The following is a 72,089-nucleotide window of genomic DNA, read 5'->3' on the forward strand; positions in this document are numbered from 1 at the left end:
AGCACATCCTTGGATTTCAAAATTGGAAGAGCTTCTGGTGGGAATGCAGACAGCAATAGGAGACAGAGACTTTTAGCAAATCTCCTGGGGGTTCCAGCCATGGAAGAAATTCTACAGAAAGCGGGCCTAGATCGATATGTAAAAACTGCTGTTAATGATCCAGAGCTGTTTTCTGCAATCAGAGGTCGAATGTGGAGAGCATTGAAAGATACATTTCCAAACAATGTTCATCCTGACAATATTCTGATTGAGCCTTTGGGAGAGGAAGAAAACCCAAGAGTCCATGTGTCAAGAGTCCATCAGGTATGGAGAAACATCACAGGAAATGACCCAGACTTAAATCAGATGGAGCAGTCAATTTTGCGAGCCAAATTACAGATAGGACTACCCTTACCACTGAGAAATAAGCTGGCAGAAGTAGTGGGTCTTTGAAGCATGGCAAAGAGTGTCTATACGGATCATATAGCCCATCAAGATGAACTATATAGAAAGAAGGAACATGATCAGAAAATACAGGATGAAGAGACCCCTGTAAGGGGCGAGGCGTGCGGACTGACGGAGGGCGGACGCAAACGCTTAGAACACAGACTTTATTAACAAGAACAAACGAGCTAGAGGGTATACACGAATTAACACAAGAAAACAGGGCAAGCTGAACAACACTACACAAATGGGGCATGAAAGGAGCAAGGGAAACAAGCAGGAGAAACGAGCGAGAGAAACAAAGAACACTACCATACAAAGAACAAAGAACAACTCGAACGAAACAAGTAACAACACAGCCAACGGAACAAGGTACAATGAACAACACCAGGACGTGAGGGAAGGGGACTTAAATACAATAACAAACGAGAAACACCTGAAGACAATAACGAGACAGAGGCAGGACTAAGGTGGGGCTAGGGTGGAACCAGGGCAGAGCTAGGAACAACAACAAAACAAAGCCATGTGCTGAGAACAGGAAAACACGAGACGAGGGCGTGACAACCCCCAGAAAGCTGAATCAAATACAACTGGTGGACAACAAGAAAAAAAGTAAAGAAACAGGCTGTAGTGATACAAAGTCAGCCTCCTAATCAGCCAGGACCACATCTGGATCAGACTCAACCTCAAGTGAGCCAGTCAACATCAGATGTGACAGTGACTTCCTGGCCACAGCCAGTGTTTGGTCAGGTGCAGACTTGGAGAGGAAGAGGTCAAGGAAATGTAGAAAGAGGAAGACCAGGAAGATTCAATCTGAACTTTCAGCAGGCTCCTGAAGTGTGCTACAATTGTGGACAGTTTGGTCCTTTTGCTTGTGAGTGCAACAAACCAGGAGGAGACTTCAGGGGATAACTTCAGAAGAAACTTCAGAGGAGGATTCAGGGGTCAACCAAGGTCAATCAAGGCACCTGTGAACCCTTATAGGGGCCCGGAACCAGGATTCTAGAGATGCCTGGAGAACCTGTGTGGGAGGTGTCAGCTGGTAGAAATAGGGCCAGAGAGAGATCCAACAATAGAGGTGAAAATAAATAATTGACTATTGACAATGATGGCAGATAGTGGAGCTGCTTTCACCTGAATTCAGCCAGAAGATGCTATAAACCTCCCCAGGTCTGGTCAGATGGTTCAGACACTCTGATTTGAGGGAGTAAAACAGCTGATTCCTCTCACAGAACCAATTGAGCTCTGCTATAAACATCTGAAGACTACAATACCCATACTGGTATCAGAACATACACCTATTGCACCTTTGGGAATAGGTGCTTTGTGCATACTGAACTGTACAATAAAATGCACACCAGACGGCTGCCTGGTGGAGGTGCCGAGTGAAATGATTGATCAATTGATGATGAAAACGGAGACTGAAGCTTCTTCAGTATTTTGAATTGGAAATCTTAGCGAAGAATTCTTGGAACCAGCCAAGCTGTGGGAGAAGTTTATTGTAGCAAACATCCCTGATGCAAAGGTTCCAGAGTATCCATTTCATTGTACACTGAAATACTTTAAGGATGTTGAACAATCAGATACAGAACAATGGTTAAGTTATCAACCAAAGCAAGTTGAATTACGCTCATGTTGTATAATTTTGGGACCACAAGGAGCTGCTATGAAGATAGACAAAAATGACTATTTGCAAAAAGAGTTTGATATGGGAAAAAGTGTACCTCATGTGACTTTGCTGGTGTCTGAGCATTGTGAGCAGAAACAAATAGGTGAAATGATGGCAGAAGCAGAAGAAGATGTCTTTAAACATTGTCTGCGGAGATTCTTTTCATTATTTCCACCTGTTTTAACAATACAGCCAAGTTAACAACATATGTACCTCCCAAAATAGTAACTTTACAAGAGAAGGAAAATACCTTCTTAAAGTAGGTTTGGTGCATTTCCATTCACACAATTTGAAAACCAGCTGCTGTGATGTAGTACACTAAAATTTCACAAACATGTAGATACACCTTTTTCATTGAAGATCAGCAAAATTATAAATGCATCAGCAATTATTGTTTGAAATATCAGCAAATATAAAGCTTCAGCTGATGCAGAATATCTTTTCAAAATCAGTTATGTGCTGATTCAGATATTATCCTTCATCACAGACAAAACTAACAATTTCCTCTTTTCACTAAACCAGTCGGACTTACTGCCAGCCATATGAACCAGACTCCTGCTCTGTTTATACAGGGACTGGATGGCTCGTAGCAAAGAGCCCAGTACCCCATACTCCCAATGAACCTCCTTTGAATTTTTGTGGTGGCCTGAAGGCAGTCTAGAAGAGGAAGCAGTTGCCAAGCTGCTCATGCTTTGCCCTTTGAAGAATAGTGCAGGGTCAACAGGATGAGACAACAGATAAGGCAGCTCAGACACTCCTGACTAGTTTTTATTCAGATGATTGCTTGACTTCAGTAGAAACAGAACAAGAAACAGTCATTCTGGCGAAGAACCTGAAATTTCTCTGTAAAAAGGGTGGATTTCACTTGAAGTAGATGAGTAATTCAAGAGCCTTTCTATCATCTGTTCCTGAGCAAGCATGTGCCACAGAAGTCAAGACTCTGGACAGCAAGTTGTTGTCTGTAGGAAGAGCCTTAGTACTTGGTGTACTAAAACTGACACATTCTCTTTCAACATCAATGGGCAGAACAAAACCCCTACAAGAAGAGGAATCTTATCAGTTGTTGGCTCTGTATGAGGTTAACATGCTACATCACCAACCACCACAATAGCACCTCTACAGTGCATTTCCCCAACTGATCTGTGTTCTCCTTATCCACAACCACTGAGTAGACCTTTCAGATTTTTCAGAAAATTCCTTCACAGCTGCCCTTAGATTCCGGCCCCTGATGCTGAACTGCACAATCAGGGATGTGGCTGACTTGGCTGCAGATCCCCTAACACCTACCTCCACTGGTCTTACAGGTGCCTGCCACCCACAGTCCCTCAACTTAGCCTTAGTGAACACGCGTGCAGCGGCCGCTCTGGAACCAAACGGGCTTTTGTTTTTAAAAACTTTTTTCTTTTTTTTCTTTTTTATTTATAAAATATGGACGTGGGAACACCTGCAGTACGTATATATATCACCGCCAGTGGACTATTCTCAGTTCAGCCGTGACACTGATAGGTGTAAAAGCTTAAGAAGCCCTGCTTTATATGATACAATCATATAACCATAATAATGCCTCTGTTTCTATAAGATCTTAATTGTGGTTTTACATCTTCTGCTGTTATTAACTCTAAGTGCCAATGATATGACAAGGAACTCCTTCATCTGCCTTCATATGTACTGTAATGTTATAGCAGTTAATTTTACTGTAACAGAAGCACATGTACTTCATGAACAAAAACCTAAATAATTAAAAACATGAAAAGATCCTTTTTAATGTAATTTCATTCAGATTATTTAAATACAACAAGATACATCTGGGGAAATGGTGTACATATCAGTAAATTACAGAAAAAAAATGAAACACATATCATTAAATCAGTTTAGTAGAGAAAATAATGTTTGTGAAGTTTAAAGCAAATAAAAGAAAAGATAAAACAAAGGTCATACTAAAATTATATGCCATCATTTTTAAAAAAAGTTTTAATTAAGGCAACAAATGACAAAAATCTCTAGCTCTTTGGGGTGTCCACACTAAAGGTGAGCAAATCAGGACTACAAGAAGCAAGAAACAAAAGGATGAGAAGCACCTGTCTCAGTGAAAGGGTGGAAGTTACACTGCAGGTGAATAAATACAGTGACTTAGGGCCAGAGCAGGGCAGTACACGAGACTTGGAATAACAAAGCTGTGGGCCTGGGAATGTTTGAATGTTTGGGTACACTGCATAAATCTTTTTTATCTATATTGTACAATTGTTCAGTACCAAAAAAATAATTCAGAATATGTGGAAAAATATGGTGGCCTGGACATGTCAGAAATTCTGAACTAAACCTATTTTAAACACTGCTGCCTCTATGTATGGGACCCACTATATGAAGCATAAACAGGTTCGTTCAGCGGCTACAAAGAAATTTGACTATTTCATGTGGGTTACACTTAACAGAAAATTATAAAAAGTGGCACATTTAATATAATGAAACAATCACAGGGAAATTTGTCCAGACCAAGGGAGGTAATTCTTCAGTTGAACTTTACTTCAAAGAAACAAAGTATAGAAATTATAAATACTCACATTAATAAACTTAGCTTTTCAGTATTCATATTTGACTGGGTTTATTGCTTATATACACTCATTACAAGCCTTAGTGTGACTCTATCCTAGATGAGTATAGAGTACCCTGGTTTTAACGCAGACTGTGAGTGGTGGCAATGACCCCAATAATCCCAGCTATTCCTGCAAACATTGAAAAGAGGATTTGCCCTGGAACTGTCCACTTTCCCATGGCCACACCAGCAGCAAAGCCTAATGAGATGCCCAGAATGTTCACAGTGGTTTGATGCTGCAGCCCATGTTTTAAAGCTTTCCCTGTGACAGCTCCTACTACTGATGATGAAAATCCTACCAGGAATCCATAGCTAAAGGTGCAAAAGTCTATAGACCTGTTGTTCTTTACCTGAATTCCACCCATGATTATACCAACTGCACTGATTACACAAAGAAACGACTTTTGTGAATAAAGGCCCATTATTGCTATTTTGAAACGTGATATGTTTGATTGAGCATAGTGAAACATCTGTAGTGTGTACCAGCTGTTTCCGTTAGCATCCACCATGTTGTCTATTTTCTCTAGTAGCTGAGTAACCTGAAGTCTGTTTGCTGGATCTTTATTGTTAAGAACGTGATACCTACCACCACATTCCTCAACTAATTTTGACAGTCTTCTGTTTTTTTTAATCTGGTCTTTAATTTTGGAGCCACTCAGCTCGTCTCCATGTGTAAAGAGAACAACTGTGTGTCTCAGAGCTTCCTCGCCAAATGTATGTGTAAACAGTGTCACAATGTCTTCTTCTTGCTCAGTGAAAGTATCCATTGTGAAAACCAGAAGGAAGGCGTGAAGCCCTGGAAAAGATGACTTCACACCTTTCTCCAGTTCCACAATCAGATCTTTCTTTGACAGCTTAGAGTGAAAGAAATTAGGGCTGTCAATCACATGTACGCTCCAGTTTGCAACAGTGGTACTTTGTTCTGAGCATGTGTCAGTTATTGAGGATATTCTGGAACCTGAGGGAAACTCATCTCTGCCCAAAATGATGTTTCCTGCAGAACTCGTACCAACTCCTGTTCTTCCCACCAGCAGAACCTTGAGCTCCTGATCAGCCATAACTTCACAGTTAGTGCGCATCATTGGAAAGCTAAGCACAAACATGGAAAAAAATCACTGCAGTTATAAAGAGAAGAACACATTTCATTATAATAACCATCTCAGCTCTATGACATGGCAGACAGATTAAGGTATAGGTTTGATCGTAGAGAATAACCAAACATGAAGATCTGAATGATCAGTAAAACATGCCTGTGCTCATGTTACAATCAGATATGACCATGCACAACTTTGATCACATTTTTGTATTTTTAAACTGGGATGGATTCGTTATACATTGGATATATAATAGCTTGGATTTAACATCTGCTTTTAACATAGTAAGCACATCAACCCTCCTTAGTCATCTTGGAAATGTACAGATCTGGCCAACAGTGATTTTATGGATTAAGAACACTTTGCACAATAGACAGCAACATGTGGTTGTTAAAGGTTTTAAATACAGGGTTTCCACAAGGATGTGTTCTATCCCCTGTTCTATTTTTCTGTTTATATAAATGAAATTTTTTTGTAGTTAGGAAAATATGTCTTTCCTAAAATATGCAGATGATATTTATGGAGTCAAATAATGATCCAAAAATGTTGAGCTTGTAAAACAATACACACAGATGTAACGGAATTTGTAACTACGTTTGAGAAACTACATACACGTAAAAGTCAAATCCACAAATGTACTGGAATGTTCAAATTTAAAATAACAACTACAATAATAATATTTAAATTAATTTCACAAATGTGGAAAAGGTTTTTAATTTTTAAAAGTGTAGAAAAGCTACAGGGGCGGCACGTTGGTGCAGCAGGTAGTATCTCTGTCACACAGCTCCAGGAACCTGGAGGTTGCGGGTTCGAGTCTCGCTCCGGGTGACTGTATGTGAAGAGTGTGGTGTGTTCTCCCTGTGTCTGCGTGGGTTTCCTCCGGGTGACTGTCTGTGAGGAGTGTGGTGTGTTCTCCCTGTGTCTGTGTGGGTTTCCTCCAGGTGACTTTCTGTGAGGAGTGTGGTGTGTTTTCCCTGTGTCTGCGTGGGTTTCCTCCAGGTGACTGTCTGTGAGGAGTGTGGTGTGTTCTCCCTGTGTCTGCGTGGGTTTCCTCCAGGTGACTGTCTGTGAGGAGTGTGGTGTATTTTCCCTGTGTCTGCCTGGTCTTCCTCCGGGTGCTCCAGTTTCCTCCCACAGTCCAAAAACACATATTGGTAGGTGGATTGGCGAATCAAAAGTGTCCATAGGTGTGAGTGTGTGTTTGTGTGTGTCACCCTGTGAAGGACTGGCGGCCCCCTCCAGGGTGTATTTCAGCGCCCAGTGATTCTGGGTAGGATTTGGACCCTGAACTGGATAAGGACTGTATTACAGATAATGAATGAATGAAAAGATATGTATTTGTAAATCAAATGTTGTGAATGTGTAAATCAGTACTTCTCAAATGGCTTAATTTAAAAATCCGTTCCCTCAATTTAACAATCCTTTTTAGACAGACATGGCCCAGGCTGTTAGGACACCTTTTTGATCTCTCTTGTCCATTCCTTATTTACACATTACGACCACTTTTTATAACTAAAACATTAACAGTTCAGGAGGAGGGAGTGAATCTGATGGGACTCATTTTGTTTTTAACTGAGCTAGTTTGGCGCGGCACATTCAGCTGGAGGTGGGACAGTGGGCTCCTGTTGTGCGGCACATAGCCGCGGCCAAAATCACAGCTCATTCTCAAGCAAATAATTCAGGAAAATCCAATGGATCTGCTATTGTCTTTATTTATCAATTTCCACATAAAAAAAATTAAAAATTAACAAAACGTAACGGGGCTTTTGTTGACAGTATTACAGCTCAATTAGATCAGGCAATACCTCGTATCGTCCACAAGAGGCACCCTAAGATTTAATTTAACGCCTCATTCAATGTAATGGGGCATTGTGTGATAATATGACATTTCGGGGTTTGTGGCTCCAATTATTGTAAAAGGGACACAGTTACACACCTAGTGAGTCCATTATTGCTGGTCAGAACCTAATATTGCCCTATTTGTCATATCCATAACACAGTCCCTGCAATGTATGTTTTTAATTATTAATTCACATACATTACACTACTCCAATGGAAAAAAGGACAGTTCCAGCTTTCATGTGTCACCTTCATCTTGTATCTGTTTATTAAAAGTATTGTACCTTTATTTCGTAGACTGCACTTTGCCATTGGGTGCTTTCCTTGTTTAGGGTGAAAACCTGCATTCACACTGTCCCACTGCGGTTAAGCTTGGACACCTCAGCATTAAAGCAAATCTATACAAATACATTACAAGTTTAAGGCTGTGGTGATGACGTAGTCATGACGTATTGTCTGTAAGCCTGTTTAACAGTAAAACAATTATTTTTACAAGCAGCACCAAAAGAGATTTGATTTAGGGTCAGGAAGCACCTCAGTCAGAGAGAGATTAAAATAGAATGAAAAGCAATGAACTCTACATCTTCCACAAAGAGCAACACTTCTGTAGACTGTTTAATGTGAGACGAAAAGAAAGGCATTAGAGTGAAGAATGAATGTTACTTACAGCAGTGCGACTGAACATCAGCTCAGTGTTCCTCAGGGCAGGTCAGTTCTCTCACAGTAAATAGAACCCTACAGTAAAGGCATTGTTATAATTCCAGTTCACACTCAGCCTGAAGAATTCACAAATGGCAGGAGTAGAAAATGTTCTTACACCTACAGCAGTGTTTTTGGGAGGTAGCTCTAGTCAAGTTTCCAGTGCAGTGCCTGCTTCTGAAGATGTTTCTACTTTCACTTTCAGTGACAGGGGTGACCGCCTGTTGCAGGCGTAATTAAGCCTCATGTTACAGGAGACCCTGTAAGTCACAGGTGTCAAACTAGATCCACGGAGGGCCGTGTGAGTGCAGGTTTCTTTCCAACCACGCAAAAACCCCACACTACTGAAAGTCAAGATCTACTGATTAGATCCAATGATTAAAAACAGGTGGAATGAGGTGTGGTTTCTGCGTGGTTGGAAAGAAAACCTGCACCCACACGGCCCTCCGTGGATCTAGTTTGACACCCCTGCTGTAAGTTATTGATCTAATGCAGGACTTCGGCTCTGGGTTTTTGGATTATCACTTTGCAGGTACATTACAGTTAAAAACAAACAAACCCTAAGACTATTGTGAATAATTTAATTATAAAAAAATAATTAAAATTAAACATATATAATAATTATATTTTATAACATGGTGTTTTTCATAATTTTTTCCATTTTTATTAATGTTGTTAGAAAGTTTGTTTTGTTTGATTGATTGATTGTAAAGTATATGGTTTGTAAATAGAATTTTATCAAAAACAAAATAATAATAATAAAAATATATAATATTTAAATGAAAGAGTTTTTGCTCCGGTTTCCTCCCACAGTCCAAAAACACACGTTGCAGGTGGATTGGCGTCTGTAGGTGTGAGTGAATGTGTGTGTGTCTGTGTTGCCCTGTGAAGGACTGGCGTCCCCTCCAGGGTGTATTCCCGCCTTGCGCCCAATGATTCCAGGTAGGCTCTGGACCCCCCGCGACCCATGACCCTAGATAAAACCATGGCAATATTTTGAAATCACTGAGCCTTTACACACAGGCTGCATGCCATTCCAGAGGGTCCCTAATGGTGCTTTTCCACCGCATGAGTCCGGCTCTATGCGACTCGACTCTGCTCGCTTAAAGCTTGTGGCTTTTCCACTGGCAGGGCTCTCCCTCAGAATGGGAGCCAGTGATGTTGCAAAGCCCCATCTCGCTAGCTTTGATAATCACAACAATGGTGGTGGTAAAGTTAGATGCTGTTTACTCATCGTTTATTTGTGTGTTGTTTTTGTTTATGGACTGAACACGGCTCCGAGCTGGGACTGAAAACATACCCAGTTCCAGGGACCTGGTACCAGATTTGGCCAGTGGAAAAGAAAACGAGCCGTGCCGATTCGAGTAGAGTCGTGTAGGTTCCATGCAGTGGGAAAGTGCCATAAGCAGTGCCTTTGTGTTCCACACACATGAACAGCATATTATATTTTGAGGAAACTTCAATTGGTTAAATCCCATCATTCAGAACACCCTGCATCCTACATCATCAGGTAAAAGACAGTGAATCCTGTGTAGTGATAATGAAAGAGGACATTGCTGATAACAAGACATTTATCTAGATAAAAGACCATAGCTTGTGGGTTACAGCCTCCAAATTTTCATTAAAAATTATTTCAATAACATTTTTGTTTAAGTGACTGAAAGATCAATTGTGTGCGTGTGTTCACTGCCACAGATGGGTTAAGTAAATAACTGCACATTATCATTACATTACCATAAGTGCCTAAGCTCAATTTGGCTGGAAGCCGCTGTGGTTCACTTTTAAGCCATATGTGATGCTAAACACTTAAGGGCATGAATGTCCCATTCTGCTTTAACACTCAGACCCCTTGTAGTGGAGATAAGTATGTTTTATTAATTTCTAATAAGAAATTTGTCTTTTTGGGATTTGACTTTAATATTTAAGACTTTTGACTGGTCTCTCAGAGACATTTCTTCTCAACCCCAACCCAGATTGGAATCTGAGATAGTACCCAGAGAGGACCGTAAACCACACTACAGGCCTTTCCGGGATGGTTTACAACTCAAAGTCTTAAAGGTTCCTCAATGGAATACAGAGAGGCCCACAGACTCACATAATATTCCACTTTGGTTCAATGTCCTCTCACACATCTTAAAGACTGTTACAGCTAAAAGAATCAGACATTCCTTAATTCCTATGTTTCTTACATGGTAAAAATGGTTGCACAAGTTAATTCCAGTTGGACTATCAAAATTATTATAATGTGTTTAAAACTACCTTTGTATGAACTTCATTGAGGAAACAAGGTCGTCACATACTCTGTGTTATTTTGTTAAGAATGATGCAAAATATGGGTTTGTCTGAATGATATTACTTTGTGCATATAATGTTTCATATTGCTAAAGCATGATTCAGAATTCTCGGATATTCATTCAACAGTAATCTTCTTTAAGTCTTTGTCTTGTCAAGAGTCATAAATTTCATTTAATGTCACTACCAAGGAAGGTTCTAGTCTACAGGAAACATCCAATCAGAAGCAAGAGATGCTCCAGTCCTCGAATCCTGAGGACCAATCAAGTCTTCAAGGTGGGTTTCTTAAAACCAAGTTTAAAAACCAGTGGCGCGAATTTCTATGTTGGTTCCGCGCTTCAGAGTTCAGCTCTTTAGAGCGCTCTTCAGCTCACTTCAGGCTTCTTCAGAAGCTCTTCAGATCTCTCTTATGGCTCTTTCCTAAACAGGCCAGCTTTTTCAAGCAGGGTCCAGGTAGAACAAACCCAGAAAATGTAGAAAGAGAAGAAAGAGGAGGGGTGGAATGAAGGAGAAATTTAGATTCACCAAAGGGTGAATCTGCTTCCAGCAAGGAAACTCATTTAAGAGAGCCCAGAAATTCCAACAGAAGTTTAATCTGTATGTCTAGTAGTAATATTAGAAAGCTATAGTTTAAATCCACCAAAGCTCACTGCCACGCCCAGAGTACGAAAGTGACCTCAGGCCTCTGACCCTCAAAGTGGTGCCAAGAGCTTCAGGATCAGCAACGAAAGAGAAGGCCACATGCTCCCTTAGAATTATCTTCTGAGTAAAGGCCCAGGAGAGACCTTCATGGACGTGTCTCTGATCAGGATGCAGATCAGCGATGACGGAGAATCCCCACAGAGACCTTCAGAACACCACGAGCTCTGACAGTGTGGTCACCATGCCTAAGACCGTGCCTCTGACCAAAGCCAAAAGGGAGAGGAGGAATGGCCACTGCTGGATTGCTACAAGGCCCATGTCTGCAATGCTCCGGAAAGCCCAGCGCCGGAAAGCCCTGCGCGTCAGTGACATCCTGCAAGCCATCTCCACTCCTCTCTAGGGACATGTAAGGTCACATGGTTTCATTTCTTTCATTACTTAGGAGACTGGTGCTGAATGCTTTGCTGGGATAAACTATAGCCTTTTTACAATTTATCGTAATGCTGGGTTTGGAGAAGGAAAGAGGGGTTGGTGTATTACATTCAGGAATATTTACCATGGTTCATTCTCAAAACTAATATATTTCAAAGACAAGTATAACCTGAAAAGACAAAAATACCAGGTGGTTGCTGCTTGTTCAGTAGAGGACCTGAAGTGAGGAGTTCCAATATATTCTCAGAATTCCTTACATTTTCTGTACACATTTTTATAGATGCAGGTTGTGTGTTTGAAATCAATTTATCATTTGAGTTTTTATAAACATTTCAGTTCCATTTTATGGATTTAAAGTGCATATGTTTTCCATTGTGACATGAATCACATCATTTATATCTAATCTTGTTACAGAATAATTTACACGTATTTAATGTGTTTACAAAACAACATTACTTTGAATTCAAACTTAAAACTTTTGTTTTTCTGTGCATCATAATGAATTTTGTTTCCATGTATTATTATTTCATACTCACAATCCATAAGAGGGCTTCATCTTCTCTTATGGTTCTGTGTGTCTCTTTTGGAGAGCAATGCATAAACAGGTTGTGTGGTTTTTATCACTGTCTCTGTGTAGGCTGGATATTCTCATTTCTGTTTGTGTGATGTGCACCACATTTAAGAAAAGAACAACTCAAAAAAACAGGACGAAGAACAGCGTACACAGAGACACATCTGTGAAAAACACATCTGTTTGTGCATTCTTCTCAAAAATGATCTCCATGGAGAGTACATAAACACTTTAATGATAACAAAACATAAATACAGGTGAGACAACGTAACTTTTGCTTTTGATTTAAGGTCAAACCTGGACTTCTGCACCAGCAATGACAAAAATTTCAGAAAACTGAATACATGATGTACTGAGGATGCTATTAACATAGACACCCAATCATCCATCCATCCATTATCTGTAACCGCTTATCCAATTTAGGGTCACGGTGGGTCCAGAGCCTACCTGGAATCATTGGGCGCAAGGCGGGAATACACCCTGGAGGGGGCGCCAGTCCTTCACAGGGCAACACAGACACACACACATTCACTCACACACTCACACCTACGGACACTTTCGAGTCGCCAATCCACCTGCAACGTGTGTTTTTGGACTGTGGGAGGAAACCGGAGCACCCGGAGGAAACCCACGCGGACACGGGGAGAACACACCAACTCCTCACAGACAGTCACCCAGAGTGGGAATCGAACCCACAACCTCCAGGCCCCTGGAGCTGTGTGACTGCGACACTACCTGCTGCGCCACCGTGCCGCCCCTACACCCAATCATAGTAGAGCATTTTCCATTTAATTTGTTGTGCTTCTTAATGACAGTTTCTGCAGATCCACTTGCTCAACTCACTCAAACTGGAGTTTGGAAAATGACTTCACTTGGTTTTAAACATTGCTAATTTATCAATGAAAACTGTGAGGAAAGATATTCGCTGACGGCCTGTTTTTCTTTTTGAAAACTAGATGAGAACTAAATAAAAATATTAGTTTCAAGACAAGAACTATGATGAAATGCTTTGCAATTCTTTCAAATAAATAAAAACTTGATGAAGATGTGAAAGACTCATAAATGACCCGCTATTTCAGATTTTAAAACAGAAAATCACTAGGAAATAAAAACAGGAATATGCTCCGTTTGTTTGCTGTTATCAGGGCAACGAAGGCAACCGAGCGGAACAGTGAAGAATTAGACTTAGAGCATCTGGGAGTCACTTGTGTTAACTGTGGGCCAATGACTCATCGAGTTGACTCACTCTCGTTTTGCAAGCGCCCTGTGGCGAGACTTTGAAATAAAAAAGTGAACTAATTTCTTTAATCATTTTGAATTATGTTTTTCTATGTAACAATAATGAAGCTAGTGTTTACATGAATAAAATAGGCTTGTTATTTAATGCCCTAAATATAAAAATGTTTTTCAACTAATAATAATAATAATCAGAAAATGAGACTAAAACTAGGCTAATACAGATTTTAGTGAAAAAGACTGAAACTAAATAAAACTCTTGTTTTAATCAAATGATTTGAATTATATTTACGGTGCGTACCAAGGTCACACACTAGATAAATTAAGACTTGTTCCTGAGGGAAATGCAGTAAGTTGTGTAACTAAGTAAACATTTGCCTAGTTCTATTTTTGATTAATTTTTCAGTTTGATTAAAAAGGTCTGATAGCTGAGGAATATTTATTCTCTGCAGTAATGTGACAAAAACCAGGATTCAGTGTAAATCATAGTTTCACATGAATAGTTATTATAACTCAAAATCTGAATGACCAGACTGTAGCCTTGTACCTGACCTTACCCTCCACCTTATCCTTCAACACCTAGAACACCCAAGAACATATGTGAGGGTTCTGTTCTTGGACTTCATCTGCACCTTCAATACAGTCAATCCAGGACAACTACACAACAAACTCACCCAGCTCAGCGTGCCAGCCCCCACCTGCCAGTGGATCACCAACTTCCTCACTGGCAGAGAGCGGCAGGTGATGTGGGAAACTTCACTTCAGGAACCTGTATCACCAGTATGGGCACTCCGCAAAGTTATGTTCTCACCCCACTGCTCATCTCCCTATACACCAAGAACTGTACCCCCACAGATCCTTAGTCAGCATCCTGAAGTTGTTCTCATTATTAGTCTAATTCGTGATGGTGCTGAGTCTGCTTGCAGACAAGTGGTTGATCAGGATGTTATCTGGAGCAGCCAAAACAACACTGAGCTGCGATGCGAGTGAATTTCAGGAGAAGTCCAAAATCCCTGTCAGCCCTCACCACCCTTGACAGAGCCGTGATTGGACACAACAATCACCAAGAATCTGAAGGAAGTTCAACGTGCCCCAGAAGCTAATGGTTCAGTTTTACACATCCATCATAAAAATCTGTCATCACCACGTTTATCACAGTGTGGGGCAGCTCAGCCACCAAACAGGACCTTCACAGTCTGCAGCACATCATCAGGGCTGTGGAGAAAACAACTGGTGTTAAGTTGCCCACGTTGCTGGAACTGCACACCTCCAGAAGCAGGAAGCATGCAGAGAAAATGACTTCTGATCCTGTATACCCCAGACACCACCTGTGGTCCAGTACCTTCCCTCAGACTGGCACTTTAGCCAAATGAGGATCAGAACTAGGAGGGTTGTCTATAGTACCACACACAACACACCATCTTCTGGACTTTTCTACTGCATTTTATGTTTCTTGGTGTATAGTCCATCCGTCCCCCGCCCACACACACAAAGACACAACATGCTCAGTTTCATCACACTACTTCCCTTGACACTTTGCCACTACAGCACATACCCGCTTCTCTCATCACCTTAATTTAAAACATGCACAATGTAAGGTCTACAGGCTTTTGAGAAACACACCCTCAGTATGCTAGGGAAAACTGTCACTGAGCCTTTACACACAGGCTGCATGCTATTCCAGAAGGTCCCTAAGCAGTGCCTTTGTGTTCCCCACACACTAGTCATGTGAGGTTAAGGAAACTTTAGTTGGTGAAAAAAGTAATTTTTTATACTGGTTTCTAAAGTAACAAACAAACTAATGAACTGCACCCATGTGTCATATTGTGTCTGTATTATGGGAATAAATGTGATTTTACGCATATAAAACATGTTAGTGTTGGGTATACAAAGAAACTCATTGATGGGTAAACTTCAGGGTCAGCTTTCTGTGTAGAGATAAACAATTGCTCATTACTCCTTACGCAGTTTGGAAACTCACATAAATGGCCCAAAACCCTGCGTAGTCCACTTCACAGGGAACTACTGAGGTGACTGGTATGCACCTACAGTTTGAATAGTCAATGTAACAGGTGTAAATCATTAGTATTCTAGTGAGGTAGAAGTGTCTCAGTCTCTGATTGGCTGTGCAGCCTCCACTCAGACACTTGTGACTCTCCAGAGGATTTTGGGAGTCGCAGCCCATGCCCTGAACATGGGAAAGCATAACATGAATGAGGTGTGTAAATCACAGTGAACTGTTAAAAAAAGTATCCTAGCCTATTATAATGCATTTGTTTACTTTGTTTTTTAAAGAGAATAAACAGGAGAAATTCAGAAATATTAATTTATTTGATTTTTTCTTGATGAACATACAATATTCATAAAATTTAACTTACATGTTTTCAGATCATAATTCTACATCAATGATGTAATCAAGTCATTCATTTAAGCTTTGTGAGTCATTTAATAAAAGTAAATAAAGAACATGCTTAGCTTCACCAGAAGGGGAAAATATAAAAGGGATATAATCATATATAGGACATGTCATCAGAGAAGGAAATATCAGAATTACTAAAACATTTATCAAATGATAGTTATACAGCCAGAAAACTCTACAGAATCACATCTAGCACATCTTTACAATCACAGCACTTTGTTCAGCAAATACCTGATCACAGGAAGAAACAGAAAGCTTACAGCCCTACGTTACTTTGTATTATTTATTTTGTGTTTTTCTTGCCTTGTGGTTTGACTGATTAACTGTTTATTAACTGTTGATACTGGAATAATTGCGATCAGTCAAAATGAAAATAATTATAACCACCACCTCTTGCCCTGGCAGAGTTCAGCGGAGATTTACAACCCTGCCAAAAAGCAACAATATTTTCAATAAATTCTGTGAATCTCTTTTTGAATTTCATCCAGAATGTTTCCCAACTTGAGCGATTTGCCTCATCAAACAGCTCACTGGTGTAGTGACGTCCTCCGTTCTCTGTCACCATTCTGTCTATTTTCTCCAGCAGCTCAGTGACCTGCTGTCTGTCTCTCTGTGTATTATTAAAACATGATACCTTCCGTTAAACCTCTGGACAAAGCCGGACAAAAGCCGATTACCATGAATCTGTTCTTCTAAGTCACCTGCCCAGTTATCACCGTGGGTAAAGAGGACGATAACATGACTAGACACATTTTCTCCAAAAGCTTTCAATAGCTGCTTTGCTACCTGATCTTCCTGCTCTGTAAATCTACCAGTAAGAGGCACCACATAGAGGAATGCGTGAACCCCTGGTCTGGATTCATACACACTCCTGCCCAGCTCCACTGCTAATTTTTCTTTAGTCAAAGATGTGTCAAAAAAGCCAGGTGTGTTAGTTACAGACATGTTTCTTCCTTCAACCAGTGCAGTCTCTTTCCTGCTCTCCTGGGTCACAGAGCTGAGGCTTTGCTTAGAAATGAATGCATTTTGGTCGAGGATGGTGTTTCCAGTGGCACTCTTTCCATTTCCAGTCTTCCCCAACACCATGATTCGTAATGCTGGATTTGGAGAAGGAAAAGAGGAGTTGGTGTATTACATTCAGGAATATTTACCATAGTTCATTCTCAAAAATAATATATTTCAAAGACAAGTATAACCTTAAAAGACAAAACTTTCAGTTGGTTGCTGCTTGTTCAGTAGAGGACCTGAAGTGAGGAGTTCCAATATATTCATTATATACTCAATAGATGCAGGTTGTGTGTTTGAAATCAATTGTTCATTTGAGTTTTTACGAACATTTCAGTTCCATTTTATGTTTTTCTGTTGTGCCATGAATCACATCATTTATATCTAATCTTGTTACAGAATGTCACATTACCACACATATTTTACACGTATTTAATGTGTTTACAAAACAACATTATTTTGAATTCAAACTTAAAACTTCTTTGTTTTTTTGTGCATCATAATGAATTTTGTGTCCATGTATTATTATTTCATACTCACGATCCATAACAGGGCTCCTCCTCCTTTATGGTTATGTGTGTCTTTCACCTTTCACTACAAACAGAAATAGAAATCATAATTACACAGCCGTAGTAGGGCAGAAACGGAAACAAACCTAATAATCCAGTCTAAAATAATATAAATCAACAATATATTTATTAGAGGGCGGCACTGTGGTGCAGCAGGTAGTGTCGCAGTCACACAGCTTCAGGGACCTGGAGGTAGTGGGTTTCGATTCTGGTCATTCAGTGACTCAAAAAGTGTCCATAGGTGTAAGTGTGTGAGTGAATGTGTGAGTGTGTGTGTGTCGTCCTGTGAAGGACTGGCGCCCCCTCCAGAGTGTATTCCCGCCTTGCGCCCAGTGATGCCAGGTAGGCTCTGGAACCACCGCGACCCTGAACTGAATAAGCGGTTACAGATAATGAATGAATGAATTAATATATTTATTAAATTTGGTAGATAGCCTGTAAAATCAGTGAATTTAGCTCATTTACAGTACTAATATTGTAGATACATATGTCTAATTGTGCCCACTCATACTAAATTCTCTCCATTAAAAGCTTGTTCCTGGTCTGTAACAGTCATGTGGTTTGATTTAAATTGCTGTCCTTTTAACAGTAATACAGTCCTGCTTTGTAATGTATGCATTACTTCTACAACAGCTCTATGGGTATTGTACTACTCTTAACACATCTCACACCTCTCACACTATATTTATGTGTTGGTGTCATCTTGTGTTTTTCTATGTTCTACATCAGCTGTTATCCAACACTCAAGAGTAAAACATAAGATTTAAAGTGATTATGTATTTTTCATAGAGCTTTTATTTTTATTTTCGAGAGAAATGCACAAACAGGTTGTGTGGTTTTTATCATGGTCTCTGTGCAGGCTGGATGTTCTCATTTCTGTGTGATGTGCACCACATTTAAGAACAACTCACAATAACAGGAACTGCCTACACAGACACAGTGATCAAAACCACACCTGTTTGTGTACTGTTCTCAGAAATAATCTCCATGGAGAGTACATAAACTCTTTAATGATTACAAAACATAAATACAGGTGAGACAACGTAACTTTTGCTTTTGGTTTAAGGTGAAACCTGGACTGTTTTTGTGCACTAGCTAACATTTTTTTCTTCCTCCTGTAAAGTTACTATTTTGGCACAGCAATTAAATGCATCAAATCATAGTAGAGCATTTTCCATTTAATTTTGTTGTGCTTCTTAAAGTCAGTTTGTGCAGATCCACTTGCTCAACTCACTCAAACTGGAGTTTGGAAAATTACTTCACTTGGTTTTAAACAGTGTTCATTTATCAATGAAAACTATGAGGAAAGATATTCGCTGATGACGTTTTTCTTTTTGAAAACTAGATGAGAACTAAATAAAAATATTAGTTTGAAGACAAGAACTATGATGAAATGCTTTGCAGTTTTTGTCAAATTAATGAAAACTTGATGAAGATGTGAAAGACTCATAAATGACCCGCTATTTCAGATTTTAAAACAGAAAATCACTAGGAAATAAAAACAGGAATATGCTCCGTTTGTTTGCTGTTATCAGGGCAACGAAGGCAACCGAGCGGAACAGTGAAGAATTAGACTTAGAGCATCTGGGAGTCACTTGTGTTAACTGTGGGCCAATGACTCATCGAGTTGACTCACTCTCGTTTTGCAAGCGCCCTGTGGCGAGACTTTGAAATAAAAAAGTGAACTAATTTCTTTAATCATTTTGAATTATGTTTTTCTATGTAACAATAATGAAGCTAGTGTTTACATGAATAAAATAGGCTTGTTATTTAATGCCCTAAATATAAAAATGTTTTTCAACTAATAATAATAATAATCAGAAAATGAGACTAAAACTAGGCTAATACAGATTTTAGTGAAAAAGACTGAAACTAAATAAAACTCTAGTTTTAATCAAATGATTTGAATTATATTTATGGTGCGTACCAAGATCACACACTAGATAAATTAAGACTTGTTCCTGAGGGAAATGCAGTAAGTTGTGTAACTAAGTAAACATTTGCCTAGTTCTATTTTTGATTAATTTTTCAGTTTGATTAAAAAGGTCTGATAGCTGAGGAATATTTATTCTCTGCAGTAATGTGACAAAAACCAGGATTCAGTGTAAATCATAGTTTCACATGAATAGTTATTATAACTCAAAATCTGAATGACCAGACTGTAGCCTAGTACCTGACCTTACCCTCCACCTTATCCTTCAACACCTAGAACACCCAAGAACATATGTGAGGGTTCTGTTCTTGGACTTCATCTGCACCTTCAATACAGTCAATCCAGGACAACTACACAACAAACTCACCCAGCTCAGCGTGCCAGCCCCCACCTGCCAGTGGATCACCAACTTCCTCACTGGCAGAGAGCGGCAGGTGATGTGGGAATTTTCACTTCAGGAACAATAATAAATAGATATATTACCTTAAAAAATATCTGTAAATGTACATGTATTTTCTAACCCTATTTCACAGAAATAAATGAGCTGTTGACTAACAAATTATATTTCTAAGACAATCCTAATATTTTTAAATATTTCTATCAAATATTTGAGAAAAGGTTAATTATATTTATCAGTTTCAAGAACTACATTTCTTAGTTATTGCAAATCAATTTTCTTCATGTTATTCAAAAACTTAAGAAATTGAGTAAGTGACGCTAAACGTCATGACGTGGAATACAAAACCTGCGCAAACCTTCTGTGAAATATTTTGTGCGCCACATTCATCAACTTCACTCAAGACCCAGCTAAAACTTCTTGGAAAACCTGTTAAGTAGCTACATAAAAAAGATACTTTTGTTATTGAGTGAACATTGACCATGTGTTTGTACATATACAACTCTAGGGGGTTTATACGTCGCTATTATTTTTAATAATGTCGTAGCTAGCTTAACTTTTGCAGTGTACAAATTCTAATGTTAGAGTCATCATTAAGTTATTAACTCCACCCACCAAGCTGCTCATCTAGGGCATGGTTAATGCATCTGAATGTAATATAAACTTTGGGGGGGGGGGTGTCCAGTTATATCCTACATAATTAGATCGTTTTGTGCCGGTCGCAATAGGAAGTAAAACTGTAGTCCACCTGTTCCTCATTATTGTGGATCATTGTCAGCACTTCAGTGACATTGACGTAGTGGTGGTGTGTTAATGTGTGTTGTGCTCCTACAAGTGGATCAGATAGTGCAGTGCATAAACTATAGACTTTATACAATTTATGGTAATTAGCATAGAGAAATTCCCTCATATATTAATCTCCCTGTTCCCTCAAGTATCGCTGTAATCCATTTCATTATATGAATGTTTAATCAATATTCATTATTCTATATTACATTTAATAAACCGGTTGTGTGATAAAACCAATCATTGGTTATTTATATGTGCACCTTTCTTGTATGGAATTATTATTTTTGGGTCAGATTTATTTTCAGAGCAAAGAACCTACAGCGGGTCAATGAGCATAATTCATTAATAATAATTAATTCTAGCTAATTCTGCTATATTATGTGTAAGGTCGCTCAGCATTGTAGCCGACTTGTCCAAGCTGAGACTGGACTGGAAAAGGCACTACATATTACTTAATGGCTCCCAACCTCGGAGCTTAGCAATATGAATCAAATATTTAATTATTAATAAAATAATAATTAATTATCACTGACTCCGCTACACCCTCAAACACTTGAACCCTTGAGCCTCTTTTAATCACCCTTTGACTACATCATCAAAGTGCGCATTTCCAGGAAGGTCTTGGGGCATGAATTGGGACAGTGGGTCAAAATAGTCAGTGCAACAAGTGTAACTCATTAGTATTCTGTTGAGGCAGAACAGTCTCTGATTGGCTCGACTGCCTAAACTCAGACCCTTGTGATCTCAAAGGATTCTTGGAGTTGGAATCCATACCCTGAGCAGATGTAAATGACAGTGAACTCTCTAAGAGATGTACCTGACGCTTTATAACTAATTGATATATATATATATATATTAAGGTATGCTAATAACATAACTTTGGGAGTAGGACCACGCCCGAACTCCTCCTCTCAGCCCTATATATACCCTGCAAATTCACGTCATTTCTGCGACAGACAAACTCGCCTCATTTAGTTCAGGAGACGGATCTCGACTCGACTGCTTCACGACGTCAGCTTGCTCCTCCGCGCTGAGTCATTCCTGCTGATCCCCATATTCGGAGCTGTGTTCAGCCTTTATCAAACACACTGAGCCTCCTGTTTTAAACTCGCTCCCACCTCCACCCTTTTCTCATATTACTTTATCCAACGGGGGGGTCCGGCTTCATACGCATTCATAAGCCGCCCTAAACTCTTCCCCAAAAGACTTCTGAGTTTGCCTCCCCGTTTCAGCCTCTGCGGGCGTGGTCCGTACTAGCAATATATATATATATATATGTGTGTGTGTTTTTTCACACTTTTAAACAGATTAATGAAGATGATTTCATTCAGAAATATGAATTTATTTGTTTTCTTGATGAACAAACAATATTCAAGTTTATCAGTTACACTTTTTCTTCAAGTTATTAATTTACGCTTTGTAAGTCAATTTAAAACATATTAAACATAAAAAAACAACTGAAGAAATGTAAATAAAGAAAAATCTCACTTTCATCTGAAGTAGAACAACAATAATAAGGGATATAATCAGTGAAGGGAACTTTAGAATTACTAATGTTAGTTATAGACCAAGAAATCTGTACAGACATGCATGTAGTACACCCTTACAATCAGATCTCTTTGTTCAACAAATACCTGATCATATAATACGAAGAAACAAAAATTAAAATGGTTCTTAACGCTAAATGCTTTTATTCTGTCACTGACTATAATCCTTTTTCTAATCATTTTTAGATAAAATAAATTCATTGTATATTTTTTGAAACAGGGCTGGTCATGTTGCCAGTATTCAAAATCATATTTAATTAATAAATTCATATTTGGGTTTATGTTATTCTCCACCACAGGGACACAGAGGAAAATATATGAAAATAAAAAATCTTTGACACAGAAATTCCACATCATAAACTGAGAACAAGGGACACATGAAAACACCAGTTAGTTTTAGGTCAGTGTCACTGAGGCAGTCATTGTGTTTCATGATACCAAATCTGACCAAATGTTGTCCTGCATTTGAAAAAGAAATTATTCATATTTGATACATGATTCATTCCTAAATGACACTGAGTTTCTAATTGTTAGTTCAACCCAGTGCTGCTCCCCAAACAAACCTAAGCTTACAGCCCTACTTTAATTTGTATTATTTACGTTGTTTTTCTTGCCTTGTGGATTAACTGATTAACTGTTTATTAAAGGCTGATACTGGAATCAGTGCAGATGTACCACCTTTTCATAAATCAAAAAAATTGTGTCTTTTGCAAAAATAATAATTTTAATTTCATCCAGAATGTTTCCCAACTTGAGCAATTTGCCTCATCAAACAGCTCACTGGTGTCGTTACGTCCTCCATTCTCTGTCACCATTCTGTCTATTTTCTCCAGCAGCTCAGTGACCTGCTGTCTGTCTCTCTGTGTATTATTAAAAACATGATACCTTCCGTTAAACCTCTGGACAAAGCCGGACAAATGCCGATTACCACGAATCTGTTCTTCTAAGTCACCTGCCCAGTTATCACCGTGGGTAAAGAGGACAATAACATGACTAGATACATTTTCTCCAAAGGCTTTCAATGCCTGCTGTGCTACCTGACCTTCCTGCTCTGTAAATCTACCAGTAAGAGGCACCACATAGAGGAACGCGTGAACCCCTGGTCTGGATTCATACACACTCCTGCCCAGCTCCACTGCTAATTTTTCTTTAGTCAAAGGTGTGTCATAAAATCCAGGTGTGTCAGTCACAGACACGTTTCTTCCTTCAACCAGTGCAGTCTCTTTCTTGCTCTCCTGGGTCACAGAGCTGAGGCTTTGCCTAGAAAAGAATGCATTTTGGCCCAGGATGGTGTTTCCAGTGGCACTCTTTCCACTTCCAGTCCTCCCCAACACCACGATTCGTAATGCTGGATTTGGAGAAGGAAAAGAGGAGTTGGTGTATGGCATTCAGGAATATTTTCCATGGTTCATTCTCAAAAATAATATATTTCAAAGACAAGTATAACCTTAAAAGACAAAACTACCAGGTGGTTGCTGCTTGTTCAGTAGAGGACCTGAAGTGAGAAGTTCCAATATTTTCAATATATACTCAATAGATGCAGGTTGTGTGTTTGAAATCAATTGATCATTTGAGTTTTTATGAACATTTCAGTTACATTTTATGGATTTAAAGTGCATATGTTTTCCGTTGTGACATGAATCACATCATTTATATCTAATCTTGTTACAGAATGTCTCATTACCTCATAAATGTTACACGTATTTAATGTGTTTACAAAACAACATTACTTTGAATTCAAACTTAAAACTGTGTTTTACTGTGCATCATAATGAATTTTGTTTCCATGTATTATTATTTCATACTCACGATGCATAATAGAGCTTCCTCTCCTCTTATGTTCTGTGTGTCTCTTTTGGAGAGCAATGCACAAAGAGGTAGTGTGGTTTTTATAACTGTCTATATGTAGGCTTGATGTTCTTGTTTTCGTTCGCGTGATGTGCACCACATTTAAGAGAAGAACAACTCAAAAAGACAGGAACAAGAACAGCCTACACAGCAACAGTGATCAAAATCACACCTGTTTCTTCTCAAAAATGATCTCCATGGACAGTACATAAACACTTAAATGATGACAAAACATAAATACTTAACTTTTACTTTTGATTTAAGGTCAAACCTGGACTGTTTTTGTGCACCAGCAATGACAAAAGATTCAGAAAACTGAATATATGATGTACTGAGGATGCTATTAACATAGACACCCAATCATAGTAGAGCATTTTCCATTTAATTTTGTTGTGCTTCTTAATGTCAGTTTCTGCAGATCCACTTGCTCAACTCACTCAAACTAGAGTTTGGAAAATTACTTCACTTGGTTTTAAACAGTGTTAATTTATCAATGAAAATTATGAGGAAAGATATTCGCTGACGACCTGTTTTTCTCTTCGAAAACTAAATAAAAATATTAGTTTGAAGACAAGAACTATGATGAAATGCTTTGCAATTTTTGTCAAATAAATAAAAACTTGATGAATATGTGAAAGACTCGCTATTTCAGATTTTAAAACAGAAAATCACTAGGAAATAAAAACAGGAATATGCTCCGTCTGTTTGCTGTTATCAGGGCAACGAAGGCAACCGAGCAGAACAATGAAGAATTAGACTTAGAGCATCTGGGAGTCACTTGTGTTAAGTGAACTAATTTCTTTAAACATTTTGAATTATGTTTTTCTATGTAACAATAATGAAGCTGGACCTTACCCTCCACCTTATCCTTCAACACCTAGGACACCCAAGGACATATGCAAGGGTTCTGTTCTTAGACTTCATCTGCAATACTGTTCAATACTGTCATCCCAGGACAACTACACAACAAACTCACCCAGCTCAGCGTGCCAGCCCCCACCTGCCAGTGGATCAACAACTTCCTCACTGGCAGAGAGTGGCAGGTGATGTGGGAAACTTCACTTCAGGAACCTGTATCACCAGTATGGGCACTCCGCAAAGTTATGTTCTCACCCCACTGCTCTTCTCCCTATACACCAAGAACTGTACCCCCACAGATCCTTAGTCAGCATCCTGAAGTTGTTCTCATCATTAGTCTAATTCGTGATGGTGCTGAGTCTGCTTGCAGACAATTGGTTGATCAGGATGTTATCTAGAGCAGCCAAAACAACACTGAGCTGAACACAGCAAAAAGCAGTGGAGATGCAAGTGGATTTCAGGAGAAGTCCAAAATCCCTGTCAGCCCTCACCACCCTTGACAGAGCTGTGATTGGACACAACAATCACCAAGAATCTGAAGGACGTTCAACGTGCCCCAGAAGCTAATGGTTCAGTTTTACACATCCATCATAAAAATCTGTCATCACCACGTGTATCACAGTGTGGGGCAGCTCAGCCACCAAACAGGACATTCAAAATCTGCAGGGCATCTTCAGGTCTGTAGAGAATACAACTGGTGTTAAATTGCCCACGTTGCTGGAACTGCACACCTCCAGAAGCAGGAAGCATGCAGAGAAAATGACTTCTGATCCTGTATACCCCAGACACCACCTGTGGTCCAGTACCTTCCCTCAGACTGGCACTTTAGCCAAATGAGGATCAGAACTAGGAGGGTCGTCTATAGTACCACACACAACACACCATCTTCTGGACTTTTCTACTGCATTTTATGTTTCTTGGTGTATAGTCCATCTGCCACCCCCCCCCCACACACACACAAAAAGACACAACATGCTCAGTTTCATCACACACCTTCCCTTGACACTTTGCCACTACAGCACATACCCCCTTCTCTCATCACCTTAATTTAAAACACGCACAATGTAAGGTCTACAGGCTTTTGAGAAACACACCCTCAGTATGCTAGGGAAAACTGTCACTGAGCCTTTACACACAGGCTGCATGCTATTCCAGAAGGTCCCTAAGCAGTGCCTTTGTGTTCCCCACACACTAGTCATGTGAGGTTAAGGAAACTTTAGTTGGTGAAAAGACAGTCTATCACATTGACAGTAATTTTTGATACTGGTTTCTGAAGTAACAAACAAACTAATGAACTGCACCCATGTGTCATATTGTGTCTGTATTATGGGAATAAATGTGATTTCACTCCCTACGGTTTGGAAACTCACTTAAAATGGCCCAAAACCCTGCGTAGTCCACTTCACAGGGAACTACTGAGGTGACTGGTATGCACCTACAATAGTCAATGTAACAGGTGTAACTCATACGTAGTGAGGTAGAAGTGTCTCAGTCTCTGATTGGCTGTGCAGCCTCCACTCAGACACTTGTGACTCTCCAGAGGATTTTGGGAGTCGCAGCCCATGCCCTGAACATGGGAAAGCATGACATGAGGTGTGTAAATCACAGTGAACTGTTAAAAAAAGTATCCTAGCCTATTATAATGCATTTGTTTACTTTGTTTTTTAAAGAGAATAAACAGGAGAAATTCAGAAATATTAATTTATTTGATTTTTTCTTGATGAACATACAATATTCATAAAATTTAACTTACATGTTTTCAGATCATAATTCTACATCAATGATGTAATCAAGTCATTCATTTAAGCTTTGTGAGTCATTTAATAAAAGTAAATAAAGAACATGCTTAGCTTCACCAGAAGGGGAAAATATAAAAGGGATATAATCATATATAGGACATGTCATCAGAGAAGGAAATATCAGAATTACTAAAACATTTATCAAATGATAGTTATACAGCCAGAAAACTCTACAGAATCACATCTAGCACATCTTTACAATCACAGCACTTTGTTCAGCAAATACCTGATCACAGGAAGAAACAGAAAGCTTACAGCCCTACGTTACTTTGTATTATTTATTTTGTGTTTTTCTTGCCTTGTGGTTTGACTGATTAACTGTTTATTAACTGTTGATACTGGAATAATTGCGATCAGTCAAAATGAAAATAATTATAACCACCACCTCTTGCCCTGGCAGAGTTCAGCGGAGATTTACAACCCTGCCAAAAAGCAACAATATTTTCAATAAATTCTGTGAATCTCTTTTTGAATTTCATCCAGAATGTTTCCCAACTTGAGCGATTTGCCTCATCAAACAGTTCACTGGTGTAGTGACGTCCTCCATTCTCTGTCACCATTCTGTCTATTTTCTCCAGCAGCTCAGTGACCTGCTGTCTGTCTCTCTGTGTATTATTAAAAACATGATACCTTCCGTTAAACCTCTGGACAAAGCCGGACAAATGCAGATTACCACGAATCTCTTCTTCTAAGTCACCTGCCCAGTTATCACCGTGGGTAAAGAGGACAATAACATGACTAGATACATTTTCTCCAAAGGCTTTCAATAGCTGCTCTCCTGCCTGACCTTCCTGTTCTGTAAATCTACCAGTAAGAGGCACCACATAGAGGAATGCGTGAACCCCTGGTCTGGATTCATACACACTCCTGCCCAGCTCCACTGCTAATTTTTCTTTAGTCAAAGATGTGTCATAAAAGCCAGGTGTGTCAGTCACAGACACGTTTCTTCCTTCAACCAGTGCAGTCTCTTTCCTGCTCTCCTGGGTCACAGAGCTGAGGCTTTGCCTAGAAATGAATGCATTCTGGCCCAGGATGGTGTTTCCAGTGGCACTCTTTCCATTTCCAGTCTTCCCCAACACCACGATTCGTAATGCTGGATTTGGAGAAGGATAAGAGGAGTTGATGTATTACATTCAGGAATAATTACCATAGTTCATTCTCAAAAATAATATATTTCAAAGTATAACCTGAAAAGACAAAACTACCAAGTGGTTGCTGCTTGTTCAGTTGAGGACCTGAAGTGAGGAGTTCCAATATATTCTCAGACTTCCTGACATATTCTGTACATATTTTTATAAATGCAGGTTGTGTGTTTGAAATCAACTGATCACTTGAGTTTTCATGAATATTTCAGTTCCATTTTATGGATTTAAAGTGCATATATTTTCTGTTGTGACATGAATCACATCATTTATATCTAATATTGTTACGTCTCGATACCACATATTGACATGTATTTAATGTGTTTACAAAACAACATTACTTTGAATACAAAATTAAAACTTTTGTGTTTTTCTGTGCATCATAATGAATTTTGTTTCCATGTATTATTATTTCATACTCACGATCCATAACAGGGCTTCCTCTTTTCTTATGGTTCTGTGTGTCTCTTACGTTTCACTACAAACAGAAATAGAAATCATAATTACACAGCTGCAGTAGTGCAGATAAGGGAAAAGACCCTAATAATTCAGTCTAAAATAATATAAACCAACAATATATTTATTAAATTTGGTAGATAGCCTGTAAAATCAGTGAATTTAGCTCATTTACAGTACTAATATTGTGGATACAGATGTGTAATTGTGCCCACTCATACTAAATTCTCTCCATTAAAAGCTTGTTCCTGGTCTTTATCAGTCGCATGGTTTGGTTTAAATCGCTGTCCTTTTAACAGTAATACAGTCCTGCTTTGTGATGTGTGCATTACTTCTACAACAGCTCTATGGGTATTGTACTGCTCTTAACACATCTCACACCTCTCACACTGTATTTATGTTTTGGTGTCATCTTGTGTTTTTCTATGTTCTACATCATCTGTTATCCAACACTCAAGAGTAAAGCATAAAATTTAAAGTGATTATGTAATTTTCATAGAGCTTTATAATTTCATTTTTGAGAGCAATGCACAAAGAGGTAGTGTGGTTTTTATCATGGTCTCTGTGTAGGCTGGATTTTATCATTCCTGTTTATGTGATGTGCAACACAAAAACAGGAACAAGAACAGTCTACACAGCGACAGTGATAAAAACCACAAATTATCTCAAAATTGATCTCCATGGAGAGTACATAAACATTTTAATGATTACAAAACATAAATACAGGTGAGACAACGTAACTTTTGCTTTTGGTTTAAGGTCAAACCTGGACTGGTTTTTACACCAGCAATGACAAAACTTTCAGAGAACTGAATATATGATGTACTGAGGATTCCGTTAAGATATCATCGTGGCCAAAAAATATATATATTTTATTTTTGTTACATATTTTTGTTAACATTTTTCCCCTCCTCCTGTAAAGTTACTATTTTGGCACAGCAATTAAATGCACCCAGTCATAGCAGAGTATTTTCCATTTAATTTTGCTGTGCTTCTTAATGTCAGTTTCTGCAGATCCACTTGCTCAACTCACACAAACTGGAGTTTGGAAAATGACTTCACTTGGTTTTAAACAGTGTTAATTTATCAATGAAACCTATGAAGAAAGACATTTGCTTTCAAACTGAATTACAAACTGAGTACAAACTGAATAGTTTCACATGAATAGTTATTATAACTCAAAATCTGAATGACCAGGCTGTAGCCTTGTCCTTGACCTTGTCTTTCCAACGCAAATATCAATACATGTATTCTATCAAAATCTGATAAGATAATCAAACACATACAGCACAATATTCATGCATGAATTTCACAGAACATTGCCCATTTTTATAATAATGTTATAATTAACATTAATGTTGCTGTTTGGTTCAAGCTTCTGTAAAAAAAATGTTTGAACATTATCTCATGCTTACCTGTGCAGCTCCACTGTGTTCTTGTGTGTTCAGCTGGTGGTGGTGATCTGATGTATGTATGTATTCTCACTGCATTTGAGGTCAAGAACACACCAGAGCTCTGCTTTTTTAGTTTCAGTTTGATACAAACTGACTCTGACTCTCTGTTAACATATTTGTGCCCCAAGTTCCCTCTACGATTTTAATTACACTGGGGTTCATTCAGTGACCAATTAAACAGGACCAGGGCTGATTTTCTCTAAATGTTTGTGTGCTTAAAAGAAAATTAGATTGAAATATCTGGCAACTTTAGGTAATATTTTGAGTTAATAACATGTTAATAGTCTGTAAAGGCTTTATTGCTATAGATCAGATCATACGCAGATTATCACTTTGGAATGTTGCATGTTTATTTGGTGACAGTGATGAAGATTACCCAACAAAAGGCCAATGTTATGAAGCAGTATTTGCTCAAAAATTAAAATAAAATAAATGCAATTTCTTTAAATAAAATAACACTGAATGAAGAATATTTGGGGTTATATAAATATAAGCAGTAACTTTTAATATATATAAGCACTGAGTTAAAAAAATGTTATACTTTTTATATTTTAAGGATTTAAAATATAAGTCGTTTTAATTGCACAACACATACTCAATATGTATTAATGACTGTTACTGGTTTGTATGTATATAAACAATCACTTCAGGGGTCGGCTCAGGACAACAACTATATATGTTCAAGTGAGTTGAGGTAAAAGGAGATAATATTCAGGTCCAGGATTTTACTTGAAATTGTCTTTAATTTGACTTGTCCATTAATATTAATTGGGTACAGGTCTCCACATGTAAGTAGAAGTGAGAAGTGAGCATGATTATACATTGGTGCATTCGGGTAGCCACCTAGTGGCGGAAATAGTAACTACATACAAAACACTAAACTACATGCATACTAAACTTGAAGGATGAAAACGGGTAAATTAACAGTCTTTTGTACACAATATATACCTAGATGTTGGAAATAACTGGATTAATGTGCTTTATGTCGACAATTCGAACATGTAATAAATTCTAAGCCCTAAAATTACGGAGCTCCATCGTGCCTTTTCTCAACACTGTTATAATAAGATGTGGGGAAACAGCCTACTTCCCCCACAGCTGCCCCATTTGACAGCTTTCTCTAATGAGCTAATTTATTTATTTATTCTCTGTGGTGAACTATATTATATAGCCTGCTCAAAGAAATACATTATTATTATTATTATAAAGAAATTTCCCTTTAAAATGTCAGAATGTATACCATAAAACATGTGGAGATGCACTGTAAGTGCCGGGAAGTAAATGTTAAATCATGGCCTGGTAAGTTTTATATGTACTGACGCATATAAGGAAGTTATGGGAAGGTACACTGTAAGTACAGGTGATGGTCATAAAAAAAATCATGAAAAAGTTTATTTCAGTAATTCCATTCAAAAATTGAAACTTGTATATTATACTCATTCATTACACACAGACTGATATATTTCAAGTGTTTATTTTTTTTTTATTTGATGATTATAACTGACAACTAATGAAAACAGCAAATTCAGTGATATTCTACTTGTACTTAAAAACGCTGGAAAGTACACCATAAAAAGCATGAAGATACACTGTAAGTGCTGGGTAAGTACATGTTAAGATCCCTCTTCATTCAAAAAGAAACCAGCTGGAGAAGGATACTTTCCTGGCAGTGCTGTATTTTATTTTTTCCACAGTACAGGAGGCTCACACTCTACTCTCTCACTTCCTTTTCGGGCTGGGAGATATAATCCCTCCAGCGTGTCCTGGGTCTACCCCAGGGCATCCTGCCAGTTGGACGTGCTTGGTATACTTCCAGTGGGAGGCATCCAGGAGACATCCTCATCAGAAGCCTGAACCACCTCAACTGATTTCTCAACACTAAGGAGCAGCGACTACGAGCTCCTCCCTAGTCACTGAGCTCCTCACCCGATCACTGAGATTATGCCCAGCAACCCGTTGGGGAAAGCTCGTTTCAGCCGCTTATATCCACAATCTTGTTCTTTCAGTCATTACCCAGAGCTCATGACCATATGTGAGAGTGGGGACATAGACTGACCGGTAAATTGAAAGCTTTGCTTTATGGCTCAGCTCTCTCTTCACCACGACGATCCAGTACAGTGACTGCATTACTGCAGACGCTGCACCTAACCTATGGTCAATCTCACTATCCCTCACCCCCTACCTGAAGGGAGCATGCCACCTGTTTCCAGGAGATAACCATGGCCTCAGACTTGGAGGTGCTGATCCTCATACCGACCGCTTCACACATGGCTGCAAACTGTGAACACTGGAGGCCTACGTGCGAAGAAACCAGAAGAAAAACATCGTCCGCAAACAGCAGAGATGCCACCCCCGAGCCTCTTGACGGAATCCTTTCTGTCCCAGGCTACTCCACGCCACCCTGTCCATGAATATCAGGAACAGGTGTGGAGACAAGGCACAGCCCTGCAGAGTCCAATGCCCACATTGAACAAGCTTGACTTACTGCAGAGGATGCGATTAAAACTCAAACTCTACCACATAATCTCTCATACGCTGTCTCCAAATCCTTAAAGCATGTGTAGAGTGGAGTAGCAAACGTTAACGCCTCCTCAATCATGTGTGAAAAAGTAAAGAGTTGGTCCATAGTTCCACAGCCAGGACAAAATTTGTTCTTCGGAGATTCCCTGAGCCAGACAAGCCCGAAAAGCCTTCTTCTTCTGCTAGACAGCTTCCCTCACCCCTGGTGTCGTGGTGTTCTTGGGTTGCTGCCATAACAGGCACAGACAAGCTTTTAACCACAGCTACATGCAGCCACTTCCACAATAGACGTCCGGAACAGGGTCCATTCAGACTCCATTCCCCCACCTCCTCCAGAACATGTGAGAAGTTCTCTCTGAGGTGAGAGCTGAAATCCACCCGGACAGAGTCCTCTGCCAGCTTTACCTAGCACACCCTCACTATAAGTTTGAGCTTACCAGGTCTGTCCGGCAGTTTTCCTCGTCATCGGATCCAACTCACCACCAGATGGTGATCGGTTGACAGCTCAGCCCCTCTCTTTACCTGAGTGTACAAAACATATGGCCTTAGATCAGAAGACACGACACAAGGTCTTGAACCAGGGTGCTCTGGTACAGAGTACACTTATGAGCAACCTTATGTTCGAATATGGTGTTCATTATGGACAAACCATTACTAGCACAGAAGTCCAACAACATCACACCACTCGGGTCCAGATCAGGCAGGCCGTTCCTCCGAATCACTCCACCTCAGGTTACTCAGTCATTGCCAATATGAGCATTGAAGTCCCCCAGCAAAACAATAGAGTCAATGCATAGAATCCTTTCTAGAACTACACTCACTGCCTCCAAGAGGGCCAAATACTCTGAGCTGCTGTTCAGTGCATATGTACACACAACAGTCAACGTTTTCCTCTCTGCAAGCTGGAGCTGCACTGAGGCAACCCTCTCATTTACTGGGACAAACTCCAGCTGTACAACCGCCAGCCGGGGACTTGCCACACCCACCCGGCGCCTCTCACCCTGTGCAACTCCTAAGTAGGAGAGAGACCAACCCCTATCGAGGAGTTTGGTTCCAGAGCCCACACTGTGTGTAGAGGTGAGCCCAACTATATCTAGCTGGTATCTCTCAAACTCACACACCAGCTCTGGCTCTTTCCCCCCAGTGAAGTTATGTTCCACTTACCAAGAACCAGTTTCCGCTGACAAGTTCCATGATGCCTGGAGGCCCCTGTGCCTGATGGGCATTGCACCATACTCCTACTCTGGATCTTGCAGGTGGTGAGCCCCCATGATCCTCCCATGTTGCCATTCCGGGTTACGTGGGCTGCCTAGCCAATAGGCGCTCGTCGTCAGACCCTACCCTCAGGCCTGGCTCCAGGGTTAGGTCCTGGTAACCCTCTCCTGGGTGGGGTACACTGAGTTCTAATGGTTGTACTCATAGGGATGCTTCTTGGATCGTGTTTGCCTGAATCTTCAGTCCCGACCTGTTTGCCATGGGAGACCCTACTTGGAGAGAACAGCTCCTGACAACATAGCCCTGGAGGTCATGAGAAATATTTTTTGGTAAATTTTGATTTAAAAGAAGTCTAAAAAGAAAGTACAAAATGGACCAGCCTTCTAAAAAAATAATAATACATTTTTGGTTAAAATTCCAAATGCTGCCATTCTAGGACAGTCTAATCTATGACAGAGCAGACCATAGCAGAAAATGCTTATGTTAAATTTAATTGCAAAAAAAAAATAATAATAATAATACCAACATTTACCAGAATCCAAAAAGAGATTCAAAAGTAGAAAAGAAGCACCAAAACCAGAAATCAGTTCAGACAAGCTAATAATGAAAAATATACATCTCCCAAAATGGTAATTTTTATTGGTACATTTGTCATGTCTTTTCTATACAGTTTGAATTACAACAGTTTTTTTCAAATGATGTAATAAACTAAAAATCCACAAGAATGAAGGTACATGTTTTAATTGGACAGCGACAATATATTAACAGAAAGTCTCTGAATTTATCAGTCCCTGCATATGATAGGGGTTATGTATATAACAGGTTTTGTACAGAGCCTTTGACACTTCCAGGCCACTGGGTGTCAGTATTATGTTTAAACATTTACAAAATGTGAGCCTGGTTGGTGAGTTGGTGCGCGAGGTTGAGAGGTACCGGCTAGATATAGTTGGACTCACCTCGACACACAGTATGGGCTCTGGAACCAATCTCCTTGAGAGGGGCTGGATGCTCTTTCACTCTGGAGTTGCCCAGGGTGAGAGGCGTAAGGCAGGTGTGGGCTTACTCATAGCCCCCCGGCTTAGCGCCTGTACGTTGGGGTTTACCCCAGTGGATGAGAGGGTAATTTCCCTGCGCCTTCGGGTTGGGGAAAGGGCTCTGACTGTTGTTTGTGCTTATGCACCGAACAGCAGTTCAGAGTACCATGCCTTCTTGGGGACCCTAGAGGGAGTCCTGGAGAACACTCACTCTGGGGACTCCATTGTTCTGCTGGGGGACTTCAACACTCACGTGGGTAATGACAGTGAGACCTGGAGAGGCGTGACTGGGAGGAACGGCCCCGCTGATCTGAACCCGAGTGGTGTTCAGTAATTGGATTTCTGTGCTCGTCACACTTTGTCCATTACGAACACCATGTTCGAGCATAAGGGTGTCCACAAGTACACCTGGCATCAGGACACCCTAGGCCGCATTTCGATGATCGACTTTATAGTCGTATCATCTGACTTGCGGCCATATGTTCTGGACACTCGGGTGAAGAGAGGCGCTGAGCTGTCAACTGATCACCACCTTGTGGTGAGTTGGATCAGATGGCGGGGGAGGATGCCGGACAGACCTGGCAGGCCCAAACGTGTGCTGAGGGTTTGCTGGGAACGTTTGGCAGAGGAACCTGTCAGAAAGATCTTCAACTCCCACATCCGGCAGAGCTTCGACTGCATCCCGGGGGAGGCTGGTGACATTGAGTCCGAGTGGGCCATGTTCCGGACCTCCATTGTTGAGGCGGCTGAACGGAGCTGTGGCTGCAAGGTTGTCGGTGCCTGTCGGGGTGGCAATCCCCGCACTCGGTGGTGGACACCCCGGGTGAGGGGGGCTGTCAAGCTGAAGAAAGAGTCCTACCGAGTCTGGTTGGCCAAGCGGCTCGCGGCCTCGGCAGTCGCTGAGGCAAAAACTCGGGTGTGGGAGGAGTTCGGTGAGAACATGGAAAACAACTTTCAGTCGGCTCCGAGAAGTTTCTGGCAAACCGTCAGGCCACTCAGGAGGGGAAAGCAGTTTTCCACCAACACTGTATATGGTGGGGGTGGGGAACTGTTGACTTCGACTGGGGACGTCACCAGACGGTGGAAGGAATACTTCGAGGATCTTCTCAATCCCATCAGCATGCCTTCCGCAGAGGAAGCAGAGCTTGGGGACCCCGGGGGGCTCGTCTATCACTGGGGCTGAAGTGGCCAAGGTGGTGGGGAAACTCCTTGGCGGTAGGGCCCCGGGGGTGGATGAGGTTCACCCCGGGTTCCTCAAGGCTCTGGATGTTGTGTTGTTGTCTTGGTTGACACGTCTTTGCAACATTGCGTGGACATCTGGACTGGCAGACTGGGGTGGTGGTTCCCCTTTTTAAAAAGGGGGATCGGAGGGTGTGTTCCAACTATAGGGGGATCACACTCCTCAGCCTCCCCGGTAAGGTCTATGCGGGGGTACTGGAGAAGAGAGTCCGACTGATAGTTGAACCTCGGATCCAGGAGGAACAATGCGGATTCCGCCCCGGTCGTGGAACACAGGACCAGCTCTTTACCCTCGCTAGGATCCTGGAGGGTGCATGGGAGTTTGCTCAACCAGTCTACATGTGTTTTGTGGATCTGGAGAAGGCATTCGACCGTGTCCCTCGGGGTATCCTGTGGGGGGTGCTCAGGGAGTATGGGGTACTGGGCTCTTTGTTACGAGCTATCCAGTCCCTGTACAAACAGAGCAGGAGTCTGGTTCGTATGGCTGGCAGTAAGTCGGAGTTGGACTCCGTCAGGGCTGCCCGTTGTCACCGGTTCTGTTCACAATTTTTATGGACAGAATTTCTCGGTGTAGCCAAGTGGCGGAGGGTGTCCGGTTTGGTGGTCTCAGGATTCCATGTCTACTTTTTGCAGATGATGTTGTCTTGTTGGCTTCATCGAGCCGGGACCTCCAGCTCTTGCTGGACCAGTTTGCAGCCGAGTGTGAAGCGGTAGGGATGAGGATCAGCACCTCCAAGTCCGAGTCCATGGTACTCAGTCGGAAAAGGGTGGAGTGCTCTCTCCAGGTTGGAAGTGAGATCCTGCCTCAAGTGGAGGAGTTTAAATACCTCGGGGTCTTGTTCACGAGTGAGGGAAAGATGGAGTGGGAGATTGACAGGCGGATCGGTGCAGCGTCAGCAGAAATGCGGGCTCTATACCGGTCCGTTGTAGTGAAGAGAGAGGTGAGCAGAAAAGCAAAGCTCTCGATTTACCGTTCAATCTACATCCCAACCCTCACCTATGGTCACGAGCTTTGGGTAGTGACCGAAAGAACGAGATCGCGGGTACAAGCGGCTGAAATGAGTTTTCTCCGCAGGATGTCTGGACTCTCCCTTAGAGACAGGGTTAGGAGCTCGGACATCCGGGAGAGACTCGGAGTGGAGCCGCTGCTCCTCCACGTCGAGAGGAGCCAGTTGAGGTGGTTCGGGCATCTGGTTCGGATGCCTCCTGGACGCCTTCCTGGAGAGGTGTTCTGGGCATGTCCAACGGGGAGGAGGCCCCGGGGCAGACCAAGAACACGCTGGAGAGACTATATGTCTCGACTGGCCTGGGAACGCCTCGGTATACCCCCGGAGGAGCTGGAGGCGGTGGCTGGGGAGAGGGAGGTCTGGGTTTCTTTGCTCCGACTGCTTCCCCCGCGACCCGGACCCGGATAAGCGGTGGATAATGGATGGATTTACAAAATGTTCTTACTGTTCTCATACCTGGCTGATGCTTTAATCTCTTTTCCTTTCTACTGTGTCTGAAGAGTTGCAATCCCATCAGCAACTGCTTCAGGTGAACTACGAAAATGCTTTAAAACATCTTGAGACATTCAATGATGAGCTTAATCCAGATTTTTAATATGAGAAAGATCTGAAAGTTCTGTCTGTCTGTGTTTCCTCCCACAACCCAAAAAATGCATGTTGGTAGGTGGACTGAGTGAAACAACACATAATGTGTGATTCCCTGTGATGTACTGGTGCCCTGAAAATGAAAGAATGATTAAATTAATGATTATACTAATGAAGGTAAAATGGAGCTCTTGTCAACTGTTAATGGAATTGATCAGTTATGCTTTGGGGTTGAGTGGCATGTTCCAGAATGAACAGATCTTAAACTTGTTTGGCATCTCAGATTACCTACAACTGTGAGAGCCAGAAGCATGAGTGAAAGTGTAGGTCAATATTTTCTACATTCCCTACTGGCAAAAAAATGTTAACAGCTGTGATATTTACACAGTTATATGTGATGTATAATAAATAAATAAATAAATAAATAAATAAATAAATAAATAAATAAAGTTCAAAATGGTAATTTAATGATAATTTTTAAGCTTAAAATAGAGTGTGTTCTGTCACTGGAAGATCAAGGAATACTCTCAGATAGCTCTGCTTGTTTACTGGCCAGAAAGGCAAAGCAAAACCTTAACATTGCAACAAATGACCTGTTACCCTTGCACATTTATAATGGGGGAAAACATTCCCTCAAATACAAACCCATATTTCATAAAAGATCTTTTGTTTTTCTTATAACCATGAGAGGATTTTCAGTTAGAAAAAAAGAAGCCTGCACGTTTTGGTATAAGAGGAGTGATGGATTTCGTGAGCCTGATAACTGGCGTGAGCAGGATGCTTCAGGAGAGAACTGTGCTTCACTGGGGATTGAGACTGGAAAAACAGAGAAGTGGTTTGATGCTCCTTGCAGTACACTGAAATTATACATCTGATAAAAGTAAAATGGCTCTCAGATGGCACAAAATGGCACAGAAGACACCAAGTCTGAGTTGTTAAAATTTCAGATTCAGCTCCAGGATAAGCTAACAGACCTAGAAGGTCATTCAAGATGTGGGAATGTGAAGATAAGTTGGGTTCCTTATGGATCTGAAAAGAAGGCAGACTGTATGATTACTTTTGTGCAGATGTTGCTTAGAGAGCACTTCAAAATACCACCTACCACAGACATAAATGAAGAGAATATGCAGAAGCACATTGTGCCCTAAGAGACAACAGCATAAAGTTACAGACTCTGTTTCCAGCAAAGCTTAAGGTTTTCTACGGTGATGGATTTTTATGAGTCAATACGGGAGGCAACACGAGATACGGTAGATGTTACAGTGACCTCCCAGCTGAACGGGATTTTGACAACTGACATGGCAATCAAGCAGAACGCAAGCAGGACAATGGGCTTTAAAGAAAAGCTTATTGCCTATAAGCATTAAGCAAGCTAGTAAGATTAATTCAGCCATATACGAAACTTTAAAATTGTCTTTATTTCTCCAGTGTGCTTCCATTAATTCTTCATTTGCTGCTTGGTTATACATTCTGCTTTTACTGCTGCCCTCTAGTGCACATGTTCTTGTTACAATAAAGCGGGTTGGGTGATAAATATGTGAACCTCTGCATTTGATGCTTGTGTCACAACACAGATCTTTGGAGCAGAACCAGACTTTACTTGTAGAATAAGCATGGGAATATCTTTTATGTGTGAAGCTGTCTCATCCATAGCCTAGTGTTGTAGTTTAGATACGTCTCTCATCCAGATATATATGAAGTTTCTACTACATGCTTTAACTGTTTGTTTTCTCACACACAGTTTTTTCTAATGGAAAATATTGAAACATTGAAATGGAAAACAGAAAAAAAAAACAGAAAACACATTTGGATAGAAGTGCATGCAAGCTAGGACTGGGCAACTAATCAAAATCGACATTCATAACTTCTAATCAACATAATCTTGTCTATATTGATTATTTTTATTCTGCTATGTTCCCACTGTTTGTTCATGTACTGTCCCTTTAAAATCATACAACCAAGCTAAAGTCATGTGATTCTGCTGCCATTTGCCACATCGAAAGCAACCTAAAAGCCAAGGGCAACCGAGTGCAGCTCGTAAAAAAGAAAAACACAGCGTCTGTGGTTTGGACGCGCTGTGTTTTGACTATAATTAAGACAACACTGAATAAAAAGAACTCAAATGTAAACACTGAGAAAAAAACATTTCAGTAACCAAAGCCCAATCACACACCAAATATAAATAGTGCTCAGAAAATAAGAAATGAACAAGCTCCCAGCAACATTAGAAAAAATATACCAGCTTTAACACTGGAGCATATTTACAGCACAAGTCTCATCACTGAACTATGAGTCAAAAATACAACAATCAAAATAATCATTCATTAATCGTAATCATGGTAAAATGTTAAATTAATCGGGATATTGATTTGTGCTCATATCGCCCAGCACTAATACAAGCATGAATAACTTAATAGTTTCTTTTCTAGACCGCTAGAAATGCTAATAAGGCATGTGTGTGAAAATTACTTTGTCCACTGTTATATTTTTAAATGAAAATTGCAGTATCATAGTCCAAACTTCTACGTGAGTTTTCATTTTCTGTTACTCACCCTCTGAGTCAATCTCAAAGAAAATAAAATGTCTAAATTTCAGTTAATTCAGAATTAATAAATGAACCAGAATTGAACTGAATTAACTCTTTCAGGAGAACACTGCATTGATTCTGTAAACACATGGACAGATGCTTCTTGCTGAAAAGAAATAAATCTTTGATAAACCAATTGCAATGACCTTTTGTATTTGAGGTTTAAGAAAAGACATCTGGTCAACGATGTAATTATCATGTATATATTTATAGTTTCCTCTTGGCTCATTCTATATATATCAAAGTTCATTCTATATATATCAGCGTTCATTCTATATATATCAAAGTTCATTCAATATATATCAGCGTTCATTCTATATATATCAGCGTTCATTCTATATATATCAGAGTTCATTCTATATATATCAAAGTTCATTCTATATATATCAGCGTTCATTCTATATATATCAAAGTTCATTCAATATATATCAGCGTTCATTCTATATATATCAAAGTTCATTCTATATATATCAGCGTTCATTCTATATATATCAGAGTTCATTCTATATATATCAAAGTTCATTCAATATATATCAGCGTTCATTCTATATATATCAAAGTTCATTCTATATATATCAGCGTTCATTCTATATATATCAGCGTTCATTCTATATATATCAAAGTTCATTCTATATATATCAGCGTTCATTCTATATATATCAGCGTTCATTCTATATATATCAAAGTTCATTCTATATATATCAGCGTTCATTCTATATATATCAGCGTTCATTCTATATATATATATCAGCGTTCATTCTCTATATATCAGCGTTCATTCTATATATATATATCAGCGTTCATTCTATATATATCAAAGTTCATTCTATATATATCAGCGTTCATTCTATATATATCAAAGTTCATTCTATATATATCAGCGTTCATTCTATATATATCAAAGTTCATTCTATATATATCAAAGTTCATTCTATATATATCAGCGTTCATTCTATATATATCAAAGTTCATTCTATATATATCAGCGTTCATTCTATATATATCAAAGTTCATTCTATATATATCAAAGTTCATTCTATATATATCAGCGTTCATTCTATATATATCAAAGTTCATTCTATATATATCAGCGTTCATTCTATATATATCAGAGTTCATTCTATATATATCAAAGTTCATTCTATATATATCAGCGTTCATTCTATATATATCAAAGTTCATTCTATATATATCAGCGTTCATTCTATATATATCAGCGTTCATTCTATATATATCACAGTTCATTCTATATATATCAGCGTTCATTCTATATATATCAGCGTTCATTCTATATATATCAAAGTTCATTCTATATATATCAGCGTTCATTCTATATATATCAAAGTTCATTCTATATATATCAGCATTCATTCTATATATATCAAAGTTCATTCTATATATATCAGTGTTCATTCTATATATATCAGCGTTCATTCTATATATATCAGCGTTCATTCTATATATATCAAAGTTCATTAAATATTTCCTGTTTGGCTTGCCATAATATGTATATATATATATATATATATATATATATATATTTTTTTTTTTTTTTTTTTTTTTTCATATTCATATATTTTGTAAATAAACGTACCAACATTTCAGTCCTGCTTTTTAGACCCAACTAAAAGAGGCACTGGAGTATCTGAGAGATCTTACCGATTGTGGCTGTATACATCATATACATACACTATAATATATATATTTTACTGTGCTGCAAAAACATACCTTAATTTCTGCTGAAAAAACAATGTTAAATGATGGTATGTTTCTTAAACCATGATGTAACAGAAATTACAGTTGAATTCAACACCCGCTCAGGTAGAAACTGATCATTAATATTAAGTTCAACTTAGATAGTGCCTATAGAGGGGAAAAAAAGGAGGATTAAGTAAAATGTGGGAAAAAAGAATGTTTTTAGCAGTGATTTTTTAAAAAGATAAAGTTGAACAGTTGCAAAGAAGAAGAGGAAGAAAATTCCAAAGTTTAGTAGCAGCAGCACTGAAAGATCTGCCACCCAAGGTAGAAAGTTTAGGGGACAGTAAAAAGACCAGAGTTGGAGGAGCGGAGACAACGGCAAGACAGTGCAAAGAAATTAGTTTAGACAGATATTAAAGACATGGTATTGAGTGTATCTCTTTATTTAGCTTCTCAGTGTGTGCCATGTGTATGTATGACGTTAAAAATATAAACATATTCATATGTATGTATGAATAATTATTTCAATCAAGAAGTAGTTTCACTTTTCCAACTAAAGACAAATGAAAAATCCTGCTGAAAAAGGTCAAATAAAAAGAGAATAAAATACACTGATGGGAACTGATGGGTTTAAAAAATTAAACATTAAAAATCAATGAAATTTGATCTGTGTAATGAGATTTGATCTGTGTAATTGTGCAAGATTAAACATTTATAAGCCAAAATTAACTTATTGGAAGAGTTCTGTGAAGATTTGATGCCACACAGCCATTAGTGAGGTCATGTGCTGGTGTTGGATGTTTAGTGATGAACACCTAATTATCTCGATGGTACTGGATTGAGCTCCATGCTCCATCGATCCAGATAACATCTCCCCTGCTCCAGCCCAGTGCTTGGGAGTGATTGTTTATACCACTAGGCCATGATATACATATAGAGAAAATAAAACTTTCAAACCATATTTACTAGCATCATTACTAATAATAATACTCTGTACTTAAATATTTTATTGCTATTATTAATGGGTTATAAGTTAGCAAAAGCCTGACTTCAGCAAGAGCTGAATCAGACAGAAAAAAATCATGACTGTCTGAGTGTCTTCAGTAGCATGTTTCCTGTCTGTATCTGTATAAATAAGTCTCCTTCACTGTTTCCTGATGTGAGAGTTTCGAGGTGGTGGTGTGAGGTGAAGCAGTTAATGGAGCTCATCTATGAAAATGTTGATTTGCAGCTCTCCAAAATGACCACAAATGAAGGATGTCGTAGTTCCTCAGGTAAAGTCTCCTTTAGTTGTATACATAGGTTTTGTTTGAAAATGTCTTTTTCAAAATCTTCTGACATTCTCCCATGTCATGTGACAGCTAACTAAAATATCTTAGTGTCTTTTAGTTTATGTGAAGCCTCATGTTGAGAACCTTGGTGGGGCTTTGACCCTGACTTTAAGTTCAAAGGCAAATTAATGCTCTTCTCAAAAGCTGTTTCTCAAATTTCCACATGAATCTTAAATAATTTCAGACACCTCAGGATTTGAAGATGCCCTCATTTTACCTGCATCTTCCAGGTCCCTGAGAACTTCAGATCAGATGCTCCTGGCTGTTCCATGGTCTCGGCTGCAACTGAAATGTGACTGAGCTATGGAAGAGTCTACCACAGCACATTGGACATTAAGTCCCCTCTGATTCAGTTGTTAAAACAAGACAAACCTTAATTTTACTTTTAACTTTTAATTATGTGGATGTTTGTGATTATCTGTACACTGGTACATATTTTATGTTTAGGTACTTATTTGCTGGATGTATTTGATTTGCTGGCCCAACAGCTAGGGTTGCTTTCATACAGCTCCAGTGTCCTGGGGTTGTGGGCTCAAACACAGTGTAAGTGTGGTTTGGTGTGTTCCCCTTGTGTCTGCATGGGTGTCCTCCAAGTGCTCTGACTTCATCCCATAGTCCAAAAACACATTAGGTTTGCTGGCTGTGCAAATGGGTCCATATGTGTGAGTGTGAAGAAGAATGGTGGCTTTATAGCCTACCCTATGGTTTTGAGCCTGGTGGTTGCATATTGTGCTTGTGAATTAGCAGTGGTCTGAATTATGAGTTTGTTTAGCCAGGTGTGGATTGAGCAGTTTTAGCACAGATATTTCCTTGAGCCGTTCGTCAGGCATGTTCAGTGTCCAGCTATATCCAGAGTAGAGTACGATAATAGCCAGGGGTTTAGTAACTAGTGGCCCAGTTGCAACAAGGATCTAGAAGGGGTTTCTTGTGCTTTTTATACAATTGCCAGAATAAAAAAGCTTTAAGAGAATGAACTAATTCTAAAAAAATAAATAATTAAAATAAATATACAGATTCTAAAATAAATAAATAAAATAAATACACAGATTCTAGATTTTATTGAAGCAATAGAGCACATGCACTTTTTTATAATAAACATAATAATTACCATTTCTCTGGTTTATAGGTCATTTATATATATATATATATATATATATATATATATATATATATATATATATATATATATTTGCTTTTTTCATTCAACAATGTTTTATTGATATGTCTGTTTTATTGGAATTTAAAAGAAAAGACATTGGTGGTCTTTGAATTTTGTGCACTACTCCTTGTGTGCATGTAATAATTTTTGGATTTGCTGTGTGATTTTTCTCAGATGGTGCGCACCACACTGGCCGGTCAGTGAGAGAGGGAAGTCTTCTTTGTTCTACAGAAAGTCTGAAGTATGTTCTGGTGGCTCTCTCTCTCCTTCTTCTCTGTGCTTTGGGGGTTCTGTGTGCTGTGGGAGTCCTGTGTGAGTATCACTCAGCTTCACTCTCTTTGAAAGTATTCTGTGATTTAAATCTTCACTGAGCATTTGTTCTTAAAAATAAACACAGACAACAAAATAGGAAATAACTAATTAAACTTCTCAAACATTATTTTCTCTACTAAACTGATTTAATAATATCTTGTTTTATTAAAATATTCTGAATGAAATTACATTAAAAATGATATTTTCATGTTTTTAATTATTTAGGTTTTTGTTCATGAAGTACATGTGCTTCTGTTACAGTAAAATGATCTGCTATAACATTACAGTACATATGAAAGCAGCTGAAGAAGTTCCTTGTCATATCATTGGCACTTAGAGTTACTAAAAGTAGAAAATGTGAAACCACAATTAAGATCTTATAGAAACAGAGGTATTATTGTGTCATATAAAGCAGGGCTTCTTTAGTTTTTAAAACCCTCAGTGTCACTGCTGAACTGAGAATAGTCCACAGACCAAAAACATCCAGCCGTCAGCGTCTTGTGTCACTGATGAAGGACTAGAGGACGACCAACACACACTGTGCAGCAACAGATGAGCTACTGTCTCTGACTTTACATCTACAAGGTGGAACAGTGAGTGGACAGTGTTTAAAGCAAATAAAACTAACAAAACAAACAAATAAAACAATTAAGTTGAATGTTAAAAAAATCTAAACAGAAGAAGATAAAACAAAGGTCATATTTAAATTATAAGCCATCATTTTTTAAAAAAAGTTTTAATTAAGGCAAGAAATGACAAAAATCTGTAACTCTTTGGGGTGTCCACGCTAAAGGTGAGCAAAGTCAGGACTACAAGAAGCAAGAAACAAAAGGATGAGAAGCTCCTGTCTCAGTGGAAGGGTGGAATATACACTGCAGGTGAATACAGATTTAGGGCCAGAGCTGGGCAGTACACGAGACTTGGAATAACAAAGCTGTGGGTCTGGGAATGTTTGGGTACATTGCATAAATCGTTTTATCTATATTGTACAATTGTTCAGTACCAAAGAAAATTCGGAATATGTGGAAAAATAAAGGTTTCAAAATGAATTTAAAGGAGCAAGCAGTCACGTTCTTTACTGAACCTCTATAAAATTCTTGTTATACTGACACCTGGTGGCCTGGACATGTCAGAAATTCTGAACTAAACCTATTTTAAACACTGCTGCCTCCATGTATGGGACCCACTATATGAAGCATAAACAGGTTCATTCAGCGACTACAAAGAAATGTGACTGCTCATTTCATGAGGGTTACACTTAACAGAAAAGTATAAAAAGTGGCACATTTAATATAACGAAACAATCACAGGGATATTTGTCCAGACCAAGGGAGGTAATTCTTCAGTTGAACTTTACTTCAAAGAAACAAAGTATAGAAATTATAAATACTCACATTAATAAACTTAGTTTTTGAAGATGAAAATGACTGATTACTGTCTTATTGAGTTTTATATAACAACTTTCAGACAATATTCATATTTGACTGGGTTTATTGCTTGTATACACGCATTACAAGCCTTAGTGTGACTCTATCCTGGATTAGTATAGAGTACCTTGGTCTTAACGCAGACTGTGAGTGGTGGCAATGACCCCAATAATTCCAGCTATTCCTGCAAACATTGAAAACAGGATTTGCCCTGGAACTGTCCACTTTCCCATGGCCACACCAGCAGCAAAGCCTAATGAGATGCCCAGAATGTTCACAGTGGTTTGATGCTGCAGCCCATGTTTTAAAGCTTTCCCTGTGACAGCTCCTACTACTGATGATGAAAATCCTACCAGGAATCCATAGCTAAATGTGCAAAAGTCTATAGACCTGTTATTCTTTACCTGAATTTCACCCATGATTATACCAACTGCACTGATTACACAAAGAAATGTCTTTTGTGAATAAAGGCCCATTATTGCTCTTTTGAAACGTGATATGTTTGATTGAGCATAGTGAAACATCTGTAGTGTGTAGCAGCTGTTTCCGTTAGCATTCACCATGCTGTCTATTTTCTCTAGTAGCTGAGTAACCTGGAGTCTGTTTGCTGGATCTTTATTATTAAGAACGTGATACCCACCACCACATTCCTCAACTAATTTTGACAGTCTTCTGTTTTTTTTAATCTGGTCTTTAATTTTGGAGCCACTCAGCTCGTCTTCATGTGTAAAGAGAACAACTGTGTGTCTCAGAGCTTCCTCACCAAATGTATGTGTAAACAGTGTCACAATGTCTTCTTCTTGCTCAGTGAAAGTATCCATTGTGAAAACCAGAAAGAAGGCGTGAAGCCCTGGAAAAGATGACTTCACACCTTTCTCCAGTTCCACAATGAGATCTTTCTTTGATAGCTTAGAGTGAAAGAAATTAGGGCTGTCAATCACATGTACGCTCCAGTTTGCAACAGTGGTACTTTGTTTTGAGCATGTGTCAGTTATTGAGGGTATTCTGGAACCTGAGGGAAACTCATCTCTGCCCAAAATGATGTTTCCTGCAGAACTCGTACCAACTCCTGTTCTCCCCACCAGCAGAACCTTGAGATCCCGATCAGCCATGACTTCACAGTTAGTGTGCATCATTGGAAAGCTAAACACAAACATGGAAAAAAAAACACTGCAGTTATAAAGAGAAGAACAAATTTCATTATAATAACCATCTCACCTCTATGACATGGCAGACAGATTAAATCACAGAGCTACATTTGTTTAAAGTTACGTTTTTATTTACTTGGATCAGGTATAGGTTTGATCGTAGAGAATCACCAAACATGAAGATCTGAATGATCAGTAAAATATGCCTGTGCTCATGTTACAATCAGATATGACCATGCACAACCTTGATCACATTTTTGTATTTTTAAACTGGATTTGTTATACATTGGATATATAATAGCTTGGATTTAACATCTGCTTTTAAAACAATAAGCACATCAACCCTGCTTAGTCAGCTTGGAAATATACAGATCTGGCCAACAGAGATTTTATGGATTAAGAACACTTTGCACAATAGACAGCATCATGTGGTTGTTAAAGGTTTTAAATACAGGGTTTCCACAAGGATGTGTTCTATTCCCTGTTCTATTTTTCTGTTTATATAAATGGAATTTTCTGTAGTTAGGAAAATATGTCTCTCCTAAAATATGCAGATGATATTTATAGAGTCAAAAAATGGTCCAAAAATGTTGAGCTTGTAAAACAATACTCACAGATGTAATGGAATTTGTAACTACGTTTGAGTAACTACATACACGTAAAAGTCAAATCCACAAATGTATTGGAATGTTCAAATTTAAAATAACAACAACAATAATAAAATTTAATTTAAATTCACAAATGTGGAAAAGGTTTTTGTAATGTATATAAATAATTTTTAAAAGTGTAGAAAAGCTACAGGGGCGGCACTGTGGTGCAGCATGTAGTGTCTCTGTCACACAGCTCCAGGGACCTGGAGGTTGTGGGTTTGAGTCCCGCTCCTGGTGACTGTCTGTGAGGAATGTTGTGTGTTCTCCCTGTGTCTGTGTGGGTTTCCTCCGGGTGACTGTCTGTGAGGAGTGTGGTGTGTTCTCCCTGTGTCTGTGTGGGTTTCCTCCAGGTGACTGTCTGTGAGGAGTGTAGTGTGTTCTCCCTGTGTCTGTGTGGGTTTCCTCCAGGTGACTGTCTGTGAGGAGTGTAGTGTGTTTTCCCTGTGTCTGTGTGGGTTTCCTCCAGGTGAATGTCTGTGAGGAGTGTGGTGTGTTCTCCCTGTGTCTGCGTGGGTTTCCTCCGGGTGAATGTCTGTGAGGAATGTTGTGTGTTCTCCCTGTGTCTGTGTGGGTTTCCTCCAGGTGACTGTCTGTGAGGAGTGTGGTGTGTTCTCCCTGTGTCTGCGTGGGTTTCCTCCGGGTGAATGTCTGTGAGGAATGTTGTGTGTTGTCCCTGTGTCTGTGTGGGTTTCCTCCAGGTGACTGTCTGTGAGGAGTGTGGTGTGTTCTCCCCGTATCAGTGTGGGTTTCCTCCAGGTGACTGTCTGTGAAGAGTGTGGTGTGTTCTCCCTGTGTCTGCGTGGGTTTCCTCCGGGTGACTGTCTGTGAGGAGTGTGGTGTGTTCTCCCTGTGTCTGCGTGGGTTTCCTCCGGGTGACTGTCTGTGAGGAGTGTGGTGTGTTCTCCCTGTGTCTGCGTGGGTTTCCTCCGGGTGACTGTCTGTGAGGCGTTTGGTGTGTTCTCCCTGTGTCTGCGTGGGTTTCCTCCGGGTGACTGTCTGTGAGGCGTTTGGTGTGTTCTCCCTGTGTCTGTGTGGGTTTCCTCCAGGTGACTGTCTGTGAGGTGTTTTGTGTGTTCTCCCTGTGTCTGTGTGGGTTTCCTCCAGGTTGACTGTCTGTGAGGCGTTTGGTGTGTTCTCCCTGTGTCTGCGTGGGTTTCTTCCGGGTGCTCCGATTTCCTCCCAGAGTCCAAAAACACACGTTGGTAGGTGGATTGGCGACTCAAAAGTGTCCATAGGTGTGAGTGTGTGTTTTGTGTATGCGCCCCCCTCCAGGGTGTATTTCTGCCTTGCGCCCAGTGATTCTGGGTAGGCTTTGGACCCTGAACTGGATAAGGTCTGGATTACAGACAATGAATGAATGAAAAGATATGTATTTGTAAATGAAATGTTGTGAATGTGTGAATCAGTACTTCTCAAATGGCTTAATTTAACAATCCGTTCCCTCAATGTAGTAATCCGTTCCCTCAATTTAACAATCCTTTTTAGACAGACATGACCCAGGCTCTGCGTTAGGACACTTGTTTGATTTCTCTTGTCCATTCCTTATTCACACATTACAACCTATTTTTATAACTAAAACATTAATAGTTCAGGAGGAGGGAGTGAATCTGACGAGACTCATTTTGTTTTTAACTGAGCTAGTTTGGCGTGGCACATTCAGCTGGAGGTGGGACAGTGGGCTCCTGTTGTGCGGCACATAGCCGCGGCCAAAATCACAGCTCATTCTCAAGCAAATAATTCAGGAGAATCCAGTTGAACTGCTATTGTCTTTACTTATCAATTACCACATAAATAATTAAACAAAACGTAACGGGGCTTTTGTTGACAGAATTAAACCTCAACTGAGGATAATTAGATCAGGCAATACCTGTATCGTCCACAAGAGGCACCATAAGATATAATTTAACGCCTCATTCAATGTAAATGAGCATTGTGTGATGATGAGACACTTCGGGGTTTGTGGCTCCAATTATTGTAAAAAGGACACAGTTACACACCTAGTGAGTCCATTATTGCTGGTCAGAACCTAATATTGCCCTATTTGTCATGTCCATAACACAGTCCCTGCAATGTTTGTTTTTAATTATTAATTCACATACATTACACTACTCCAATGGAAAAAAGGACAGTTCCAGCTTTCATGTGTCACCTTCATCTTGTATCTGTTTATTAAAAGTATTGTACCTTTATTTCGTAGACTGCACTTTGCCATTGGGTGCTTTCCTTGTTTGGGGTGAAAACCTGCATTCACACTGTCCCACTGCGGTTAAGCTTGGACACCTCAGCATTAAAGCAAATCTATACAAATACATTACAAGTTTAAGGCTGTGGTGATGACGTAGTCATGACGTATTGTCTGTAAGCCTGTTTAACAGTAAAACAATTATTTTTACAAGCAGCACCAAAAGAGATTTGATTTAGGGTCAGGAAGCACCTCAGTCAGAGAGAGATTAAAATAGAACGAAAAGCAATGAACTCTACATCTTCCACAAAGAACAACACATCTGTAGATTGTTTAACAGGCTTTCATAAAGTAGAACTGTTACACTGGCGCCCGAACAGGGCCATCCAAGCCAGTTTTGTCTATTGGTAACTCTGGTGTTATGGCAAATATATAATTAATCTACGTATAACCAGGAAGGAAGATCGAAAGATCAATGCTCAATTCTTTGGGGAGAACAGAGGAATAAGACACACAGTCAAAGATTCTCTCTTATCTCACAAGTTTATTGAACAAAATCAAGTCATATATAGGACCTCAGTCACGTACACCATCAACATGACTCGTTCCATTAACCCAAACATTCCCTTATTGGTGCCTCATTTTCTCCAACTTTATATTTGCCAGGGAGAAATGGTGAGAGATGTCCTTCAGTTGTTGACTGCCTTCCTTTTAATCTGCTCAGCGCCTTTCTCCCACAGGTCACCGTAACCACACAATGCAATAAGTCTCTTCACCTTCAAGCACTAAGGCCTCCATAATTTAGTAAGAATCAACCAAGATTAATCAAACCCCATATATTATGTCATTAGTTATTATTAATCATTACTCATTAGTGTTAATCTGCATTTTTCCATTACATTCCTCCCTTTTTATGATTTAAAAACTTTAATCATAATTTTGCTAAAGGAAAATGCAAAAGATAACATCAACCATAGACTAGCTAAGCTTTCAGTCTAGGCATCATAACTCATGCATTTAAAAAAACATATTGAATGATTACACGTGATATGATTACATGTCAAATGATTATATCAAATGATTATTTAAACTTATAAAATCATAAAATCAACCTGAAATCAGCATTAATAAATGAAAAGTGAATAAATAAAAAGATTTACTCCAAATCAATTGAGGCATTGAGTGGCTGGGGCATTTCAAGAGGCATCTCATCCAGCGGATTTTTCTTGGCTGCAGGGTCAAGCTCCACGTACACACCTGCACTCACCATACTGAATTGCATACCAACAGCACGTTCAATAATTTTGATGATTAGGCTTCTGGCACAGGGAATAATACAACACCCGATTAGTGCAAATACTAATAGACAAATAATTACTGCGACAGCCAGTTTCAGCCCAGTGCCAAAATAGGAATCAAACCATGCCATCCAGTCAATATTCATACCTGAAAATTCATACAACTCCTCAGTAAAAGTTGTTGACTCCTTCATTGCCTCAGTGAATGACCCGTTTGCTGCTGTGTGATTAGGAATGTAAGTGCAGCAGCGATCACCAAACATGTGACATACACCTCCCTTTTCAGCCAAAATCATATCTAGGGCAATTCGGTTCTGATATGTCATTTGTGAAGTGTAATGCAACTGTTCCCCCAGAATTTTCAGTGTGTCACGAGTCATATTAGCCAGACGTTGTTGATTATACCATATGAAATTTATCCAATCCACATTTTTGTTCATCGTTACCCATATGAAAATGGACTCAAACCCTGCTGCTATAGGGTTCCGTGCTTTAAATTCACCGGGGACCCCACGTAGAATGCCTACTGCATCTAAGTATATCAAACGGTCCCCCAAGAAATCTCTCTTCGCCCTGTGAATCACCTTTTTAGTTGGAAGGTCAGACAATTTGGATCCAGGTAAAATAAGTGTTGGCTCTGCCAACATAACCAGAGCACATGTACCTGTCCAGTTTGAAGGAAGGGTCGATCTAAGACGACCTCCACTACCGCACCGCCAAAACATGTCAGCCCTTGGTCTCTGTTGGGTCACCAGAAGCAGGGATAGAGAGTATACATGTTCTGAAATGTAGTTCTGTGATCAGACCCCAGTTGAAATACCCTTTGATTTTGATCAACCACTCACATGATGGAGCAATGCCCTGGAAAATGTCCTATTTCTATCGCGCAGGGGCGCAAACGGTTTGCTACGACACACATTACATCTTTTGACAAGTTTCTAGTGTAACACTCATAGGGAGCGTTCAAATTGTCAACATAATCATCTGGGTTTTCAATCATCTCTTTAGGGGACAACATTAAGAAGGACTTAAGCCATGTGGGACATTCACGATGTATAACTGAATAGTTGAACATTTTGGAGCCAGCTGCTAGAGCACAATCTCTAGGACACATAAAGCCCCCCCTTATTGAATGATCTAGGATGTCTTCATCCTTACACATTTACACACCCTTGGATCCAGGGTGCGCATCCCTCGACCTTCACCACAGTTTCAGTAGTGAGCAGGACTTGGAAAGGCCCCAACCACCGTTGATTTCTCCAGTGCTTATTCCTGTGATCCTTTATCACCACCCAATCTCCTGGTTCTAGAGAGTGTAGCTTCCCCTCCAATTGTTTAGGCAAAGCTGCTGCTGCCTGTGAGTGAACAGAACACAAAAGTGTTAGTAATTTCTTACAATAGGACAACATGTGATCTTCCAAGAGTGCCATGTCGTCTACGTGGCCTGGTGGATCCAAAACCCATCTCGGTGGCCTGCCAAACAAAATTTCAAAAGTGTTAAACCAGTTTTGGTTCTGGCTCGTATCCGCATATACATCAAAACCAGTGGTAATGCCTGCACCCAATTGAGCCCTGTTTCTACACAACATTTATTAAGCTTGCTTTTGATTGTTGCATTTTCTCTCTTGACTGCTCCTGCACTCTGTGGATGATATGCACAGTGTAATTTCACATCAATGCCCAATTTCTCTTCTAGCTGAGTGAGTGCTGTGCTGATAAAAGCTGATCCATTGTCACTCCCAATGCTTTGAGGAATACCCCAACAAGGAAAAATGTGCTGAATCAAAACTTTGGCCACTGCCTGAGCGTCTTGTTTGCTCGTAGGGAAGCATTCAACCCACTTAGAAAACATATCCACTACCACCAGACAATACCTTTTCCCCTTGCACTGGTTGAGTTCAATGAAATCCATTTGCAAATGTTCAAATGGCTCATTGGTTGGAGGATGTGCCCCTGGTGTTATTTTAATGCCTCGAGCTGCATTGTGCTGGGCGCATATGAGACATTTTTCATAAAACCTTTGTGCAAAAATAGTGAACCCTCTTGTGTACCAGATTCGCTGTACTGCAGATACCATAGCCCCTTTAGATGCATGATCTCTCCCATGAGACAATTTTGCACAATAGGGAAAACAAGCAGAGGGTAGGCAAGGCCTACCATCTAAAGCTTGCCACATTCCATCCTTGCAAACACAGCCTGCTTTGCGCCAAGCAGAATGCTCCGCTTCTGAGGCCTGCGAGGTTAGTTCTGTGTGTGAGAGTGTGAGAGGGTGGGGCTCCGGAACACAGGATTCCTGGAAAAGAGAAAACATTAGGTCATTACCAGCTGCTTTTTTCGCTGCTTCATCTGCAAAAGCATTTCCTCGTGCCACTTCTGAAGAGTCTTTTGTGTGAGCCTGGCATTTAATCACAGCAACAGCTTTTGGCAACAGGAGTGCTTTTAATAATGCTGCCACCAATGTGTGATGTGCAATGTGTTTCCCTGTGGATGTCAGAAAATTTCTGTAGGACCATATAATTCTAAAATCAAACACACAGGAATGTGCATATTTGGAGTCAGTCCAAATATTTACAGTCTTACCCTCAGCCAATTTGCATGCCTCTGTGAAAGCCACCAGTTAAATCAAGCCTGGGAGAACACACCTGTGAAATGGCTGCTAAACAGTCATGAGGTTCTCCATCATCTGATGTTGGGAGTAAAGTTGCTGAATTTAAAAATGTACAACGCTGAATGGTGACACTGGGTGATTCGAGCAGTATAACATGATATCGCAACCATCTCGCTGCCGACAAGTGAGATGTTTTCTGCTCCAACAAAATCATTGAGACTGCATGTGGAACCAACAATGTCAGAGGGTTGTAACACACAATATCTCGGGAAGCTAAAACTGCTCTCTCTGCTGCTGCTACTGCTTGCAGACACTTAGGCAACCCTTGTGCTACAGAATCAAGTTTGCTAGAAAAATATGCCACTTGGCGCTTACGACCTCCATGCTCTTGCAGCAACACAGAAGTCATGAAACCATTTTTCTCGTCCACTGTCTGAAAGAAAGGTTTGTTAGGATCTGGTAAACCCAAAGTAGGTGTTTGTGTTAAAGCAGTTTTCAAATCTGTGAAAGCAAAGTCAGCTTCAGGAGTCCATTCAAATTTGTCATGAGTGGATAATCCTTTCCCATGAATTAGAGCAGATAATGGTGCCGCTCGCTCTGCATAATTTACAATCCACTGTCTACAGTAGGATGTCATACCCAGAAAACTCATCAGCTGCCTTTTAGTCACAGGTTTTGGAATTTGGCAAACTGCCTGCACACGTGAGGAGGACAGTGATTTTCCTCCTGCAGATATGTCATGTCCTAGATAAGACACTTGTTGTTGAACAAATTGGAGTTTTTTCTGACTGACCTTGTGTCCCCTCTCTGCTAAGAAACACAACAGTGCTATTGTGTCTTCTTTGCATGTCTCTGCATTAGGTGAACAAACCAACAAATCATTAGCATATTGTACAAGTGCACTTCCCCCCGGAAAACAAAATCTTCCTAATCAGCCTTAAGGGCTGCATTAAAAATATTTGGGGACTCCGCGTACCCCTGGTGCAAGCGTGTCCATGTCCACAATTTACCCTTAAATGAAAAAGCAAACCAGTACTGGCTTTCCGGGTGAACCGGAATGCTGAAAAATGCATTTGCATTAGATGATGATGAAAAATGATGATGATGATGACTTACAGAAAAATGAGTAATATTTGCAGGTACCTGTGATAGGATTGTGTGTGGATTCGGAACCTCTGGCGCGTGCGGGTGAATGGCGGAGTTTACAGCTTGTAAATCCTGTACAAACCTCCATTCCTCAGGCTCCCCTGGACCACGGATTTTTTTCACCGGAAATATTGGAGTTCGGACCAGAGATTCAGGACACGGAACGATCACCCCAGCCTCAACGAGCGAGTCAAATACCAGGGTGATACCCTCTACAGCGTCGCGTTTTAGAGGATACTGACATTGTTTTGGTCTGTAATCGCCTTTTGGGGTGACCACGAATGGTTGGGCAGACTTTATTAATCCGACGTCGTATTTGTTTTTTGCCCATAGACACTCAGGAATCATTGTCAACTCCCCAGTAGGAACTGAAACCCCTACACAGCTCTGACCTGTGTGCATCTGCGGATCGACGAGTTGAGCAGTGTGAAAAACAGAGATCATAGCTGTGTATGGGATTCGGAAAACCCTTGTTCTCCTGCTTCTCTGTACCCCACCATTAATATTTTCCCAAAAGGGTGCATTTATACAACTATGGACCCAAAGGACCTGTGCTGCAGAACATCCATTTTCCCAGTAAATGTAATTCAAAGTCAGTTTCTCATTTAAAACCCACATCTCCAATGAGTTTATTGAACAAAATCAAGTCATATATATAGAACCCCAGACACGTACACCATCAAGATGTCTCGTTCCATTAACCCAAACATTCCCTTATTGGTGCCTCATTATCTCCAACTTCATAGTTGCCAGGGAGAAATGGTGAGAGATGTCCTTCAGTTGTTGACTGCCTTCCTCCCACAGGTCACCGTAACCACACAATGCAATAAGTCTCTTCACCTTCAAGCACTAAGGCCTACATAATTTAGTAAGAATCAACCAAGATTAATCAAACCCCATATATTAAGTCATTAGTTATTATTAATCATTTCTCATCAGTGTTAATCTGCATTTTTCCATTACATCTGGGAAAAAGTCTCCAACATGGAAGAGAATCTAGAACAAACCTTAGAAGTTAGAATGCAACGGAGTCTTCAATGTATGGAGAGTCAGGTAAAGGATTTTGAGGGCATTGTTGAAGACCAAAAGTGTGCCTTGAAGGAGCTGGTATTTTATAAAGTAAAAACAGAGTGTGGTAGAATTAAACAAAGTCTGGAAAGTCAATTGCAGGAATTGGGACATTCTGTAATAGACTGCCTCAAGAGAAGGGACATGTAGATTAAACGCATGACCTCATGGCTACAATCAAGCTCATTTGCTATACCTCCAACAACCAGCCCATACCCAATACCTAACCTTGTCACATCTACTGCTGCAAACACAACTGACAGTCATGTGTATGTGTTGAATTACACAGTTCTTATCAAGCTAGATTTTCCAAAATATGGAAATTCAGAACAAGATTTGGCAGCCTTCATCGATATGTGTGAAGAAACTCTTTACTAGTGAAACCTCTTAGTGGTCAAGAGATCCTGACTACATTAACGTCTGTCTTGACAGATACTACTAAGGACTGTTGGTTGGCAGAAAAGAATCATATAAAGACTTGGAAACAGTTTAAAAACATGTTTCTACATACCTTCTTACCACGAGGAAGTAGCCCAAAACGGCTGCGAGAAAGAAAGGGTAGAAGAAAGCATTTGAGAGTTTGCTTTTTGATACCATGCTTTATGTTTAAGATGGAAACCCTCCATGACTGAGAAGGACATTATTCATGCAATCCTAAGAAATCACAAACCAAGGACAGCTAGTGTGTTAATATGAACCATGTATGCAGTGGATGAGTTAGTGAGGCTCGGCACTCTTGTGGAGTGAGATTTGGCAGAATAGAAAGTATACTGGATGTACTGCATCAGCATGATGCAGCATGATGCAGTTGTAGCATGATGCAGTTGTAGACACGTAGTACTTTTTCTCTAATCCAAGAGTCCCACTGGTGCATGCTGAAGGATGTCGGTGGGACATGGAATTCTAGCCAAGGACTGAAGTTCACTCTAGCCAATGGTCAGCAGCAGACTTGCAGAACATTGACAAACGAGAACCTGTTGTGGCCTATGCTAGCCAGTCTCTGACCCAGGCTCAGAAACTAGGGTCTATGTTTAATAAGGAACTTTGTATGGGCCCTGTGAAAGTTTACAAAATATGCTGGGCTGCCTACATATACTATTGTAACTGATCATCACCCTCTGCTGGGCCTTTGGCGCATGCATATTGATAGTGATCTGACTGGGCGACGAGATCGCTGGGTGCGAGAACTGGACCGATATAACTTGGTTATTGTTCACAAAGAAGGTTCTCTGCAACTGAATGCAGATGCACTGTCTTGGCACTGTCCTTATTAGGGCTTTTAAATATACGATCTCTAGCATCTAAAGCACTCATTGTCAGTGATATTAGCAAACTTTATGAATTATTGGCTAAGCCCAATGTATACATTGCCGTGAATGAGTCCACTCCTCCTGGCTTCAGCTATTAAAGTTGCCCATGAACATCTGGTCGATTTATGACCCTACCATAGACACAACAAAAAATTCTGGTTATGACGCTAAATCATTTGAAGTGCTTACTCTTAAAGTTACTGCACCAAAAAGGCAGCACTCTTTTATGCTCATCACAATCTATCGTCCTCCTGGACCCTATACAGAATTTCTTTATGAATTTGCTGATTTTCTCACAAGTGTAGTTATCATTTCAGAAAAGGCCTTAATTATTGGTGATTTCAATATTCACTTTGAGAAGGATCACGATCCACTTAAAATTGCATTTAAATCAATTTTGGATGCGCTAGGGTTCACTCAGAATGTTACTGGACCCACTCATCAGTGCAAACACACATTGGACCTAGTGTTAACCCGGGGCACTGAGATAAAGAATCTATCCAATCTCTCGCTACATGAGACCATCTCTGATCAGCATCTGATCATATATGAAATTGCTTTAAACTTTGATATCTGTCCACAGCCACACTATATTAGAAAGTGCACTATAACAACCTGAACAGTTAGTGATTTTATCAATAACCTTCCTGACCTTACCACCATTGCTTTTCCAACTCACCTTAATGACCTCGAGCTCATTACAAACAACCTACAAATTATACTGTGTAAAAACCTAGTGTTGCACCAGTCAAGACCAAACAATTTAGAGAGAAAAGGCTAGCTCCATGGTACAGTGACAGCATGTGTGCCTTAAAACTGGCTGCTCGTAACCATGAACGTAAATGGAGACACACACAACTAGAATGTTTCCGAACTGCACGGCAGCACAGCCTCACCGACTACAAACATGCCTCATCTAAAGCCAAATCACAGTACATCTCTTCCCTTATAGAAAACAACAAAGACAACCCTAGATTCCTTTTTAGCACTGTATCAAATCTAATTGGCAACAAAAAGGGAATCAACCCCATTGTCCCCTCTGATTTCTGTAGTAATGACTTTATGAGGTTTTTTAATTATAAAATTTATTGCATTTGACTTAAAATCCAAAATCAGTCCAGCTCTGAGGTGCACTTACACTACCTCAGTTCTGTCAATGAAAATGACTTGCTTAGTTTAATTAGCTCATCTAAATCAACTTCATGTTTTTACTGGATCCTATGCCAACACAATTATTTAAACAAATCTTTTTTAAAAGTCATTAGACGATTGCTCACAATAATAAACTCATCCCTCAACATTGGATATGAACCTAAACCTCTGAAACTAGCGGTAATCAAACCAATTATTAAAAAACCCAATCATGACCCTCTTGTACTCGCAAACAACAGGCCAATATCAAACCTCCCTTTTATTGCTAAGATTCTAGAAAAAGTCATGTCTCAGCAGTTGTACTCTTACCTACAAAACAATTCATGACATTTTTCAGTCTGGATTTATATATATATATATATATATATATATATATACATATATATATATATATATTTTTTTTTTTTTTCCCCACTTTGTCTGGTTTTCTTTCTCCTGTCTCTCTCATGCTCTGAGATGTCCTGCTGCTCTCCAGGTGTTGCCCTGATCCAGCCCCTGTGACCTGTACACGATCCTGGCCTTGTCTCATCTACAATATCAGGCTTGCTGTGCTGTTTTATCTCAAATTAACTCCGCACCTACTTTTACCTCCCACAGAGTCACTGATCACCTCCTCCTTCCTCAGACTCATACATCACTAATATACTACATTCACATTACTATAACCCCTTCATCTGTCATCACTTCACTTTTACTTCTGCTCTGTTCTCTGTTGTGTCTCCGGTGTCGACCCGAGGAGGATGGGTTTCCCGTATGAATCTTGTTTCCTTTCAATGATTCTTCCTTGTGTGCTGAGGGAGATTTTCCTTGCCACTGTTGCCCCTGGCTTGCTCATAGGATGCTTGGACCCGGATCTCTGTAAAGCTGCTTTGTGATGATTTTTGTTGTGAAAAGCGAAATATAAATAAAATTTGATTGGTTGACTCCTGATCTACCTGAAGTTACTTAACTCATTATCCAACCTAGTACTGGTATTACCACTTACAAGCAATGCCTATGGTGCTTTAATTTCCTCTGTTTCAATTACTTCCATTCTATTTAAGATCAACTCTTTTGGTCAGGGGTTAATTTTAGTCAGATGCTAGTTTAAAAGAGAATTTAAACTACCCCTGGCAGGCTTGCCACAACTGGTGTAACCCTCCTTTACAGACTTCTGCAATATATTAGAATAAAAATATAAATAAGCAAGAAGTTGGGAGTATTGTGCTCTAGGTTCTAGGAGTAGTAATAATTTAACTAGCTTGAATAAAGAAACTATGTCAATGAAGTTGAAATAATGTAATTTAAAGTAACTTAATGCTTGCTTTGAACCAAAAAACTGACTTGCCTTAAAACAAAGTTGTATTAACAAAAAATTCGCAAATATTGACATTGTTCACACAGTCCTAGTAACACATCTACCTAACCAACAATAATGGCTTTAGCAAGCATATATTAATAATGGTTGTGCACTGGTTTCAACTGGCTTGCTCAACACAAATTAAAAAAAAACTCAAAAATACAGTACCAATAGAATTTTAAAACAGCAATATGAACTCTTACACCCTTTTTAAAATGGTTAGCATGTACATTCTACACAGATATTTTGATCTAGCTAAAAGTTCTGTTTTTATCACAAAATATTTTTAAGCTTTTTTAAAGCTTAATTTTTAAGTTTTGCCACATCTGCCCATAGGTGGTGCTATGCTAATGCAGAAGCGGATAATTGGTTTTAGCTCATATTGGAGTCTTAAAGAGACGGTAACCCACATTGCATGCAGTGTCAGCCCAAGCTCGGCTGATCTACGACAGCATTCAATTCAATTGAATATAGGTTGAAAAAGAATTTGCAAATCATCGTATTCTGTTTTTATTTTTGTTTTACACAACATCCATTGGAACTGGGGTTGTACCTTTATGAATATGAAACTTTGCAAGAAACAAAATCAGATTGATAATAACTATGGCAGAGGAGTCTTTTCATTTTAAAATCTGTGATACCAAACAAAACATTTTCAAAATAGAGTGAGAAATTAGGTTAGATATTTGAGATCAGAGCAGCATTGTCTTTCCAACAGTTCTGTGAGCAAGTACGTTTCCAAAAAAGATGAACAGATATTTCTGGATAAGGTTTCATTTATTGTCTGTAACCACTTATCAAGTTGAGGGTTGCAGTGGGTCCAGAGCCTACCTGGAATCATTGGGAGCAAGGCAGGAATACACCCTGGAGGGGGCGCCAGTCCTTCACAGGGCAACACAGACACACATTTACACCTCTGGACACGTTTTGAGTCGCCAATCCACCTACCAACATGTGTTTTTGGACTGTAGGAGGAAACTGGAGCACCTGGAGGAAACCCACGCGGACACGGTGAGAACACACCAAACTCCTCACCCGGAGCGGGGCTCGAACCCACAACTTCTAGGTCCCTGGAGCTGCGAGACTGCAACACTACCTGCTGCACCACCACGCTGGTTGGAAACTTTTTTGACATTAGTAGTGAGAAAGAATGTGTGGAAGAGACCAGATTTTTATCCAGTTAGGGTTTTGCAGAAAGGTGTTCCAACAGGATACAGAAGAAGTGGATGAAATCAAATTTTCTTGAAATACGGATCGGATTTTAGAATTGATGGCTTTTAGTTGAGTTGAGAAACAAATCTTACCAATAATTGAATGTCTAGGGTCAAGAGGACTCATAGACCGAAGAGAAGAAAAGTCAACATCTTTAAACAACATAAGCAAACCAGATGGGAAAGCATCAAATACAGAACTATTTTCTCTTGGAGTGATAGGCAACTTGTACTGAGTAAGAAATTCTGTGTAGCTGTGTAAAACACCTTTGTTATTAAAAAACTGATGAACTTGAGTAATGCCATAGTTAAACCATGTCTGAAAAAAATTACTTGTTTTTGTACAGAATATTGAAGTTGTTCCAGATATAACACCCTTGCGGAGAAAAGTTATGCTTTTAAATGATAGACCAAGCTAAAAGTACCTGTTGGTGGAGATTGGAAAGTTTTGTGGGTATTTTTGGAATACTATAATTATGGTAGTGCAGCGCTTAACAGTAAAGAACAAGTTGTGGGACTAAAGGTTGAACTGGTGAAGGCTATTAATAGCATTGATCAATCGTGTTTGCCAGGGAAATTGAAACTGTGGTCTCTGCAGTTTGGTTTACTGCCTTGGATTAGGTGGCCATTCACAGTTTATGAGGTTTCAATCATATCTTCTGATCTTCTGCTGTAGAATGGGATTCTTGAAGAAAGCAAATGTCTGTGTTTTTTTAGACAGATCTTCAACAAATTTCAATTTGTTTTCTCACAGGAAATCTGGGGAGGAAATGCTTCACAGAATGGTAAACAGCATCACGGTGAATCCTAAGGCCAAAATGAATGATGATAACTCTGGAGCGCATGTCATTAACTCTCTTTGGTCCAAGACAATGCGCAGAGTCAAATAAACCAGGAAGCTCATCCTTCATATCTGGCAGCAAAGTTTGGCAGATTTTAATGACGACCTTCCTCTCATCCTGATTTTCTTTTTCTTCCAGGCCAAAGAGCTTCAAGTTCCAGCGGCATGAGTGGTGTGAGTAGTCCTCCAGCTGCGACTTTCATGCACACTGCAGCTTTTCTGGCAGTTGTTAATGCGTTTTTCACAATGGTCCATCTTGCTTTTCATGTCTTTTAAGTCTGCACAATTATCTCCAATGATTCCTTGATACCTTCTATTTGTTTAGAATTGTCCCTGATTGCCTTTTTTCCCTCAGCAATAACAATAGAGTTGTTACTGATAATCTTTTCCAACGTGTCCAATCTTCTGTTTATGAGCGAGGTGAGCAATGCTAACTCTGTGAGGATGGTTGTCTCTGTGTCATCCATCTTCCTTTGTTCCTTTGTTTCTCCGCTGGAGGCTTGGAGGGTGTCACAGGTAAATGCGGAAATTTCGCCTCCATTACCTTGCTAGTATCTGGGCCAAGATAATTATGCATGTTGGCAGTAGTCAAGCACGCGCTGAACCAGCAGGCCTGTTAGTTAAGCAAGCAGTGAATGCATGTGAAACGTCACATCCAGGTCCAAACGGCTGCTCAGTATGGCCCACTTTGCTGCTAGATTTAGCGACTCTACGGAACTTACTTAACTCTAATTAAGAGTTAATTGGGGGGAAAAAAACAGACTAGCACTAAATCTATTGACTTTCTGTGCAAATCTTAGCTGCTATTTATAGTAGATTATCGCCGGCAACACAACTCATTACAAAACAATGTGAGTGGGAGACACGGCTCTCTCCACTTCTCCTGTGCTCCCCAGCCCAGTCAGTCCGCACGACAGCTCACACTGATCAGAATGAGCTGTGAACGTACAAATTGTGCAGCCAAAGACACGTTTGCTTCTATTTAACTTTAATTTATGCCATTTTCTGAAGTCCTGAACAGAAATAAGAGTTGACTAAAACATTCAACTATATTCAAACAGTAAACACACATCTTATGAATTTATGACAAGGGACCTTAGGCTTGATTGGACCCAGAAACAGTGAAACGTCACATGAAGCATTACACTTAATAAGCGGATAGGCTGGTGTAGGGTAGGAGCTTCTGTGTGTGCCATTTCCAGAGCAAGCGTAAGTCAAAGCGGACACATTCTATTAGCTCTGTTAAGGTGAAGTACCCTGCCACACAGAGATCTTCTAGTATCTGTCCCATCATTATAGACAGTTTTCCTCGTTATCTCAGAGACGTCCTCATATCCTTAAACTGGACCGGAGAGTTATTATTGCTGTGGGTTTAATATGCCACTGTCAGTGTGAATAACAATTACTCTGCATTCGGCAATTGTGTTCCAGTCTGGGCTGAAGAGTGAAACAATTAATTACAATTCCAAACATTGAAATCTGAGTTATTTGCAGGGGGTTTATGTTAGTTTTCTGTGTGAGTTAGGCCCTGACTGTAGTTATATGACATACTTAGCATTGTGACTGAAACCTTCGTATTTAAAAAAATATATATATTTTTTTATTATTTTAGCTAACTGCAAAACAAATATATATTGAACTGAAATCTGAACAATACAAGAAACGAAAAGCACTAATTTTAATAAAATATTTAATTTGTTCCAAATTTAAATACTGTCTAGGCCAGTTACATATTTGCCTAGGTATAGGGGTGTCTCACCTGTCTTGTTAGGTCTAGGGAGGGTAGTGTAGGGCCTACTTTTGCGGCCAATGCAACATCAATTCGTCTTGGGAATGACATATACAAGTCCTGCACAGTGGTCAGAGGAATTTTAAGCCATTTTTCTTGCAGGATAGTGTGGAGGTCACTATGTGATGCTTGTGTAGGAAAACGTTTCCTGACCCGCTCCTCCAAAACACCCCAAAGTGGCTCAATAATATTTGGATCTGGTGACTGTGCAGGCCATGAGAGATGTTCAACTTCACTTTCATGTTCATCAAACCAATCTTTCACCAGTCATGCTGTGTGTATTGGTGCATTGTCGTCCTGATACACGGCACCGCCTTCAGGACACAGTGTTTGAACCATAGGATGCACATGGTCTTACTGGTGCAGTGTGGAGTTAATGAAGATTGGTCACCAGGCTGCTCCAGTTTAGCCATGAAACCTCCCACACTACAATGACAGTTCAGTTTCATTGTCCAACCCCTGTATATTCAAATGCTGTCTGGACTTGACTCCAATATTGACGCCAATATGATGAAGATTGTGAAGTGTGGCATTTAGCCCAAATTTGAGCCGAGCATTTGGACCAGAATTGGACCTAAATTTATACGCTGTCTGGGCTGGATGCGAGATGATTTGTCATGTAGTGTGGCCTGCGGCACTCAGCCCAGGCATGAGCTGAGCATTGGGGCAGTAATCGGGCCTAGATTCAAACAGATGCCTGGCTGATGAGTCTCAGACAAAGTGTAGTTGGCCCGGAAATGGCCCGAGTGTGTTTTGTTATCTGGGAACCCATTTACAGATATAGGTTAAAGTAACCACTGGGTTACCATTGCAAAACCCTTTGTGCAACAACAAATCATGTTGATCCCTGCCTTGGGTGGGGATTTTCAAATACCATGCCATAAATCAATATAGCTCTGTGTAGACCCTCGTTTCCCTGCTCTGATTGACAGACTCTGGAAAAAAAATGTGTGTCATATAAATTTCTTTATTTTTAATGTAGACTTATTTCTCTTTCATAATTTGCTGGATATGCTTTTGCTTGAATGAAGGATTATCTGAGGAAGCTGCGGAATATTATAATGCTCTACTGCCTCTGAGGCAGCTTCTGAAGATGTACTTTCCTGCCCATTTGACTGTTGCCTCTGAAGGAGCTACATATCTGAATAGTAGAATAGCTCATGATTGCTGTCTGAAAGGCAGCAGATCATTTTAATATGTTGCCGCTTCCTCAGGGGCAGTTACATTACTCTTCTTTCAAACAAAATAAAATACTTGTGTTGCACATTTATTTCTTCCAGAGACATTTCTGGTAGTCAAAGCAGGCAAACAACAGAGGTCTAGATGGTGCTTTATCAGTTTATGGTGTGTTATTTGAAAATCTCCAGCCAAACTGTGCTAACTGATCACATTTATCCCTGCCTGCTTGCTGGTAACCATTAGCATTCCTTCTGCCTCAAAGGCAGTGCTGTTACCAGAACCATTTTGAGTAGTGATTTTGCACATGAGTGTTTAATCACTGTATTGTAAAGTATGTGATTGAAGATCTGAAAAATTGCAATTATTGCTATTAAAAATTTCTTTAGAAAATATGGTGGGGGTGTGTTAAATGCATTTTTACAACACTGTAAATTACATGTTTATTTCTCATTATGTGACGTTCTCTCTGGTGCTTTCTATTTATTGAACAGACTGGAATAAATGTGTCTCTCTTGCAGCACTGAGTGAGGATTGTTCCAGAGCTCTAGAGAGCTCTACTTCTCCACTGAACTGGATGATGAGTTGAGATTACTGCACAGGGAAAGGAGGACATCTGGTTATAATCACCAGCAAAGAGGAACACTTGAGTCAGATAATTTTCTACTGTCCATTTTTTTACTTTTTTGCAATTCAGGAACTCAATGTATACTCCTCTGAGCATTGATTTGATTGAAGATGATTGAAGGAGATCTTGAGGGTGGGACTGACCATGACTAAAGCTTGGGTGGGTCACCAAAATCATACAAACACATAATAAATCTAGTGACTTGTGTTGCAAAATATGAATATGATGCAAATAGCAAGTATTAATACCTCAATTATGTATTACAATAATCTCCAACAAACTGTTTCAGGATGTAATTTTTTCACATGCTTGAGAGACTCAATGGATTGAACGAGAGTGGATTTGGTGAACCTGATAACTGGAAAGGGAGAGATTCTTCAAGAGAGAAATGTGCAGCTCTGGGAGATGAAAATAGAAACGTAGGCAAATGGTTTGATGCTTCATGACAAAAATTGAAAAGTAAAGTAAGTCTAATTTTGAAAGGTTTATTGTAATATATGAAGAAGTAAAGAGAATACTAGGATTTCACCCAGGACATAGTGCCAATCCATATCTGGGCACACACATTCACTCACACATACAGACATTCATTCACATACACACTCATACAGCAGGACAGTTATTAGACAGAAGCCAATTCACCCAGCACTGGGAGGTTAACGTGCTAACCACTAAGCCACCGTGCCGCCTCTTATGCAGGAAGTAGGGCCAGATATGTCTGGGGCTTCAGATTGCATTTCCTTGGCTGAAGTCGCATAGGCCTGCTGTGGAAAGGCCCCTGGAGTGGATTCGATTTGCAGGCGATCTAGGCTTACACTTCTTTAATTCATGGACATCAGAAACAGTACCTTTGCTTTTTTATGAAATTGGGTTTATATAAAATGCTGTTAAAACAATGCAAAAATAATGTCACAAGCAAATGGTTACCTTAAAATTGAACATTATTTTTTCAATCTTACGGATTTTACTGATGTGTTCATTTTACCCATATGGTATAAAAACCTTTCCCCACTGAACACAAACACATTTATTTGTACAGAAGCAAGATGTGGAAATATGGTACATGTCTGAAAAATATTGATTTCAACTGCAATTTAAATATTTTATGTACAGCCCTTGTAAACAGGGGTCTTATTAGATAATGTGCTAAACAAACATGTCAAGACTAGTTTCTAGAAAGATTGAAGTGAGTACTGTGCAGGAATGTTAGTAATTGTTTTGTGGATAAGAGTAAGATACGATAGATGTGTGTTTTAAAAGTATTATCAGAATTTTGTAGATGTTTGTTAGTTAATAGGATGCACTACAAAGCAGATAGTGTGTTATAGATGGTACAGGTTATATGTAGGTAATAGGTTATTTCTAGGAGATTGTTTAGGTGTATGTGTGGAGGCTGCTGTAATGCTGGTTTACAAAGTGTTTTAAGACCATTCATTCATTGTCTGTAACCTTATCCAGTTCATGGTCACGGTGGGTCTGGAACACACCCTGAATGAGTCATTCACAGGGCGACACGTACTCACACATTGTCTTACACCTAGGGAAACTTTTGAGTCACCAATCCACCTACCAATGTGTGTTTTTGGTCCGTGAGAGGAAACCCATGGGAAGAAACACACCACACTCATCACAGACAGTCACTCAGAGCAGGACTTCAATGCACAACCTTCAGTGTCTGTTGGTGGTGGCTAATGTGTCTCTAGGTGTCTTAGTGTTTGGTGATTTGCTCAATATCAAAAACACCACTCCCACACATCCGAAACATTTTGGACGGAGTGTCATCACTCTAGAGAACACAGTTCCACTGCTCCAGCCCAGTGCTTGGGAAATATTAAAAACATTTTTAATAACAACACATTGGCATTTGTCAGACTTTCTCCAGGCAGATTCCTAAATAACATTGTTTGTTCAGAGCAGGTTTGATGGATGAACTCTTTCTATGTTTAAGAATATAACTTTAGTAATAATACTCTGAACTGTATTAATAAAAACAGTATATTAATTTAATAAGTTAGCAAATGTGTCTGAATTCCTGTAGGATTAAATCAGTAATATAAAACAGCCTTGGGTAGCACACTTCCTGTCTGTTTCTGTATAAATAAGACTTCTTCATGTTTCCTGATGTGAGTTTCTTTGGGGTGGTGGTGTGTGGTGGAGCTGATTAAATGGAGAACATCTATGAAAGAACAAATGTTCAGCTCTCAAAAAATCCTGGAAATGAAGAATGTCATAATTCATCAGGTAGAGTCTAATTTATTTGCTTATTTGTTGGTTTTGTTTTGAAAAGACTTAAAAAAACTGCAAATCTAATTGTGTTTGTAAGATGGAATATAATGATACAGGGGGTTTGGAAATATCAGAAGTAACATGTGCACTATAAGGTAATTTAAATGTATTATTTAGTATAGTTTTAATGTTATTCAAAATTGTGAAATTAGTCTTTAGTCCTTTCTAGTCAAACATAACTGAATTAATAAGGAAAGATGAAGGAAAATGGAAAAATGACATATTTTGATACTGGAGCTAAGAAAGTTACTAAAAGATGCAGAGAAAGTTGGACTAATAACTGCAAGATTTGGTGTCACATTAAAATATCCCCATCTTAAATTTTTAATCTCTGAGGAAGAGATGAGACAATGAATGTGCATTCACTTGTCAGATCGGAATATATACATAGCTGAGAGGACTAACTCAGCACTCACTGAGGGAAATGAACACAAAACAAGCATTTATCAAACAAACAAAAATAAATAAATAAACTTTAAAAATCCTAGGTGGAATTTTGGATTTGCTGCTCAACATCACATTTACAATGGTTTGGACTGTGAGAAGCAGATTCTAAACCAAATTCTAAAGTTTAATATAGGAATGAGAATAACCACACTGCTTTTTATCTTGATAAAAGAACTACTGCAGTTATTTTTACTGGAGATGAGAAGAAATCAGTTTTAGATTTTTGCACATTATTTTAGAGCCATAGGTCCATGCCCTTTGTTGTGTGTTTGAAGTGACATGAAGTGATTTGTCTCAGATATTTTGGACCACACTGTCCAGTCAGTGAGAGGGAGGAGTCATCTGTGTTCTACACAAACTCTGAAGAATGTTCTGGCTGTTTTCTCTGTCCTTTTGCTCTGCACTTGGGTGGGTCTCTGTGCTGGTTGGATCCTGTGTGAGTATCATTCTGTTTCACTCTGTAATGCAGCAAGAAAATAACACCCTCAAAAACTAATCAACAAAAAGCTAACAGCAACAAACAAAGAAATATTTAGTGGCCTAACTTAACAAACTTGCTCAGTTAACAGAATGCATAGATTTATGGAGAGCATTACTCTGTTACTCTGTCACATGTCTAATGTGACCCCCTTGACCAACACAATTTAACTTTTTCATGTCCCAAAATTTTCACTTCTTAAAACTGATTCAGCTCATCAGCTAATGGTCCAACTAGGGACATTTAACACCGTGCTGGATACTGGATGATAAAAGATCTGAAACAATCACAACTTTTAGTATTGAAAATGTTTAATACAAACCGGATTCCAAAAAAGTTGGGACACTAAACAAATTGTGAATAAAAACTGAATGCAATGATGTGGCACCAAGGCACCAATAAGGGAACATTTGGGTTGATGGATCGAGACATGATGATGTACAAACTGGATTCCAGAAAAGTTAGGACACTAAACAAATTGTGGAAAAAAACTGAATGCAATGATGTGGAGATGGCAAATGTCAATATTTTATTCGTAATAGAACAGATCAAAAAGTTTAATCTGAGTAAATGTAACATTTTAAAGGAAAAATATGTTGATTCAAAATTTCACAGTGTCAACAAAACCCAAAAAAGTTGGGACAAGTAGCAATAAGTGGCTGGAAAAAGGAAATTGAGCATATAACGAACAGCTGTAAGACCAATTAACACTAATTAGGCCAATTGACAACATGATTGGGTATAAAAAGAGCTTCTCAGAGTGTCTGTGTCTTTTCTGAAGTCAAGATGGTTAGAGGATCACCAATTCCACCATTGTTGCACAGAAAGCTAGTGCAGCGATACCAGAATGGTGTTACCCAGCGTAAAATAGCAAAGACTTTTAAGTTATCATCATCAACCGTGCATAACAACATCAAAAGATTTAGAGAATCTGGAACAATCGCTGTGCGTAAGGGTCAAGGCCGTAAAACTCTACTGGATGCTCGTGATCTCCGGGCCCTTAAACGTCACTGCACCTCAAACAGGAATGCCACTGTCAAGGAAATAACAGAATGGGCTCAGGAATACTTCCAGAAAGCATTGTCAGTGAACACAATCCACCGTGCCATCTGCCGTTGCCAGCTGAAACTCTACAGTGCAAAGAGGAAGCCATTTCTAAGCAAGCTCCACAAGCTCAGCTGTTTGCATTGGGCCATTGGTCTTTTAAAATGGAGCAAAATGGAAGATGGTCAGATGAGTCACGATTTGAAGTTCTTTATGGAACATTGGAATGCCATGTCATCCGGACCAGAGAGGACAAGTATAACACAAGTTGTTATCAACGCTCCATTCAGAAGCCTGCATCACTGATGGTATGGGGTTGCATGAGTGCTTGTGGCATGGGCAGCTTGCATGTCTGGAAAGGCACCATTAATGCAGAGAACTATGTTCAGGTTCTAGAACAACATATGCTCCCATCTAGACGTCATCTCTTTCAGGGAAGACCCTGCATTTTTCAACAAGATAATGACAGACCACATTCTGCAGCAATCACAACATCATGGCTACGTAGGAGAAGGATCCGGGTACTGAAATGGCAGCCTGCAGTCCAGATCTTTCACCTATAGAGAACATTTGGCGCATCATAAAGAGGAAGGTGTGACAAAGAAGGCCCAAGACGATTGAACAGTTAGAGGCCTGTATTAGACATGAATGGGAGAGCATTCCTATTTCTAAACTTGAGTTGCCACACAGTGGTAAAAAATGGCCGTGTCCCAACTTTTTTGGGATTTGTTGATGCCATGAAATTTTGAAACATTTTTCCCTTAAAATGATATTCTCTCAGTTTAAACTTTTGATCTGTGATTTGTGTTCTATTCTGAATAAAATATTAGATGTTGGCACCACCACATCATTGCATTCAGTTTTTATTCACAATTTGTTTAGTGTCCCAAATTTTTTGGAATCCGGTTTGTAATTTGGTGTGTGGGGGGCGAGGGGGCTAAATGATTCTTAACAGCACTGTAAAACTTGTTTATTTCTCTCTGCAAGACATTTCTATTTCATATTCCCTTTACTGAACAGATGTGAGTAAAGGCATCTCTTTTGAAGCACTATCTGAAGATTATTCCAGAGCTGTACAGAGACTCTCAGTGCAGGAACACAATGCCAATGGTAGGTCAAAAATTCATCTTTTGGTGTTGAGCATTTTTGTTACTAATCAACAATGTTTAAAAAAGTAATTATTTCAAATTAATAGTCCAAAATGTTGACATACAGATAGAAATAGAAATATAAACCCTGGTGGCACTGGGTTTCCGGAAAAGGAATCACAGAAGAATTTACATCTAGCACCCTGTTTTGTTTCTCCTGAATGACAAACTATTTGGAGGAATAAAATGAAGGCTGACTAAATAGACCACTACCTTTTTTATTTTTTGCATTAGAAACACAAAGGAAGTATGAAGAGCTGAAGGTCGAGTATCGCAGGGCTCAAAATTTGCTCTTTCACTGCAATGGTAAGATGAGCAGACTGTCTTACTTCTAACACTCAAATTTACTCTTCAATATACCTCCATAAAAAACATGTCTGGACAATCAATAATTAATAGTTCTGTTGAAATTTAGCACAGCACCGTGCTCCATGGTCTGTGGGATATCTGGGGGTTGGGGTTCATAGATTTTGTTCTGTTATCTATTTTAGCTTCACATCACATACAGTGGGGTGAAATAGTGTTTGCCCCCTTCATGATTTTTTTTTTTTTTTTGCATGTTTGTCACTCTTAAATGTTTCAAGTCAAACAAATTTAAATATCAGTCAAAGACAGCACAAGTAAACGCAAAATTCAATTTTTAAATGAAGGTTTTTATTATTAAGGGAGAAAAAGGTCCAAACCTACATGGCCCTGTGTGCCCCCTAAACTTAATAACTGGTTGGGCCACCCTTACGGCAAACACTTGATTGCAGTTGTTGCTGCTAACTTGCAGTGAGTCTTTCACAGAGCTGTGGAGGATTTAGGCCCACTCATTTTTGCATAATTGTTGTAATTCAGCCACATTGGAGGGTTTTCGAGCATGAACCACCTTTTTAAGGTCACAGCAACTCAATAGGATTCAGGTCAGGACTTTGACTAGGCCACTCCAAAGTCTTCACTTTGTTTTTCTTCAGTCGTTCAGAGGTGGACTTGCCGGTGTGTTTTGAATCATTGTTCTGCTGCAGAACCCAAGTTCATTTCAGCTTGAGGTCACGAACAGATGGCCGGACATTCTCCTTCAAGATTTTTTGGTAGACAGTGGAATTCACGGTTCCATTTGTCACAGCAAGTGTTCCAGGTCCTGAAGCAGCAAAACAGCCCCAGACAATCACACTACCATTACCATTCACACAGGGCCATGGAGGTTTGGTATTTTTTTCTCAGTAAATAATAAAAACTGCATTTTGTGTTTACTTGTGTTGTCTTTGACTAAAATTTCTTTTTTTTATTTTAATTTACGTTTTTTTTTTGTTTTAGAGCTGTAGAGTTTTCAGCCTC

The 72,089-nt window shown here is 39.6% G+C and overlaps 5 protein-coding genes across 6 annotated transcripts in view; 1 reads left to right on the top strand and 4 right to left on the bottom strand.

The window, feature by feature from the left end:
- Positions 1-3,966: 3,966 nt before the first annotated feature.
- On the bottom strand, positions 3,967-8,635 carry LOC136700289 (GTPase IMAP family member 9-like). Of its 2 annotated transcripts, XM_066675568.1 has the most exons (4): positions 8,442-8,635; positions 8,286-8,353; positions 7,903-8,016; positions 3,967-5,774 (listed from the first exon to the last, which is right to left on the bottom strand). In XM_066675568.1, the coding sequence occupies exon 4, from the start codon at positions 5,765-5,767 to the stop codon at positions 4,766-4,768; it is 1,002 nt and encodes a 333-aa protein (XP_066531665.1). In that variant the 5' UTR covers positions 5,768-5,774; positions 7,903-8,016; positions 8,286-8,353; positions 8,442-8,635; the 3' UTR covers positions 3,967-4,765. The 2 variants fall into 2 exon arrangements, with proteins under 2 accessions (XP_066531665.1, XP_066531666.1); XM_066675569.1 differs by lacking the exon at positions 7,903-8,016.
- Positions 8,636-15,872: 7,237 nt separating this feature from the next.
- Positions 15,873-21,232, bottom strand: LOC136700223 (GTPase IMAP family member 9-like). Its single transcript, XM_066675507.1, is given in 5 exon segments — positions 15,873-16,533; positions 16,536-17,006; positions 19,667-19,688; positions 19,784-19,868; positions 21,183-21,232. Coding segments are annotated over 5 exon segments (894 nt in total). The 3' UTR covers positions 15,873-16,267.
- Positions 21,233-22,022: 790 nt separating this feature from the next.
- LOC136700396 (GTPase IMAP family member 4-like) lies at positions 22,023-24,007 on the bottom strand. The gene is made up of 2 exons (XM_066675734.1): positions 23,959-24,007; positions 22,023-23,497 (listed from the first exon to the last, which is right to left on the bottom strand). Exons 1-2 carry the CDS (start codon positions 23,963-23,965, stop codon positions 22,839-22,841), a joined length of 666 nt encoding a protein of 221 aa, XP_066531831.1. The 5' UTR covers positions 23,966-24,007; the 3' UTR covers positions 22,023-22,838.
- Positions 24,008-26,612: 2,605 nt separating this feature from the next.
- Positions 26,613-29,766, bottom strand: LOC136700336 (GTPase IMAP family member 4-like). Its single transcript, XM_066675656.1, has 3 exons — positions 29,668-29,766; positions 28,220-28,274; positions 26,613-27,747 (listed from the first exon to the last, which is right to left on the bottom strand). Exons 2-3 carry the CDS (start codon positions 28,224-28,226, stop codon positions 27,008-27,010), a joined length of 747 nt encoding a protein of 248 aa, XP_066531753.1. The 5' UTR covers positions 28,227-28,274; positions 29,668-29,766; the 3' UTR covers positions 26,613-27,007.
- A 37,733-nt stretch (positions 29,767-67,499) lies between these two features.
- LOC136700504 (CD209 antigen-like protein E) overlaps positions 67,500-72,089 on the top strand; it is a 9,313-nt gene continuing 4,723 nt past the window's right edge. The window contains exons 1-4 of the mRNA XM_066675889.1: positions 67,500-67,607; positions 68,398-68,535; positions 70,642-70,731; positions 71,004-71,075. Coding sequence (XP_066531986.1) covers positions 67,532-67,607; positions 68,398-68,535; positions 70,642-70,731; positions 71,004-71,075 — 376 coding nt within the window. The 5' untranslated portion in view covers positions 67,500-67,531. The remainder of the gene's footprint in view (positions 67,608-68,397; positions 68,536-70,641; positions 70,732-71,003; positions 71,076-72,089) is intronic.

The sequence above is a fragment of the Hoplias malabaricus genome, chromosome 6, assembly GCF_029633855.1.
Source record: "Hoplias malabaricus isolate fHopMal1 chromosome 6, fHopMal1.hap1, whole genome shotgun sequence".
Lineage (NCBI taxonomy): Eukaryota > Metazoa > Chordata > Actinopteri > Characiformes > Erythrinidae > Hoplias > Hoplias malabaricus.

Excerpts from the sequence above, each read along its gene's own strand:
- LOC136700289 (XM_066675569.1), bottom strand. The coding sequence starts at position 5,767 with ATGATGCGCACTAACTGTGAAGTTATGGCTGATCAGGAGCTCAAGGTT.